General features: G+C 44.4%; 3 protein-coding genes and 1 long non-coding RNA gene across 5 annotated transcripts in view; 3 read left to right on the forward strand and 1 right to left on the reverse strand.

The window, feature by feature from the left end:
- The window catches only part of LOC111256433, an 8,716-nt gene extending 1,333 nt beyond the window's left edge, over positions 1-7,383 (forward strand). Inside the window, exons 2-3 of the long non-coding RNA XR_002676497.1 lie at positions 3,145-6,935; positions 7,029-7,383. This is a non-coding gene — a long non-coding RNA (uncharacterized LOC111256433). The remainder of the gene's footprint in view (positions 1-3,144; positions 6,936-7,028) is intronic.
- A 19,802-nt stretch (positions 7,384-27,185) lies between these two features.
- Positions 27,186-28,901, forward strand: LOC101784251 (actin-related protein 2/3 complex subunit 5A). Its single transcript, XM_004957183.4, has 4 exons — positions 27,186-27,424; positions 27,512-27,584; positions 27,671-27,771; positions 28,557-28,901. Exons 1-4 carry the CDS (start codon positions 27,324-27,326, stop codon positions 28,690-28,692), a joined length of 411 nt encoding a protein of 136 aa, XP_004957240.1. The 5' UTR covers positions 27,186-27,323; the 3' UTR covers positions 28,693-28,901.
- A 748-nt stretch (positions 28,902-29,649) lies between these two features.
- On the reverse strand, positions 29,650-45,931 carry LOC101784644. Of its 2 annotated transcripts, XM_004957184.3 has the most exons (22): positions 45,489-45,931; positions 43,460-43,844; positions 42,515-42,631; positions 42,230-42,312; positions 40,538-40,684; positions 40,310-40,458; positions 40,107-40,237; positions 39,899-40,021; positions 38,807-38,880; positions 37,465-38,049; positions 37,198-37,309; positions 36,978-37,115; positions 36,320-36,616; positions 35,938-36,217; positions 34,643-35,856; positions 34,160-34,559; positions 33,158-34,065; positions 32,998-33,063; positions 32,768-32,893; positions 32,207-32,451; positions 30,670-32,125; positions 29,650-30,145 (listed from the first exon to the last, which is right to left on the reverse strand). In XM_004957184.3, exons 1-21 carry the CDS (start codon positions 45,626-45,628, stop codon positions 30,682-30,684), a joined length of 7,164 nt encoding a protein of 2,387 aa, XP_004957241.1. In that variant the 5' UTR covers positions 45,629-45,931; the 3' UTR covers positions 29,650-30,145; positions 30,670-30,681. The 2 variants fall into 2 exon arrangements, with proteins under 2 accessions (XP_004957241.1, XP_004957242.1); XM_004957185.2 differs by lacking the exons at positions 42,230-42,312; positions 43,460-43,844; positions 45,489-45,931.
- Positions 45,932-71,911: 25,980 nt separating this feature from the next.
- The window catches only part of LOC101785312 (probable mitochondrial adenine nucleotide transporter BTL1), a 3,884-nt gene continuing 3,706 nt past the window's right edge, over positions 71,912-72,089 (forward strand). The window contains exon 1 of the mRNA XM_004957186.3: positions 71,912-72,089. This exon is cut by the window's right edge and continues 29 nt beyond it. Within this exon, the coding sequence (XP_004957243.1) occupies positions 71,912-72,089 (178 nt within the window).

Here is a 72,089-nt window from a genome sequence, read left to right on the forward strand (position 1 = left end):
TTTATCTTTTTCATAGCAATTAAATTATAAAACCTGAGCATGTGAAATTTATACAGTAGCCATGTTTTGATAGCATCTACCACTCATAAAAATCTCAGCCCTAAGCTATTTATTCTCATATGATACTAAAAAAATATATATGCATGTCATTCTATGGAAGTTAATGAAAGTTTGCTAGTAGATGCATATACTTAAGTCATGTGATGCTTTTAATAGTTATTTTTGAAGGGTACATATGATGCTAAGTTATGATAAGTAGTGGTTGAGCTATGAATATAACTCATATGTATACTTTCATGTTAACATAACAACTAATGATTATGTTGCTTATATAAATTCTTCATTCTTACTTTAATTCTTGCTTAAGGTGTTTAGGATATTCCATGTTACTTATAAATAATGCTAATTAACTATGTTCATAGTAGTTGTGAGCTATGTGTTTAACTTATGCATATGTTACCTTGTTAAAGAACTAAATGAAGAGCCTTGTTGCATATGTGCTGAAATAGCTGCTAGAGCAGTTCTGTTGTGGTAATATTTTCATGATGCAAATGATATTTTTTATGAATATGTGAAATACAAAAGTTGTAGGAAGCTTCATAATCTATCTTGTGTTACATTTTCATGACCATAGACCTGATGGTTTAGGAGCTATAGATTTTACAAGTTCATTGTCAAGTTTTGCATGCTCTCTGTATAGGTCTGAATGGTTGTGCTGTTTGAATTAGCTAAGCTTTGAATCATGTCTTGGAGATAATGGAAGAAATGTAGCGATTTTTAGTAGATTTTATAATTGTTAAATATCACCCCTTTTGGTGGTCTAAATCTCCAGTTATGAGCTTGTGAAGTGGAATGACAGAATCTGTCCTAATCTGGATAGAGATGTCTTCTTTATGATGTTTGACCTGGTTAACTTTAGTTTTAGCTTATGGTGTTTATAATAAAGTTGTGAGTGGTTTGCTAAGCTTTCTAAAGAGTATAGAACCACATTGTTGTGAAAGCTATAACTCGAGATATGGCTGTCGAAAGTTTAATGTCAGAATCTGTCCAAGTTTGGATAGATTTGCTTCTTTATGTTGTATAGTCTCGTTAACTATTGAATCATCTTCAGATGACAATAATTAAGTATTATAGATAACTTAATAAGGTTTCTACCAAGTTAAGAATCATGGTTGTTGGATGTCTAGAACTCCATATATGCATCTCTGAAGTTCATGACCGTTTTCTATCCTTGTTTGTACAGATCTGCTTATTGGTGTGTTTTCACCTTATTAATTGTTGAATCAGCTTTTGGTGTTAATAACAAAGTCTTAGATAATTTTATTAACTTTACAGGAAGTCTAGGGTCACTCTGGTTGGATGCTTATATCTCCAGTTATGGTTAAAACAAGTGACTACTATGCTACTATCCAGATTTTGTGTATGTGCTTAAGTTATTAGCTTTTACTTGACGTTGCCTTGTGTGTTTGTTAGTTAGCTCATATCACTATTAGAGTTAACTTGATCTACCTGAGAATCATATAAATGTGTTAGATAATGTTGGTCAAGCACTTAACTAATAAATGATCATGTATACATGTTCCTATAAAATAACCTTGCTGCATAGCTTACTATAACCTTAGTGATGTTGGTGCGTGACTTGCTTGTGTATGAGTGGTTTAAAAACAAATGTAATATACTTTTATCACCTTCAATTTGCTGGTTATGCGATGCACTTATGTATGCCATGTTGATAAGCACCATCACCCTAGTTCTTGTATGATGCTCTTCTTAATTAGCTCTTGACTGTTAAATGCTTGCAATAGCTTGACTTGAGTTAACTAGTGTGCCATGCTTGTTATGCTTGCTATCTCTATGGAGACTTGAGTGATAGTTAGTTAAATAACTTGCTCTCTAAGTACTTATGTCTTGTGGTGTAACCTTGTGCTTGTCCTGAATGCTTTTATGTAATGCATCTCATGTTACCATTCTTCGTATTCATGTACTTGCATCTTGCATCTCATCTAGATACGCTAGATAAACCACGTGAAGGACATGATGATGGAACCGAACCCGAAGACGGTGTATGGTGGACCTATCCCGAAGATGGAAGGACTAAGCAAGTGTCGAGATGGGAGGTGCTCGCCAAGCGAGTGTCGTCTAACAAACACTAACCTAGTGTTGGATTCCAGGCAAGCCCTGGAGCATGATTTCCTATCTTTAAATACTTGCAACATAATTGATTGCTTTGATTGCGCATTTACGTTCTAGGAGTTGATTGAAACCATAGATGCATGAATATAGTACCGTTGATCTGAACACTAGTATGTTAAGTCGAGTAGTTGCAATGCTTAATAGGACTCGGTAAAACTTGAGTGATTTCCTCTCACTCGCGAGTTATAGGAGTTGATTGCTTTACTTATGTTGCAACTATAAGAACGATGGACGGGGCCGAGCCTATGTATGGTACTCGGTGGTTTGCCTCGTCTGTCTACATGAAACTGGACTAAGGTCGAGATGTGATAGTATTCGTGATCAAGTGTTTGAAACTACTAATCTCATACCTAGTATGGGATGGGGAAGCCTAGTACCTGATTGAACCAGGACGTGAGCAGATCGTTCCACTATCTCTGGAATGGAGTTCCCTTGCGGCCGCATGTGGTGACAAGTGCGGTCATACAATGGCAGAGGCCAGGTCTGTGGAGCCTTATACCAAGGGAAGTGGGCCCGACACGGGTTTGGGAATTGATGGGGATGACTGGCAAGTGAAGCGGCCCTTCGTGGTGTGCGGATATTATGAGATTAGGTTCGTCATGCATGGTTAAGAAATTTGAATCGATTCGTCTGCCTCTCACAGTTTGGGATTGTTTGATAGCTATGCTACACTGAGTAAGAATGAAATATGATGATGATCTAATATTTTTACCTGTATTAATTGCTTGAAAACTATGCTTGGTTTGGTATAGTTACTAACTTAGACTGGTAAATGAATGTAGAACCTCTGGCTAAAATATTGAAAGTAAGGACCTACACTAGTCACTTTTGGCAAAAACAAAACCCAGAGCCAGAAAGCTTGCATGTCTAGGTGTGGGTGGAGTAGTACCACCGGTCGGTTAAGTCTCGTTGAGCGTAGTTGCTCAGCCTTGTTGTGGCACATCTTTTCAGGTGATGTTGATACCCCTGAGCTCACTGCAAGTGGCAGGTTGGACGGTTGAGTGGGATCCCTCCTCGGAGGGCGAGGAGAAGGATCATTGATGTCATGATTGGCTTCTTAATGATATCATGCAACAACGTCTAGTTTCCGTTTATTTATTTCCATTGCTTGAAAACTCTGCAAACTATGTTTGAATTTTGAAACTCATGTTGTAATAATTCAATGCACTTGTTAAATCTGGATGGACTGTTGTAATCTCTATAACCACTCACCATCGTGTGAGTTTTGCTTCCTCGATCCTGAGATAAGTGGTTTATCGGATTTGACGACCAAGTTGATTTGTTTAAAGTACATGATCGTGTGTTAAGCGGCTTAAGTGTGCTTTAGCCAAGTTAATTTGGACGGTTCCGCCACAGCTGTCTCAAACACCAATTTCTGGAGACAGCAACGGACAACACCAACCGTATTGTAGCAATCTTGACCACCGGACTAAACATATCTTCATAATCAATGCCATAGTGTTGTTTGAAACTTTCTGCTACCAAACGTGCTTTATATCTGTCAATTGTCCCATCTGCCTTCCTTTTAATTTTATAAACCAATTTACAATCAATCAGGTTGCTTCCTTGCTTAGCTTCAACAAGATGCCAAGTTTGATTTTTCATTAATGCCGTGTATTCCTCATCCATTGCCTTTTTCCACTTGGGATCTGCTAGAGCTGCCTCCAAATTTTCTGACTCTCCTGTAGCACAGAAATTTAATCATCGAACTGTTCCATAAGTAAAATTTTTAGGCCGTGTACGTCATTTTGGCATAGGTGACTCATCTTGAACTGTCAACGGTGGAGATCCAGCGTGAGCCACAGGAGCCATAGAAGATCCATCTGTCTCAGCTTCGGTCGGGCGCGAGGGAGACATATGGACGCGTGGTGAAGATGGACTGGCCGCTCCAGGTGCTGGCAGAGTCCACTCCGCATGTGCGTGTGCAGTCGCGGGAGACACAATGGCACATGTCGGGGCAGGACTTGCCGCGCCTGGCGCGCCGGGCGTAGATGCTGGCGCAGGTGAATCAACCCCCCACCCCCACGCGGCAAGCCAGGACTCGCCCCAGCGATGCTCGAGGTCGGAGGAAGATCTACATGGGGATCCGAGCTGGAAACTGCAAGCGTCACCAGATCTGTATGAATTTCAGTGCCACGAACCGTAGGGAGGTCAAGTTGAGCTGATTCTTCACAGTTTTGCACCAAATTTTCTGCAGCTGTGTCCTACGCATGAATACATATAGCATCCGAGATATTAGTAGCATTAGTAATACAACTTATACCCCCTAGATTTAGAAGATGACTTGGAAAGAGCACAATTTCTTTGCGACGCTGAGCCCTGGCATTTGGATGAAGATGGGAAAAAGGAAAGACATCTTTATCAAAAATCACGTCTCTAGATATGTAGATACAACCAGTGGATTTGTCAAGGCACTTGAACCCCTTGTGCATGAAACTATACCCAAGAAAGGCACAGTGTATGGAGAGAAAAGATAATTTGTGGGTATTGTATGGTCGGAGATTAGGCCAGCAAGTGCAGCCAAAAGTTCTTAGGGATGTGTAGACAGGCTTTTCCTGAAGAACACGCTTATCAGGTGTTTGGAAGTTGATGACTTTGCTTGGTAGGAGATTTATGAGATTGGTAGCAGTTAAGAAGGCATGATTCCAATATTTCAAAGGCATAGATGCATTAGCAAGAAGGGCAAGGACAAGTTCAACGATGTGATGATGTTTTCTCTCAGCAGCACTGTTTTGTTGATGAGCATGGGGACAGTAGACTTGGTGAGAAATTCCAATGCGTTGGAAAAAAGAATTCAACTTTTCATATTTTCCACCCCAATCGGATTGCATTGCTTTAATTTTTCTACCGAAATTTCTCTTAAGAAGTTGTTGAAAGTCCTAAAAGACTTGAAAAATATCAAATTTTTTCTTAATGGGATATATCCAAGTATATTTACTAAAGTCATCGATGAAGCTAACATAATATGTATACCGCCTTGCTGACATGGGCGCTGGTCTCCAGACATCCGAGAATATCAATTCAAGAGGAAATTCAGAGATACTATTTGACAAAGGATAAGGCAACTGATGTCTCTTGGCCATTTGACAAGAATTACAAATGAAATCTGAATTTTTATTGCTATCATGAGGAAGATTGTTTGAACTAAGAATTCTTTCTATAATAGAAAAAGCTGGATGACCAAGTCTACTATGACATCTAGATGTTGACAGCTTACTAACTCCAAAGACGTGCTTGTTGGGACCTTCAATGGACAACCACGGCTCTAAAGGATATAGGTCGCCCCTAACATCTACCTTGATGCATAATTCTCTTCATTTTCTTGATCCTTAATAAAAAAAGAAATTTGGATGACATTCTAAAAAGGCATCATTGTATTTGGCAAGTTTATGAACAGATACAAGGTTTTTACTAGCGCAAGGAACATGAAGGATATTTTTAAGATGTAAATCTTTGCTAGGGGTATGCAAAGTCGTATGACCAATGTTACTAATTCTGATACCTGAGCCGTTTGCAGCATGGACTTAATCCCATCCATTGTACTTGTCATGAATGGTCAACTTCTCAAGTGCTCCAGTTACATGATCAGAAGCTCCACTATCTACATACCAATTTATGTCGTAGCCATAACCAATGGTAGCCGCCCCTGCTGTCTTGTAATCTTGCTGCTGCTCCTCATCCTCATCATATCTGTACCAACATTTTGATGCTTCATGTCCTCCCTTCTTGTAGATCTGACATATAATCTTGGTGTTACGGCCCCCTTGCTTGGAAGTGTTATTTGGACCATAATTGCCATGGTTCTAGCTATCACCACCGTGGCCGCCATTACTTCTGCCTCGGCCACGGCCATTACCATGACCACAACCACGCCCTCTTCTAGCCATGTTGGCAGATGACTGAAATTGTCCTTCTTCATGATACATCTCAAGACACATATCATAGGCCAATAATTAAGAGTATAATTCACTCAAGGAAAAAAATCCAACACGACCAAGCATAGAAGATACAGATGGGTTGTATTCAAAATCAAGACCGTTTAAAATAAAGTGAGCTATCTCGTCGTCATCTATCACCTTACCAACCGCAACCAATTCATATTTTAAGGCACACATCTTGGTGTAGGGTGTGTTTAGTTGAGTTGTGGCTTTTGAAAAAGTAGTTGTGAGCTGCGGGCTGTGGAAAAGCTGCTGTAGGTTGTGGGATGTGAGAAAGATGGTGAAACAGCTGTGGCCTTTTGGAAACACTTACGAGCACACCCCACATGTCATTCACAGTCCCTTTCACTAACATATGGACCCTACAGTCATTGACACATTTTCTTTTTCTCTTCTTTTCCTCGGTCTTCCCTCTCGCGTGGAGGGGCAGTGGTGCGGTCGGCCAGCGAGGAGGGGTAGCGGTGTGGCCGGACGATGCGGAAGGGTGCGGCTGGACAGCATGGAGGAGCCTGTTCCAGGTGGCAGGGGAGGGAAGGGGAGGGGCACGGCTAGGCTGCCCATTCTTCTTGCAATGGCGGCAGCCCCCATTCCTCTTCTCCCTCCTCTTGCTTCCATTACCGTCGATTCGTCGCCCACAGCGCATCTCCAATCGATTCATCATATCCACAGCTTCCCCTCGACAACCCGCAGCTCCGCCGCCACTCACCCGCTACTCTTCCTCGCCGTGCCGAGCTCTCGATGACCGCCTCCGCCCACCTCTGCCGCCGACCCGAGCTCGTCGCCGACCCTGATTCACCGTCGTGGGTAGGCCTCCGGCTGATTCCTCGCGCCCTCGGCATCCCCACAAGCTCCCACACCCATTCCACCCCTCACCGGTCTCTCTCGTCCACTGTGCAGGGCCGGAGGAGATGAGGAAGGAGCTGAGCTGCTACGCCTCGCGTGGGAGGACCGGAGGAGGAGAAGGGGGCCCGGAGAGTGCCATCGGCGGTCGGCCGGCATGTCTGAACCCTCGTGCACTGCCGGAGTGGGGAGCGGAAGTCGCCGAAGAGGGAGCGGGCGCCGCTGCCGGAGGGAACGAGTGAGAGAGAGTTGGCGGGGAAGAAAAGAAACGAAGGGCTACGTGACTTACGAGTGGCAGGTGCATATTTTTCTCAAAAGGTTGGAAGCCGCAACCGGTGGAAGCACCCTGCGTGCTGCTGTGAAAACTACACTAGGAGAAAGCACCTACTTTCATGAAAGCTGCTGCTGGTTCTACCCCTGTGGTTGTACTTTTGGCTTTTCTTTGTAGCAAAAGCACTTTGGAAGCCCAACCAAAGGGACCCGTAGTATTGCGATGAGGTCATGCTGCCCTTCTTGGTTGTGGAAAGCAGCATGCGTAGATTTGAAATCCTTGCTTTGGAGTGCGTCGAGAACATAACTTCAAGCGCCTCCCATGTTTCTGCCGAGGTAGTCGCCGTTGTCACCGGTGCCAGTGCCTCCTTTGTGAGAGAATTCAGCAGATAGCTTAGAACTTGTTGATCTTTTGCAATCCACGAATCATAGTCGGGATTGTGGACAATCTCCTTCAACTTGTCCGCCTTGGTCACCTCCAAGGTCTTGGGCGGCTCAGGGGTATATCCATCTAGGATCCCCATGAGTTGAGCTCCTCGAATTGCAGGAAGGAATTGAGCCTTCCATAGAAGGTAGTTGTCCCAAGTTAATTTCTTGGAAACCACTCCTAGCTGAACCGGTGCAGATGAGGTGGACGCCCTGAGCTATGCGACGAAGATTTAGGATGTTTGTGGAAGAGGATGTTCTGATTACCACGTAAGAATTTAAGGAAATGTGGTTGCCTATCTTGGCTACCACGGATGCATGTTAATATAGGAGCAATCGCTCAAGAGATATACATGACGTCAACATTGTATGTGATTCGGATGCTTTACATTTACAAGATCGATCTCTAACTATCTCTAAGCTATCCGAATCAATCAACGATGATAACTAGAGTTTGAATCAATTACATATACATAAGATATTTTAACAATGGTATCAGGAGAAAAAAAATGGGTGGTGCGTTCGGATGATGTTGCTGCTCATATGGTCAGAGTCAGTGAGTCACAGCTATTGGGACCTGGGGCACTGGGATTGCGAAGAAGTGAACAAACAATAACTCAACTGGTGCATAGAATATTCATGCCCTCCTCCAAATAGGCAGTGGAACAAAACTAATAAATTACAAAACACACATAGAACCCAGTCTCATTGTCATCATATCTTTATCTTCGAAACCTGAGCCAAGCTCGGCGATGGTATTGGGCCATGTCATCGAGCGAAGCTCCACCGTTGGATTTTTTAGACCAAAGGAAGAATTGTATTAAATCAAAGCTGAGTACGTTATCATGTAACACACAACATTCTCGAAGAAAATAAAATTACATTTAAGAACAATCAAGTACTGTTCTTCATCTTCATTGTATTCACGCGTCATGCAACTCCAAATTTCAGTCTCAAATTTGTATAAAAATTCATATAGAAGGCCGCACAAGTATACGCTCAGCAAGCAGGCTGTGAACAAACGCCCAATGAACGATGACCAACATCCCTGTAGCCTGGATTGAGCAAAATCTTCTTCTTCCTTCCTGCATCTTTCTTCTTCCTCTTTTGTCACCAATGAAGAAGAAAGACCGATCCAAATTTACCCAACCCAAGACTGATCAACATCAGCTCGAGGGGTAGAATTATTCTCACAAGCCTTTCATCGTGGTTGGATCTAACCATGACAAAATGGAGAAGGGGCTGGAGAAAATTATGCCACGACGGTAGCATCATCCCCACCTCGATGTCGCCATCTGGAAATCTAATCTCCATGTCGTCATGCCCAGAAAGTTGCCGACACCGTATTTACCACCATCATCTTCATTGGAGTCGCCATGGATAGAAAAATCCACCCTACCTCCTCACCGTTGCCGGAAAACAGGAGGAAATAAATCTCCAATACCACAAACCGCAGCATGGAGAAACCTAAACCCTAAAACAGGACTCGATCTACTAAAACCTATTAAAGAGATGGATCTCCACTTTCTCCAACCTCCGGCAAGATGCCGGAGGTGGGAAAGGAGGGGAACCAACGGTGGTGGAGGCGAAGGGCCGGCGTCGGGATCGCGGTGCCGCCCGTGTCGCCCTTCTGCAATGTGGACACCTGTGTCGGGCATGCATCCCAGGCCCACGAGTAGACCCTGTGCGGCCCACTAAGGGGCGTACTCGGACATAATCAATACTAGGGGGCTACACGGCAAGAAGCGTATTCCACTCGGACTAGTGTGGTGTGCATATGGAAACTACTCGGTCTACACCGAGTAGAACTCTATAACCGTACCTGACTAGGATTCAAACCTGTAGCCCTGCCCTCCCGAGTATATAAGGGCGGGCAGGGAGCCCCTCAAAGACAACTCTCTCAACACACATCTAAGTTCAATACAATCAACTCATAGGACGTATGGTATTACGCGATCTAGCGGCCCGAACCTGTCTAAATTGTGTTCCTTATATCACCATTGACTCCTTGATTCTCGACGACACCCACCGCACAAAAGACCACCTAGGGTACCCCCTAGGCAGGTTGCCGGTCTAAAACACCGACAGCTGGCACACCAGGTAGGGGAGGTCGCCGAGTTTCTCTGCGCGAGTTCAATGGCACCTGTCATTATCAAGCCTGCTTTCACCTTTGAGGCAGACGCAACCTTCATTTTCGGATCCTGGCTCTGCAACGCCGATGACGCTAGATCGTTTCAGTGCCAAGAAATCTCTCGACGAAAGCTTTTCTCAGCCGAAAACAGAGGCTTTGGTCAAGAAAAGCCAAAACTTCAAAAGAAGCAACACCAAGTTTGATTACGCTTTGAACTCGACCCCAGTTCGGACTAGTCGACCCCAATCACCCCATAAGACAACTTCAACTCCAAAACAGTCCCCATACGGACTCCGCAATGCAGCCGAAGTCTACCAAGGTCTCCTCATTTGAACTCAACTCGAACACGGGAAAGACGTGGACTACGACTTCAACTCGGACTATGTGCAAGAGATCCCACTATCAGGATCAGCCCAAGGTCTGGTAATAACTTCAACACCGTAAGGCAGATTCGTTCACTGGCCAGGAATGAGACCATCTCTCCTCGACTGCGACTATGAATCACGCCTTGTCGCTCACTTAGACAACCTTCCGTATCAGGAAGGCGTCCCACTCACTTTGAGCCGTGAGGAGAGTTCCACAGAAATCGCAACATCAAGCTATGGAAGCTACTACCCAGACAGAGAAGTCTTTGTCATTACTCAAAATAACAACGTGGGTACTGACCAACAAAGAACCCCTCGACCGATAGCACAACTCGACAATGTTTCAGAAGACGAGTTATCGGCTAATGCTCCACAAAATGAAACTTCTGATCAAAGAAACCAGAGAAGGATACGAAACACTACTCGGGTTGAACGCCGACAGTTGCTAGCCACAAACATTCCCATCACAAACCTTGAAAGAGCATTTGATGCAGTACAAGCTCAAGAGCACAACACTCCACTTGCAGCAATTGCCTCAATCAACCTCATATCAACTCTCATACCTCAAAATAGAGATAATGAAGTGACAGCTCAACTCACACAGAGTGGCAATGGGCTAATTGCGCAACTTGTAAAACAAGCATACAAACTACTCGATAAAGAATCACCAATCCCATCTATTACTCGCAACTCGGCTTATCAAGAGGGCAGTAGGGGTACCGCAGCTAACAATGACCCTCACAAAACCCAAAGAAACAACGAAGTCATCAACCAACCAAGGCAACTTAGCCAAGGACAGAGCAAACACGAAGCTCCAGTGCCACACAAAGATGTTGGAGAGGTCAGCTGCACCAATTCCACAAAAAGCCCTCGCCATATCAGGAAAAATCACGAAGTATCAAACTTTAGTGATTTACGGGAAATAATCAATAGTCGACGCGAATGGAAAGTCAATAACTACAACCACTTTCCCGCCTTCACAACTCGGGTAATGAGGACAAGACTACCTGAAAAATTCAAGCCAACAGGAATCACTAAGTATGACGGCAAGCAAGACCCAATTCAATGGCTCCGATGTTACTCGTTGGTAGTCCAGGCAGTCGGAGGCAATAACGACACCAAAGTCATCCATTTTCCCATATGCATGGAACCCACGCCTCTAACATGGCTTGAGTCACTCAAGCCTAAAACAATTGACTCTTGGGAAGGCTTGACAAAAACTTTCACCAACAACTATGCCGGCTCCATGACTAGACCAGGCAAACAAATCGACCTAAGTCAAGTAAAATAGAAAGAAGGCGAAACACTACGCGACTACTTACGACGATTCTTCGAAAAGAAAACCACTATAGTCGACATTTCAGAAACAGACGTCATCGAGTGCTTCCAAAATGGCCTCTACGATCGACGAACATACCAAGACTTCGGCAGACGACGACCAATCACTGTCAAAGATCTCAAAGTCATGGTGCAACAATGGGCAGATGAAGAAGACAAAGAGCGAGAACGGTTCGGCTCTCATCGCAACTGCGTGTGCGACAATAACAACCATGACTTGAAGAACGAGGACTACCCTTCTTCAAGCTTCTCAAACGACAGGACAAGTTTAAATGGACAGAAGAGGCAGACAAAGCATTGACGCAACTCAAAGATTTTCTATCAAAACCACCAATCCTCACTGCTCCATCTCCAAACGAGGACTTGCTCCAATACATAGCGGCTACTACTCACGTCATCAGCACCGCAGTATTAGTCGAATGGTCTGAACCAGGCCACGTTTATAAAGTCCAGAGACCCATGTACTTCATCAGCGAAGTACTCTTTGACTCCAAAACTCGGTACCTGCCAATACAAAAGCTGCTCTACGCAATTCTGCTCACTTCACGGAAGTTACAACATTATTTTCAAGAACACACCATTACAGTCATCACCGACTTCTCGCTCAGCGAAATCCTCCACAATAGAGATGCCATGGGTAGAATTTCCAAATGGGCAGTAGAGCTCGGAGCCCTATCCTTGGATTTCAAACCAAGGAGAGCCATCAAATCTTAGGCTTTGGTCGACTTCATGGCTGAATGGACAGAAAACCAAGTACCAACACCAGTCGAGAGGCCAGAGCACTGGGTAATGTACTTCAACGGATCCCTCAAACTCGAAGGAGCCGGCGCAGGCGTACTCCTCATTTCCCCAAAAGGAGACCAACTCAAATACGTACTACAAATCTTTTGGGAAGTCTCAAACAACGAAGCCGAGTACGAAGCACTACTACACGACCTTCGTCTGGCAATCTCCCTCGGAATCAAAAGACTACTCGTATACGGCGACTCACTAGTCGTTATAAACCAAGTCAATGATGAATGGGATCGAAACAAGGACAACATGGACGCCTACTGCAAAGAAGTCCATAAACTAGAAAACAAGTTCTCAGGCTTTGAGTTTCATCACGTTGTTCGCGACAACAACGTCGCCGCTGACGTAGTATAAAAAATAGGCTCAAGTCGTATAGAAGTTCCAGCAGGAATTTTTGTACACGAACTCCATAAACCGTCCATACCAGAACAAATCATACCACCTATGATCAAGATTGCAGAAACTAATCGAGAAGTCATGATGATAGAGGTCGACTGGAGGACACCTTTCATCGACTACATCAGATACCACAAGTTACCATCCGACAAAAATCAAGCCGAGCAAATCTCCAGACGAGGAAAAAACTACGTCCTAGTCGGAGACAAGCTATACAGGAAAAGTACATCATCAGGGGTACTCATGAAGTGTGTCACCCGAGAAGATGGACAAGAAATATTGGAAGAAATTCACAAAGGAATCTGTGGCAACCACGCATCTTCACGAACAATCGTAGGCAAAGCCTTCCGAGCAGGCTTCTACTGGCCTATGGCGTTGGACGATGCAAAACAATTGGTCCAAAAATGTCAAGGCTATCAATTCTTCACTAAACAACAACACTGTTGGGATACGAGGTAGGCTACGCTAGCGCAAATCAAAATTTCTACCGCGTATAACCAGGAAGAACTGCCGTATAAGGATCACGGGATTACCACTCGACGCACTACTGGTGCGGAAGATGTAGATATGCGTCGGTGCAGTGAAGACGATCACGTAGTCGTACGTAGTCGATCAACGTAGTCGTACGTAGTCGATCACGTCCAGCAGCTTCTCAGCAGCTCGTCCACGTGCACAGCAAGATCGCCTCCGGTGCCGTGGCTCGTCGTCGGCTCGTCGTGGCTCGTCGGCGGCTCGTCGATGGCTCGTCCAAGTGCTGCAGGCGCAACACCTCCAAGGTATCCACACGTGCAGGGAGGAAGCGTCGCAAGCCGGACTGCTAGATCCGCGAGTTGCAACAGGCGAGGGCGTGGGAGGCGCGGCAGAAGTGTTTCGCCAAAAAGGTGTAAACCCTAGGGCGCCCCCACCCCTCTATTTATAGGGGTTCCTGACGGGCCTCTGGATCCGAGGCCCATTAGTACTCCTAAACCTAATCCAACTCAGATCAGATCCGAATTGGGCTTCCAGCCCCTTAAGTGTGTGACCCTATGGGTTCGGATACGTATAGACATGGCCCGAGTACTCCTACTCGGCCCAATAGTCGGTAGCGGCCTCTAGCAAGACGTGCCAACTCCTATACGCACACAAAGATCATATCAGACGAACCATCACAACATAATATACATGCTATTCCCTTTGCCTCACGATATTTGGTCTAGCTTCAAGCCGACCGCTCTTTCTCGATCCTGTGATTCGGAATCCCTTTGTAGGTTAACTCTTAACCATACGTAGCATGGCCATGCATTTTCGGATCCGATCACTCGAGGGGCCCAGAGATATCACTCTCAATCAGAGAGGGGCAAATCCCATCTTGATTGACCATGTCTCATAGCATGCTTCTTGACAAACCCGAAAGCTACCTTTATAACTACCCTGTTACGGCGTAGCGTTTGATAGCCCCTAAGTAGGTCGATCCACATCTAGAATACATGCGACAATCTCAGGTCTAAGGACAAAGCGTATATGTTGTTTAAAGAGAGAACTACTTCTCATGTTGGGTCAGTCCTAACACATGTCTCCACATGTGTCCACATTATTAGTTCAACATCTTCATGTCCATGACTTGTGAAACATAGTCATCAACTAATACATGTGCTAGTCTAATATTCATGTGTGTCCTCACATGAACTCCGACTAGGGACAACTTTAGAATAACCATACAAGTAAAGAGTTTCACATACAATTCACATAATTGCAAATCAATTCAAGTAGCCTTTAATGGATATTCAATGAACACAATATACAAATCATGGATACAAATGGAATATCATCATCTCTATGATTGCCTCTAGGGCATACCTCCAACAAACACATCCCTGCCTACAAACTAGTCACAATCCATCCAACATGGCCTTTCGCTTGCTGGGGGCTAGACATGATAGGACCACTGCCAACTACGCCAGGAGGTTTCAACCGAGTACTCGTGGCCATCGACAAGTTCACTGAATGGATCGAAGTCAAGCTAGTCACTTGCCCCAAGGCAGACCGAGTCCTCAACTTTTTGGACGAAATCGTACACCATTACGATTTTCCAAACAGAATCATCACAGACCTGGGATCCAACTTCAACAACCATGACTTCTGGGAATACTGCGAGAATAGTGGAATTGATGTCCGTTACGTCTTAGTTGCTCACCCACGAGCCAACGGACAAGTCGAGCGTGCCAACGGCATGATACTCGAAGCTCTCAAGAAAAGGCTACATGACATCAGCAATACAAAAGGAGGCAAATGGCTCAAAGAGCTACCTAATGCTCTGTGGGGACTACGAATCTAACCATGCAAGACTACCAGGTTCTTCCCCTATTTTCTGGTATATGGCTCAGAAGCTATCTTAACCGCGGACGTCATGTGGCAGTATCCTCTAGTTGAACAATACGATGAAGGAATGGCAGAAGAAACAAGACGCACGGATCTGGACAGTCTGGAAGAAACGAGATGCGCAGCATTAGTTCAAACAGCCAGATACCTCAACAGGTTAAGACGATACCACGACCACAATCTTAAGGAGCGATCCTTCAGCTTAGGCGACATGGTCCTCAAAAGAATCTAGGACACGTCAGGGTTGCATAAACTCAATTTACCATGGGAAGGTCCCTACATCGTATCCAAGGTCACAGGACCCGGATCTTACAGACTACAAGAACTCTCAGGAGAAAAAGTACCAAACTCCTGGAATATAGAACATCTCTGTCACTACTACCCATAGTAGACAAACGTACTCGGGCTTTCGCTCCAAGTCTCTCAAAACAAACTCATTCCAGCTACTCAGAGCCTACAAAGCCCGATTCCGACTACTGACGCTCTACTACTGGTAACAAAACTTTATCGAGACCAGCTCCTGCAGAAGCCTCAGTACGAGTTCCAAAACTCCAAAGGACGAATCAACCTTTTTTTACTCAAGATTGGTTCAAACAGAACAAATTTTGAAGTTACATATGATTACTCATACAGAGTAAGGGTACTCAAAATACAACATAACAGCACAGCAAAGACTACAAGAAATTGCCTACTGGCAGTCTGCATTTAAGCCTCAGACTTTTACAATATCACAAGGGCACACAGGCCTAATGACTACTGCAAAGGGAAGGGCCCACACGCAAGGAAGCTGCGCAAAACGCAACCACATCCAGGTCCTCCTCCAAAACAACACCAGGAACTCCTACACCGCCGCTACCTCGACAGCGGCAACGATGAATCCCGAGTGTTGCATAAGGGAGAAAAAAACAAGGCTGCTCTCTTGCTAGCCTTGGCGAGCCGTCCCACATTGCATGCCACACCTCCACCTCTAAAAGAGCCGGATAAAGACCGCAGCACTCATCACCCATCACTCGCGAGTTCCAGCACGGACTTAGCTGGATCACGAGCTGCAAGATGAGGCACGCGACGAACCCTCCTACGAGGATTCTACTAGCATCGCGGCTATTCCTACAAGCACTAGAGTCTCTGGAGGGAAGGTGGCTCTAATCTACGAGGAAACTTCTAGCACCGGAGTACTCTTTGAAGGCTCTCTACAATCAAATAACAGCAACCGAAAGCAATCCATCACTACTCAAGCCTAATCCCAATCGACTCCCATGGCAGTCTATTTATAGCCGAACGCCACAACTACCAACCACTCAAGAGTTACTATTCGCTCATGACAACAAAGTACTGATGAGTCAAGATGCTCTCTGACTCCAATCACATGAAAGCATTCACGCCACAAAAGATAAAAGAGTACAGTACACCCGTGCACCCCCCTCCGAGAATAAAGGGACAGAGTACTTGACAATCGCGCAACTACTTGACTAAGTACTCAGACTTGCTCCCAATGACAAGGATTGACAATCATTCATTAGAATTAAAAAAAAATTCTTGAGTAAACAAAATACTTGACAGATTACAAAGCTACACAACCTAAGGCTCCTCCAAAGATACAAATTCAGACATCTTTGAAGCAATTGGCTCAGCCTCCTCTAGATACTGCGCATAAGCATCCTCCGTATAGTTACGAGCCACACCATCACCAGCCACTGTTAAATCTGTCCTCAGGTAATAAGACTTGACCACCGCAAGAACTTGTTTACAAACAGCCTTACAGAGGCTAGCAACCTTACCCGAAGCAGTCTTCAACCACTCGACTAGTGAACGGGGCTTTGCATCATCCTCAAGAGGAGCAATGGCATTAACAACATCCTGAGTAGCATCAGTCAACTCTTGGAGCTCGCCTCGAAGCCTTCCTATGGTCCGACCATGATCCCTACAGGCTACCATGGCCATAGCAAGCATAACTTCGTTCTGGTTCTTCCTGTCCCTCTAATGCTCACATGCAGCCTGAGCTTCAGCCAGTGATGCCCGAAGATGATCAGCCTCGTCAGCTACTTGGTCATGCACATTCCTCCAATCAAGAAGCTGGCTACTTGCAACAGCCTCTTTTCTCTTGAGCTCTGCAAAAACCAACAAGTTTAAAACCCCGAGTATAGTCAGAAATACTCAAAGAACCGCAAGTACTCACCTTGATACATCTAGTTCAATGACTTGTAGCGATTCTCCAACTTCTCTTGCAATACCTCGTGATCCCTCCGCTCAACGACAAAAGACTTCGCAGTCTCCTCATGAACCTTCAAGGACTCAATGAGACGGCTGCACTCTTGCTCCAATTACGCTAGCCGCTACACAGAATCATTTCGCTCCTGGAGGGCCCGGGCATTCCTTTGAGCTCTGTCATAAAGATCCTGCAAATAAAAGCAAATCGTTAAGTTTTCAACAAAAAAATAGTCAGACAAAAGAGACAACACACCTGAAAGCTCTGGATAGCTCTCTGAAACTCCGACTTCGACGGAAGCTCGAGTACTAGACCTTCATCATTCTTTACAACATGAGGCTCTGAAGCTGCACCCAAGGTTAGTCATTATAGGACACAATACAACGACTACAACACCTGTATCCTGACTACATACCTGGTGCACCTGCCTCATTGGCCTTAGCCACATCAACTAAAGCCAGAATACCACCAGTAGACGTCGAGGAAGGAACACCACCAGAACCCGAAGGAACCGTAGGGTTCTCCACCGAGCGGAGTACTTCTTGAAGCATGGACATGGTGGCACCAAGACCACTAGTGTCAACCTTGGATACATCATCAACGAACAAATCAACCAAGGGAACAGAAAGAGTAGTCGAAGGACAAGACTCCACTCCTGCGTCCACAGGGATAGTATCCTCTGCATCCCTGCATCAAAACACAAAGTCATCACATGCCTTTTAGAAAAATCGACAATGAGTTACAAAGAAAAGATTTGAAAACTCACCGAGATGACCGTGCCGGTAACCGCACACGTTTCTTCTCAGTAAAGGGCGGCCGAGTACTCGGCACCCTAGGGTCAGCCGAAGGCACAATATTTTCGCCAAGTCCCGGAAAAATCAGAGATAAGACTACAATAACTTCAGACTAGTAAAAAGTAGTCAGAAAAAACTCATTACTGGCGATAGCACCGTAACAAAGCTCCGACAGCAATCACCGGTGACTTCACGACATCTGCCGCTTCAGACGAAGCATCCACGACTACCGGCTCGAGTACTGGCAACTCGGTAATCGACGGCGCCGGGGGCTGCTCCAGAGTCCGCAAGCGGCACCCCCACCGGCAACTTTTCAACAGACGCAACACTAACATCATCCTTGGCAGTAGCGACTACCTCACCAGAAGTAGCCTCATCACCACCAAGAGTCGCGTCGACAACCTTCTCAGTCAACTAAAATCATTAAAAGATTACAGAACAACTCTACCAAGAGTTACCAATGAAGGCACGACTACGTACCTTGGTACTCTGCGACCTCTCAGGGTCAAACTCGAGGTTGAAATAGACTTCGCAGCAGGCCTCTTCCAAACTACTCGCCGTTTTTCGCAGGAGGAGAAGGCTCGTCTTCCGAGTCATCAATGACTAACTCCTCCTCAGAATGCGCCAGATAGCCGAAGAGAACCCGAGACTACAAACGAGTTGTTACTCAAAGATATCCCAACATCTCAAAAAATACAAGTCAAGCAAAAGAACATACCTCTCGTGGCCCATACCAACTATCAAATTGGCGAAGGACTCCAGGAATAACCGGTACTCCCTGATAATTCTTGAAGAATTTTGCTAGCAGCGCCTCCACATCATCACCAGATATATCGTCAGGAGACATACGCGACGGATCATCAAAGCTCGAGTACTCCGAACCCGAGTGAGCCCGCTGCTTCAAAGGCTGAACTCTCCTCTTGAGAAAACTGGCAGCCACATTAATGCCAATCAAACCCAACAACTTCAATTCAGCAATCTGGCTCAGTAGGTTGGAAATCTCAGGAGTATCCTCAAGCTTGCTCACCCAGTTCTCCGCATGCTTTGGGGCATGACCAGTGACTACCAGCAAACGAGGGTCATGATTCCCAATATAAAACCACCTCCTCTTCCAGTCACCGTGCGAATCAGTCAAGTTGTAGTCGAGATAAGCGCCCGAGTTCCTAAGTTGGAACCTGGCGCCTCCAATAACTTCAGTCCTAATTGCACTAGGCTAAGGCTTGCAACGAAACAGTTTTCTAAAGAGCTCAAGACTAGGAGGAACACCCAGGTATACTTCACACAAGTGTACAAAGATGGACATATGAAGCACACCATTGGGGTTCAAGTGAACCAACTGAAGCTTATAGTACTCGAGGATACCTCTGAAGAAGTCGGAAGCAAGCACTGCCAATCCCCTCTCGACAAAGTGCGCAAGCATAATAGTCTCGTTTGGATGCTCCTCGAACTGCCACGCATTGCCAAAGGCAGGCCTCCACTCGAGTTGAAGTTTCAGCTGTAGAAGTTTAGCATCAACCAAAGCTTGAACAGCCACCTCCCTCATCACAGAATTCTGCCAGGTAATCCCAGGCGGCGGCGGCGCAGTCTGGTTCGTCGGACCACATTTTGGCACTGGCAGCACCAACTCCTTCCCCTTCTTGGATTTAGATCTCAACTTACCCGCCGCCACAGCCTGGCCTTGAGTCTTCTCAGGTTTTTTCCCATCTTCTTGATGCACATCAGATGATCTTAGAGATAGAGAGGAGTCAACCTCTGATATCTCTCAAAAGCAAAGCAACAATGGCGGTGGTGGCACTGGAAATTGCGACGGCGCAACGAGGAATAGGAAAAAGGGGGGAAGGAACAAAACAGATCTGCTAAAAAAGAAACGTAACCCTAACCATAAGGGGGCTCTCCCGTTATATCTCCATCACCTCCGGATTCCAAGCGTCAGTTACGCAACGATCAGATATAAACTAGATTTATTTCCATAATATCCAACGGCTACTCAAATCAAAGGGTTTGACCACTTCATCGACAACGAAGAAATCGCCTAAGTGCTCGGGGGCTGTGGATACCGTACCCGCTGAACAAAGTTTTCTTTTCAGACTACTAAAGAGAAATAGCCAGAACGCGGGATTGACCCTAAGCCTGACTCTTCGACTCCAACTAAGGCTCGGGGGCTACTCCATATGGAGTGCAATTGTCATCGCACTACCATATAACTTCTCAAGACAGAAGCAACCCGAAGGAAAAAAAAGAGTACCTTCCAGCCACACGACAGTACTAAGTACTTAAAGATACTACAACCATTGCTGAGAACTACTCGGATGGCAGTATCAAAGTACTCGGAACTGTGACGCTCGACTACAAAGTACTCGGGGGCTTGTCAGGCATGCATCCCAGGCCCACGAGTAGACCCTGTGCGGCCTACTAAGGGGCGTACTCGGACATAATCAAGACTAGGGGGCTACGCGGCAAGAAGCGTATCCCACTCGGACTAGTCAGGTGTGCATATGGAAACTACTCGGTCTACACCGAGTAGAAATCTGTAACTATACCCGACTAGGATTCAAACCTGTAACATTGCCCTCCCGAGTATATAAGGGCGGGCAGGGACCCCCTCAAAGACAACTCTCTCAACACACATCTAAGTTTAATACAATCAACTCACATGACGTAGGTATTACGCGATCTAGCAGCCTGAACCTGTCTAAATCATGTTCCTTGCGTCACCATTGACTCCCTGATTCTCGACGACACCCACCGCACAAAAGACCACCAGGGTACCCCCTAGGCGGGTTGCCGGTCTAAAACACTGACAACCTGTACACTCCACCGTTGGATATATGCCTAACTCTCTGGTCCGCCATCGCACCAGTTACATCTTGGTGATCCTTCCAAAGTTATCCCATCCCATCTCTCCTCGTTCCCTCACCCTCGGGCAGCAAAAGTGAGAACTCACTCTTCCATCCAATACTAGAGAAATCACCTCTAGTACTGATCTGGAACCCTCCTCTAGTACCGGTTGTGCAGCTGGTACTAGCAATCCAGTACTAGAGGGGGATCCTCTAGTACCAGTTGAGATAACGGTATTAGAGGGTGTTAAAAAATTAAAAAAAGAAAATCACACACCAGCCCCGCCCCCCACCCCTGCCGTCAGCCCCGCCCGCCCCGCCGCCCCTCCCCGCCAGCCCCGGCCTCCCTCTGCCCGCCATCAGCCCCTCTGTCGCCGCCGTCCCGCTCGCTCCGCCTCCTCCACCCTCGCCATCCTTCCTCCTCCGCCCCTCCTCCGCTTCGCCCGTGTGGCGTCCCGCCCCCCCGGGGCTGGGCCCACATACACCTGACAGCTCTCTAGGATATCAAGAATTCCCTCACAGACCAACACAAGTCTTTTCTACGCACTTTGTCCTCACTCGTGCGCACCCGGGAAGAACTTCCCGGTTGGTCACCCATCCCGAAATTGCTCCGGGCCAAGCACGCTTAACCCCGGAGTTCTTTGAGGATGAGCTTCTGGAAAAGAAGTTGCAACTTGTTGGTATGAGTATTCTATCAATCCTATTAAGCCTTGGGCCAGGATGTCACAGCCCGCCACCGACCGTCGCCGCTCACCTCGCCCCGCCGCTGCTCCTCACCGTCGGTGAGGGGCTCGTGGAGGAGGGAGGGGAGGGGAGGCAGTGGAAGGATAGCTAGCGGAAGAAGAAGAAGATAGAGGAGAGAAAGATAGCAGTGGAGAGAAAGATGGCAGGCGGAAGGAGGAGATAAGGGAGGGGGCGGCGGGGCAAGTGCGTAAAAAAAATTAAGTCCCTGCATGCGGGGGATTTAATACCAGGTGGGATTCCCACCTGTTACTAAAGGGTCCCCTTTAGTACCAGGTGGTACCCCCACCCAGTACTAAAGCCTTTAGTACCAGGTGGTACCCCCACCCGGTACTAAAGCCTTTAGTACTGGGTGGGGACTTCACTCGGTACTAAAGGGTGACTTTTAGTTCCGGGTGGAGCCCCCACCCGGTACTAAGGGGCCTTCGGGGGAATCCAAATTTGGACTGGGTACTAATGTTAGGGCCAAAAAGGAACCGGTACTAAGGCTCGGGATGAGAGGTCATTTTTCTAGTAGTGATCCTCTCTAGCAGTGATGAGGAAGGGCAACCGCTGGGCCCAACAAGCTAGTCGGCTTCCCTTCCCCGTGCAGTGGAAATGAATGGCCGGGCATGGGCACACCGAGTAGGGACGCCTACGTTCCACGAGAGGCTCATCTTCCTTTCCTTATAGTAGCATGCCGATAGTAGCAATCCAATGAGCTTCGAGAAATAGTAGTAGGTTACTCAGACCCCATATTTATTTCCCAAATTTATTTACAACACTTTGAATTTTGAACAACCGATAGAATTGGTACGTCAATTCCAGCATTCTTGGAATGATATTTTGAGGAAATAGTTTGACATCCTGACTATGCTTTAGGTGTAAGTAATAACTATGTATGTGACATCTTACAAGTCACAACTTAATTCAACTTCAAGAATCAAGATCCTCGCACATTAGCAACGGATGATCTGGTAATTGTACTACCTTGCAGTTAACATTTTGCTGTTAATATTAGCAACGCAAATTCAAATCAAGTGCCAATAGAAGGGTAAGAGACTAGCCCACTCTAAGGAGGAGGCGCGGCAAGGCCGCTCTAGGTTTTCTAGTTCATATGGAAAGGGAAATATAGCTAAGGCAGGCACCACACTGAATATTTAATTTATTCAGATACAACACTGATAGTTATCATCTTATATGAAAAGCTCCGGTTAAAGAAGAGAGATCAGGTACTACTACGCTAGAACTACACATCTATGGCCTGGAACACAAGGTCCTGGCCTCAAGAAGAGAAGGCCCTGGAACAAAAATAACCACCATATGTTCGTCATTCAAATCAGCCATCACAAGAAGAAACATAGCTGCACACGATATTTATCAACGAGTAGAATAGGTCGTATAGAGCTCCATTACAGAAGAAATGTTAGCTCTACAACTCAACTAGGCTAAAACTACATATATTGCCTCGCGGAAGAAATGTCCACACTAGTGAAAACCCGAGATTCATTTACAATCAAAACCATCATCATATGGAGAATCGTAACCAGGATACCACACGATACGGAATATTTCCTTTATCCTGCCTTTAGTTTTCAGTAGACTGATGAAAGATATAAGAGCCTGTTAGATATATGGGCGGGTGTAGCCCATATAAATGATAATTTTGAATAAATCTCAAAGGTCCATTAGCGTAAAGAGGGGTACACCATCTATTAGTCTCATATTGCTAATAGACGAGGGTGTTTGAGCTTTTCCTCCCTATATATATGGACCACCTCCCTCATAGACAAGATGCAATATAGACTACTATACGGAAGGCCCCAAGTGGGTATCCCTAAGATGGTCTGAACGAGTTAGGTTTTTGTCTCTTCTCGCTATTGCGCCACCACCGTAATCTACTCCATCCCGAGCGTCGGTGTGCACCGCGAATGGGAGAGCAGGTCTCCGGAACCTCTCGCTCTTGTGATCCTGCACCAGGAGAGGGCGAATAAGGTTTTTGGGAAGCGCTCCGCGCGACTGCTCAGGGTTTTCACCACGGCTCGTCGCCTTCAGCGTCGTTTGCTGCGCTCCATCCGCAACACCGTCGTTGTTCCATTAGCACTGCTTTCCATCACGGTTGCGCCCGCTCAACACGTACGCTGTGATTTGATCTATTATTTCAGCATGTTTTATGAGAACATGATGTTATTCTTGCTATTGCCTAGTATGTTAGAGTCTTGCATGCTAGTTTTAATTTTTTTTATAAGAAATATAGTCGGAATTTAATCATACAATTATCTAATTTTCCAACAGAGCATGCCTTCCATACTTTTTCAGTCCTGCCACATCAAACATGAATGTACCAAGGTAAAAAAAACACAATGGCAACCTGTATCATGGAACAAAATTTTAGTTAGTTACTGAACAGTGCATTTTCAAATGCAAATCATGACAATATATTTGAGGAAAAGCAGTGAGCAAAAACATTGCGAAACACAGTTTGACCAAATGCTGCGATACCACCTTGGCTTTGTGGCTCATTCAGAATTTTAACATCCACTAGAGGGAGAAAGTTCAATTTTCAGCAGACAGGGGTTGGACATGGGATACATATTACTGGGAAGAACAGCTTTAGTAGCGTCATCAACAACCAACATATACTAATTAGCCTTTTAAGTGAGGTAGCCCAGGGCCAACCACGGCAGTTTGGAGTTGCTGCAAATGATCCTACACAGATTTAGTAACTACTGACAGCTGTAGTATCACATCCAAAACAATGGCTTCCATGCTACCTATCTCAAAACTAATGTCAGGGTTCTATGCAAGGGCGGATCCAGAACGGAGCTGCGCCCCGGGCTGAGCTGTTGAATCACGCCCAAAACAGTCTAATCTTATCTCCTAAGCCTCATTTTGTTAGGCTAAACACCACATATGTTAAAGGGACTTCATGGTCTCGCTCCGGGCTGCAGCCCGGACAGCCCGAGCCCTAGATCCGCCCCTGGTTCTATGGATAGCCAAGGTGGCGGTGAAACATAAATCTGTTGTATGGTTAGTTAGTTTTGCAAGTAGGATTATGATGGCAGACTAAGACAGGAATATGTTCAGCATTTCCTTCTACATTGCAACAATGTCATTATGCTATTAACACACAGACTGCCTGTGTCATTATGGTCCCTATGATCCTGTACCCCTGTTTTAACGTACAGTACATGGGGAATAATGATTCAATGGACAAAGAAGATGAAGACATCACTGTTATTAACCAGGAACTGCAACCCACTAGTGTCTCAAGTCCCAGGTTACTGTGGATTCTAGATTTGCGTTTAAATAGCTTTATGCTAGAAGGACCATGCAATCAACATCACATGTAGTGGAAAAAGTTTGATAAAGCAAGAGTTTCTTTGGACTGCAGAAGCACTATTGGCAACATGGCCTTTTTTAAGAAGATATCTAATTCATTTGACTCTTGTTGGGTAGCCTAACCCACCAACTTGCATGGGACAAAGAGGCTTTTGTCACTGCTGCATCTATATTTACTGTTTATAAAATAGCACAGTAAACAAGGAATTGTGCCAACATAAAAAATCCAACCCGGAGTGAAACCAAAATGTAGACAAAAATTTCAAAATTAAGCTTTTATTAATGAAACCAGATAAAGTTCCTTAGATGCTTTTCTGGTTTAGTTTGCTAAAGTATAGTTTTTCCAGTAATGATTTTTAGGACTAGTATGGTAGCATCATTCCAAAAATCCCACTTTCTACCATAATCCGTTCGTTGATACCAGAAAGAACTGTACCATTGTAAATGTACATATAACCATATCTGCTAAAGAAGAAGTACATGCCATGGCACTATTGCCACTTTTAAGCTTGAAAAGTGGTACAGTCTAAATAAATATACAATAGTAGAAAAGAACATTTGTACTAAGTACAAAATTACATTGATGTATAGACGAATTGGACATTAACTAGTTATGTACTACCATTTGCAGTCCACAATCAGACAACAGATGTTTTAAAAGGATACAAAATAATATGAGGATATCTTCTTGACTACTAAATCAATCAAGTGATAGAGTGCATACTGACCTGACAACATCAAGAAGTACATACTTATTGTTGTATTCCTTAAGAGTCATGAAAAGTATGATCCCTGCATTGAAAATTAAATAATAAACATCAAACAACAAGAAAAGGTAGCTTGAGCCATGGAAAACTAGGAAAAATGACATGCGATCAGCAAAACTAAACATATGTAAGGATCTCTATAGGTACAGTACAGTTAAGTTCGTGACCTAATGTTGGCTATGATATTAATGTTTTTGAACAAGGCAGGAGAAAGAATCAGTCAATTTAATTCTTACACTGATTACTACCAGTCACTAGAAAAACACTTAATATAAATTCAATTCACATGAATTAGCAATTACATATGAAGATCTTGAAATTTTTTCAGAGGCACATAACAGTAAAGGACGTACACCAGTCAAGGATAGGATAATTTTCAATTCCGGCATTCTGAACCAACTTGTAGCCTATATCTTTATCAGTTACGGAGTAGCTACTAGTAGTTAAAATAAGCAGAAGTTACTAAATAACTAAATTCCCCAGGTTCATGAGCATGGAGATCTAGCTTCAAACAAGAACAAAAAGTTGTGCATGCATGCTATTTGTACATTGTCTTTGCCTGATCGTGTACATACTTAATGGATATGCTAATTCTTTTCAGATATATTTTTAACAAAAAAAAAGGTGTACCTTCAATCAAAAGTTCACTGTAGTTTCCAATGCCCATGATGTTAGTGCAATATTGCTAGCAGTTTGCATTTTGGCATACACAAATGAAATTGTACCAGCACTCAAAACAAATGACTTAAAATCAACTAATCAAAATTATTCGATACTAGGTAGGAATATTCACTGGTGTGTCATGATGAGCCAAATTGAGTGATAACTTTAGCAAAACTTCCAGCTTCTTTCTTGAATAAATATGATGATCATATTAAGTCGGAGATGTTATTATGCATAAGTACGAATTGCGCCGGAATTGGGAAGGATTCCTCGCTTAGTTTCGGGAGACGCGAGGGTTTGGAAATTTGGGAGAAGTAGCCAAGCAGGCAGCAAGAGAGAAGATGACAGAGCTCAGGCTGTTCGGCCCATCTCAGCCCAATGCCAGGAAACAGGGCAAGTTAAGGGGGGGTTTTCCGCCAAAAAAACAAAATTGGTCGCTACAAAGAGAAGAGAAGATTGGTTTTGACTTTTGAGTTTTGAGTTTCATGTTTGGTTACCTGACGTGGCTAGTGCATCCTCGCCTCAGCTTGTGTTGTGGTGAGCTTCTGCTCCATCACCTCTTTTAATTTGCGAAAAACTGAACAAGAATAGGCAAGCTCTCACCGAGTAGCAAATCATTCGCAAATCAACAAGGACGCGAAAATTGGGAATGAATTTCGATTCTCACTCTACCATCAAACAGAAACAAAAAAAAAATGTACTATGGAGGAGTAAGCAGGCAAAAATCGTGTCTCCCAGCGCACGCGTCCAGAGCTCAATTCCATGCAATCACAAGGCTACTGGTGAATAAAATAGGTTCAAATGACACGTAGTAAATCTAAACACACTCACTTTTTATAACAACCTGCTAATTCCAAAGCAGCACACCAACAACAGAGCACGCAGCAGTGCGGAGAAGCCAACCCGACCCGCAGGCCGCAGCCAGGCGCCGACTCGTCGCCGGCGGGATGGCTTCGTCAGCGGCGTACCCCGACGCGGACGAGAACCTGGAGGCCATCATCACCCGCATCGAGCAGAAGTCCCGCAAGATCGAGACCCTCCTCAAGCAGCAAGTCCCTTCCCCTCTCCCACCTCTTCCAACCCTTTCTCCTCCGCTTCTTGATTCACCGGATCCTTTCTGTGCGGCGTTGGGCAGGTCGAAGCCGGTGGAGGCCCTGAAGACGGCGCTCGAGGGATCGCCCCTCAAGACCCGCGACGAGCGATGCAAGGTTCGGCGTTGATTCTTTTTCGATTTCTTCCATTGATTCAATGATTCCATGTGGGCTTCTTCATCCGTGGGGTTGGTTGGGCGCAGTCGGCGAACTGGATCGTGGTGCACCGCGCGATGATGGCCATCAGGGACGTCGACGGCATGTTCAACTCCCTGGATCCCGAGTACTACGACATCCTCATGAAGTAAGACATACACCTCTCCCCTGCTCGCTTCCCATCACTTGCTTCCAAGACCCAATTTTATTGGTCAGGGAAGGTCAGTGGCGTGCAATAGGTGTCCTGACAATTAACATTTCCTAGTTGGGGGATTAGATATCGCTGTATTGATCCTCCTTGAGTGTGTGATGCTATTGATACATACATTAGTTGAAAGATTTCCATGGCGTCAGTTTTGCGCAGAGTGCCAACCATTGATGATTGAGACTACTTGAAAGTAGCTAGCTACCTGTTGGGATTTAGGATTTAGGATCTAGAACTTATGTGATTGTGTAAGATCTAGGAGCTACATGTGAGAAACACACAATGGAGTCTTGGATTACTTATTCCATTACTTTTGTGGTCAAGAAGCTAGAGTGTTTAGAATTTTTCAGAAGAAAATTACTTAGGTGTCATTTGAAAATGGGTGTCATTTAGATTGCATGCAATCAATCTATTTTAACATTCTTGTCGGTATCTTTTTGCATCTTTGGACAGACCTATGATTGTTTGTTTTATGTCAAAGAACTATTATAGTTTATTTGGTTTACAAATAAATTAGAATAGGAATTGCTGATCAAAGTAGTGATTTAGACTGGATGACATACAATTTTAGGAAATCTGTAGTACAAACTGCAGTCCATATTTTGACAAAACGACAATGAGTGTGTCACTTTATTTGTCTCTGAACTGTTGCCTTGAATATCATTTCTGGTGCATTTTATAGTTTATTACCCCAACATTATTTGTCTGTAATCACCAATATGATACAGGTACCTTTATAGAGGTTTATCTACGGGGGACAGGCCAACATGTGACCAGTGCCTCAAAATTCATGAAAAACTGACTGAGAAGGCAGGCTTAGGATGTATATTGCGGTCACTTGCTGATACTGGAAACACCGTGTGAGCTTCATCTCTGCTGAGGGTGGACAGAACAAAGTTTGGTTCCTGCTCTATGCTGTGTTACTTTTGGCAAATTAGCTGTATGAAAAATTGTTAACTGTATGTTGTACATGATCTCGTTCTTTGCCATCTGGCAATTTCAGTTATCATCGTACCTTACTAGAATGGCTGAACTTATGTAGCATCATGTTCTTTTCAACTGTTTGTACTATAGTTTTTTTTTTGCCACTTTAGTAGAAACTCTTTAGGAGATTTTTCTGTACCATCAGAGCTGAACAAATGGCTGGGACCCTGGGACACTAAATAGATGTCTTTTTTGTCCTAAGTCAAACTTTTTTAAATTTGACCAAGATTATAGGAAAACGTATATTTATGGTATGAAATAAGTGCCATTAAATTTATCTTGAGATATATTTTTATAATATACCTATTTGATGCCATAAATATTGATTTATTTTTGTTTATAAATTTGGTTAAAGTTGAGAAAGTTTGACTTAAAACAAACTTAGAATGACTTTTTTTTCCTGAGACGGAGAGAGTATTGTTTGGTTCTGTGTATCGTCTGGCTACTGAACCCTGTGTTGAGCATAAATGTGCCTAGTGCGCAGGCGCATCCTCTTGATCGGATATTGTAGCGGTGGGGGATAGTACATGTAACGTAAAAGGTAGCACAGACAATTCACCAACAATCTCCCATTTCTGCACCTCGAGTCTAGATTCCATCGGGTGGAGGTTTCTAGCCAAATGCAAAAGCTGATGATTGCTGCTCCTCCCATCAACCGTGGACTTCAGGAGTGGAGCTGAAAAAGCTAGAGCAGAGCTACACCAAACGACGCCTGCTGTGCTATCGGGACGAGAACAAGCTAAAACGACGAACGCTTGACACTATTTATACGGGACGAGAACACAACATTTAGGAATTTAGCACGGTAGACAAAACTACGTCCTGCAAACGAAAGAATTGGTTAAAAGTCAAGCCTTCGTTCTGACGCAAACCACGTGATATCCCTTTCATTTTGAAGGACACCACCAGGCACATGTCAAATTCTGTCAGCGCTCTTGCTCCAACGGTGTTATTTACAAAATGTTACAGGGCAAAATTGGCTTGCACTTCAACAAGCGGTATGATCAGTCTGTTTTGTCCATATGGTCCCATTTTGCTCACATCCAAATGGATAAAAATGGGAAATAAAATGCTCTAAGAAACAATTTACAGACATCAGAGGAAATCCAGAACTAGGAAAATCAGCTGCTACGATCTTGTCACTGAATCGGAGGGAGTTCTCCCTCTGTAGGCACCGGCCGTTGCCAATCATACAGCATCCAGCTTTGGAAGACAGAAACTCATAATTCAAGCACTTCCACGGAAACTGCAGTATTCATGAGATCAGCACGATCCTGTCAGTGGGCTAAATGTTCTTTATGATCTACAGAACAGATGAAATGTCTGCTGCCACCTGATTACAATTTTAGAAGTGTGTTAGCTTCAGAACAGCAGACCAAAACAATTGCAGTAAATACGAACACATATACAGGAAGAGATGAAAACTTGATACATAGCAAAGCTTGCTTTTACAAAATGACTCAGAACAAAGATCCAGTAAAGATATGTTAAATTTGTGTGGATATAGAATTACACATGAATCATTAATCAAGCATACACGGCCACAGTATAAAAACTACCATTAAGGATATTTTTTAATAAAAAGGGGCAAAATTTTATCAAAAAACAAAGCACAAAGATATAAGATCAAACATGACAACAGAAAGAAAAAATTGTGCAACTTTCAATTATGCGGCAGACATAGGTTCTGTATATAAAGCAGCAAACACCGGTACACAACTGTGTCTTGATGGCAAAGCACTGACTAGCAAAAAGAACACAACCAGTTCTGTTTTTGTCTGTAGCATAGTTAAGGTAGCATGATTATAACCAGCTCTATTATTTATCTCTAGCATAGTTAAAGTAGCATGAACTTGCCTTGGCTTCTTCTCATTTCTTTTTCTTGGTACGATGAGTGGATGATGATATAAGAGCTGAAGAAAGCAAAGAATCGACATCCTCACGTTGTCGTTTTCTTTCTGCAATTAAATCATTTTTACTAGTTAATTTAGTGGATTGGCTTTTCTTGAGTTCTGGCACATGGCTACTTGCTTCATTGAAATGAGATGGACGTGAGGGATCCACTTGTGTTGGATTCCCAGGTCTTGGTTCCTCGGAGAACCTCCTCCTCTTGGCCTTATCAGCCATCTTCGTATCAGGATTTGTTGGTGGACAAGCACCATTCTTATTTGCTGGATCCAAAATTCCATCATGTTTCACTGAGCGACCCACTTTATTTGGATTATCACATCTAGGCTTCTCAGAAAACTTCCTTGCACCTTTAGCCGTTTGTATCAACTTCTGCAGATCAGGAACTGCTGGTGGAGAAACATCATCTTTCTTACTTGCTGATTTCAAGTCGAGACCATGTTTCAATGAGCCCTTCGGATTCTGAAACAAGTCTTGGTTTGACGAGGCCTTGTTAGTTTCCTTGCAAACATTCTGCACCACAGGTATATTCAATTCCATCTGCCTTCTAACACTGGAGCCTTCAAGAGAGCCCCCTTTTGCCAAGCCTTTAGAAAGCTCCAGATGATTATCATTATGCACAGTCGACTTTTTAACCTCCATTTGGTTTCTCATCACAGAATCCTGATCAGTGTTTTCTTGCCATGAGCTCTTGGTGGATCTCATATTACTATTCTGCTTTTCTGACCTGTCTACAAAAGATCTCACACTCGACTCTTGAGCTCTAGGAACCTTTTGGTCCCAGCATGATGCCGATTTTGATTTTTCTTTAGGTCTTTTACCATCTTTTTCTACATTCCTGGCAGCATGTGTTGATTGCTCCTTCTGGAGTCGAGCATCAACTCTCTTTGAGCTCATCATAGCAGCCTTTCCGTTATCCTTCTTCTTGAGATGACTAGTGTGGTAGCTACCAGTAGTACCATGTATATCTCTGGAATGAGGTTGGACCTCTTCAAATATCAAACGATATGGCCGCTTAATTGAGATGAACAGATTCCGCTCTTCAGCATTCCGTACTAAGGAATCCCAGTGTGAATTGATCCGCAAAGTTCTTGCATTTCCAACAATCCATAGAGAGAGCCTGGCACGTGTCAGTGCAACATTCATGCGTCTAACATCTGCAACAAACCCAATACTGCGTGCTTCACCAGTGCGATGCCTCTCATCTGATGAATTAGAGGCTCTAACAGTTGACAACACCAAGATATCAACTTCACGACCTTGAAATCCATCCACAGTATTTATCTCCATCTCAGCAACAATCTCAGGCCCAAAATAAGAAGTGAACCTTGAACGCAGTAGAGAGAGCTGGCTTCTATATGGAGTAATGATCCCTATTTTCCTAGAGGAGAACTCCAACGGATATCTGTTCATGAAGAAAACATAGAGCTTCAGTTTCCTGCACAATAATAAACCTTAAGCGGGCAGAGAGAAACAATCCTCTCACCTTTTCTTTAAAAAAGTAAGTATTTCAAGAGCTGCATCAGCTTCAAACTCATTACAGAGTGACTGTGTAGCAGCATTCCTTCCACAATGTTCACGACCGTCAGCAATATCAAAGAACATGTATGGACCAAGATAATCATGATCATGGAATGAAGCTGATTTCTCAGCCATCTCAGCACCATCAAGCAGTTTATTTTCGTAGAAATGTAAAGATGGAAATCTGCTAATCTCTGGATGCATGCGATACTGTAGACAAATCAAAAGAAGTGCACAAGGAATTAGCCTAAAAGTTGGCTGCTTCACTTACATATCCAGCAATACATGAATACATAATGAATGAATAAACAAGGGCCAAGCTCCGCACATTCGTGGTATAGACAGTTTTGAGGACCCTGTTACTCCATTTAATAATGTCATCAAGGTTGTTATTGCACAAAGCTATTTAGAAGCAGATAGCATAAACTGCAGTGTTCCACAAGGCATCTAAGCTGTGTTTGGATGGCCCAGCCGACAAGGCATCTAAGCTGTGTTATAGAAAGAGAATACCGTAATAATAGACTACCTGTTTAGTCAGCATAATCACTGGGTAACCAGCTCTTTGTAGGCGTTCAAACATGCTGCACTCATAGAGAAACTTGCTAGCCAATCCAGACATCACAGTAGCAGGTAGCTGCTTGGGATCACCAACCTTCAAAAGGGACATTGCTAAGTAAGTAACTAGAAATCTAGTATTGCTTCAGTGTAGTTCAAAATAATTGTGCTGCCAAAAAGTATTATAAAGTAATGCATTACCATTATGCATTTAGTTCCTCTCGACTTCAGAAGCTGTAGTGGAATCAGTGTTGCAGGTTCAAGGGCCTATAAAGAAGGAAACCAAGAGAAACTTATTCTTTGGTTCAATTGAACATAGAGCTAGAGCAATTTAAAGAACCTAGTAAGCATTAAATAATACCTGTGCAGCTTCATCAATAACAACAACATCAAACAGAGCATGCTCCGAAAAAGTCCCATATTTATTAGATGAAGCAGTTTCTGAGCAAACTCCATAAATGTCACCGCCGCACCCACTCAGTGTAGTCACAATAATTTCTGCTTCTCCAAGAATTGACTTCCGTACCTTGTGCTTTAGAAACTTGTTTTCATCAGCTATTTTTTTTTCACGTGCGTGAGCAGTGGCAAGTTCTGCAGAAACTTTCCTTTTCTGTGCATACAAAAAGTTAAGCTTTCCACCAAGCGCTTCATCAGAAACTTCATCGACCTCATCTTCATCAGCTACAGGAGAACCATCTTCACTTTTATCAGACTCAATTAGTTTTCGCCTTGACTCATAATGTCTAATTCTGTCCACGATCTTCTCCAAATTAGCCCTAAGTGAACTAGAGGATTCACCATCAGATGAATTTTTGCCATCATTATTAGTCTTCAGTTCATCCGACAATCTTTGTTCCACAAGTGTATCAATGAAGAAAGGCAATGAATTAGAATGAACTGTCTTCGCATTACCAACTCTCACTATATAAGGCCTATACATATTTCCATCAGTACCATACAATCCCTCACTGAGTCTTGACACAAGCTCATCAACTGCTGCATTTGACTGCGCACAAATTAAAGCCCTTCCTTTGGCAAACCGCTCTGTCGTTCCAGGACATTCTGTCTGAGAATCCTTTTCCAATTGTTTAGCAAGGGCTGCATCCTGCCAAGCTCTAGTTACAGCAGCAGATTCACTAATCTTTGCTCTTGGCTTGGTAGAATCAGTACTATTCACAGATTCATTTCTTGATAACTTGTAAGAGTTATCTGCATGTACAGATAGCAGAGCACTTACAATTGCTACGATTGTCCTTGTTTTACCTGTACCTGCAGGAAAAAAACAAGTACAAATATTTATGCTTCTGACATGTGGTGACAAGAGTTGCACAAACTTGCTGATAAAAATTGTGAAAAGACAAACCTGGAGGGCCCTGAATAAGGGAGAGGTCAAATTTTGTTTTAGAGCTTGTTGATCCAATGGCAATGCTTACAGCTTGGAGCTGACTTTCATTGTATGATGATTTCAATACTTTCCTCAAAGGGTGTGCTAGTCGATCAAGATGCACTTTTCCAGATTTATGATAGCTTTCAGCACAAGAAACAGGATTCAAGATTGCTGGAAGCACTGGGATATCATTTAACGATGAGAGAGCACTGAATTCACGAATTTGAGGGGTCATGCTCATAACCCGATTTAAGAACCACTTACTTCTTTCAACAAGAAGTCGTTTCGCTTTATTTAGACGTGCATTGTTACTAGAAAGAAAGAACTTTATCACAAAAATCAATGCCTTATTTTTATCACTCTCACGCCTCTCCACCTGAAAGAATAGAAAAATATTAGACAGCACATAAAAGAGTTTAGTTCATTGGAGTAGCAAACAATGGTGGGCAAGAACTGCACCTTCCCGAGCACATGGACTTGCTGTTCTGGGTCCTTCAGTGAATCTTTCGTGAGTAGTATTAAATCATTCTCCATGCAGCCTTTAAATTTGATAGACTGACTATTCTCAGGGCGGGCACGGACGATAAGGAATTCATCAACTCTTTCAACGGACAGGATAGATATGCATCCACAAATCATGTCATCAAGAGGGGTCTCAACATAAGAATTCTGCAACTGAGCCTTAAACTCTTCCAGAACTAGTGGCTGGAAAATCTCAACATATTGAGCTTGTGAATCAAAGCATACAGGAATTTCTTTTAAAGCAGGCATTTTTACTACTTCAGAAGAAGATAACCCAACAACAGTAAAGTAGTCCATTTCCAATATATTTTTAAACCAGCTGCCCAATTTAGGTGGCTGAAGCCGTCGTGTACTTGCAACCTTACAGCCAGAACCTTGTCTTCTTCCAACAGGCACTGGAAGCTGAACAACTTGTCTCTTAGGAACTAATATACTAGGCTTTGCTGAAGGGATTTGTGGCTTTTGGCAATTATCAAGTGCATGATCCAAAGGATCATCTTCATCATCAGATATATCCCTGAAGATTGACTTAAATTTTTCTGTACCTGATGACAAATTTGGACGCTGTGGTTGAGAAGTGCCACTAACAGATGATTTAACCAATTTTGGTAAAAAGGAATTATTATTTGCATTTGTTGGAAGCCTCGTCTTTTTCATTCCATCTAAACGTTTTGAGGCAGCAATGTTGCCCCTACTATCTGTTGATATGGGTCTAGAAGAAGCACTAATATTACTAGCTGGAGTGGATATCTGCGGTTTTAAAGGCACGTGTCTAGCTTCAGTCAGCATTCTTTGTTCTGGACGCTTAACTTCTTTCGACGTATTGGAAGTAGTTGATGCATCATTCTCCATAACTGATGATAAGACCTCCTCACTGGACACATCCGCAGCCGCTAAATTATCTTCACTATCTGAAAGGAGTATTATTTCGTGAATATCTGGTGAACAGGAGGGCTTTGTGCTTTCAACATTCACAACATTGTCCATGCCAGTATGTCTCCCCTGAACTGGAGAAGGGACACTAACAATTGGTTCTTTGAACATCGGTGCATCAATTAACTCTCCCCTTTTAACTGTTGCAGGAGCCTCCTTGGACAGTGCAAGTTTAAGATTTGAAACACTCTCTTCAAGTTCATCAATATTGACTGCATCTGAAAGCAAGGCAAAAGGTGTTACGAATTCTTTTCAAAGCTTCTATTATATACATTCAAAGGTTTGAGCATTATTCTAACCATGCGAAATGATATTGTCAAGATCTTCAATGTAGCGCTGAATGGTACCAGTACCACTATATGAACCTTTAAGTTCTTTCAATAAAGAGAGCACGCACTGTTTCCAATGTCTGATAATCACAAGGAGAGATGATTTTCCCCAGTGGATCAAGTGAAGAAACCATGCAATATCCATAGGGTCCTGAAACATTGTCGTCATACTGCAAGATTGGGTCCGACAATTTATACTGACCCTCTCATACACCAGAGGAAGCAACTCAAGCAAACGGACACAAGATATCTGAAACAATATTTATACATGAAGATATAACAGGTGGAAATAACAGCAATTCGATATGAACAATGCTGTCAAACTTTATAACAAACAGTGCTAGAGATTCACCTGACACTGTTTGGTACCTATTAGCTCCTTTCCTTCTCTCAAGCATGTGGAAATGAAAGGCCAGAGAGTTGCAGAAAGCAAAGTGCAGAACTTCTCCCAGTTAGTAACATCCACAACATGTTCTGGTGGGCTACCTAGCACGCTTGAATAGGGTTGCCGCAGGAAACCCCCTTCTGAAGGTTTCCCTGGCTGTGCAACTGGAGGTTTTTGAGCAACAACCTCCTTAAGTAGTTTGCACATGACAAAAAACAGGTGATGGAAAGTATGAAAATCTGCCAAAACTGATCTCGTTCCCACCTAGATATTTCAAACAAGTAGACAATATCAGTATTAACTATTTCCAAATTTCAAAGGAATAAAAGGAGAGAACTGTATGAATAGGTAAGAGAAAACAATCATTCTCATTGATCGTCAAATTGAATAGCACAGCCCTTTAAAATTAAAAGATACCAGATGATTCCCATCCCAAAATTGTTTGTACAAAATTTAAAGATTTAAATATGACCAAATTGTTTCTGCTGGTATTCCTCCAGTAACTGCAAGAAACTGACAGTCTGAGACCAACCAAGTGAATTTCAAACTTAGGTTCATGTTTCAATTCCAACAAAGCTAAATGAAGATAAATGCCAGACACAGGGGAAGTATGAATTTTTTTTACCAGTTGAACTGCATATCTTAGACCCAGAAAAACAGCAGAGAGTGAAGATGCACTCGAGCACAAAAATTGAAGCCCAGAAGTCAGACCCCGTGCTTGGGATACATGTTCCAAGATAGCCCTCCCAACTTGCCGCACATCCTATAACAAGTACAGTAACGAATAATAATAACCAGTTAGATGAAATTAGGGGTAGAATGAAAGATAATGGAAGTAACCTTACATCATTATTATCAACTAGCACCAATATCAAGCTTTCTCCCATCATTGGTTCCCAAGTCCATTGCTTTTGGAGCCCACGTTGTTCAATTTGTGTCATGACATGAATGGATAATCTAAAAGGTATTAATTTCATGTAAATATGACATATTGGCAAAAAAAAATATTTAGGTCTTAAGGTTTGCAGTCAATGCAAGATGTCAATATGGAATTGCAGACAAACTAAATAGACCAAATGAGAAGAAAAAGAAATTAATAAAATAGGATCAACCTTTTAAATACTTTCAATAAGAGAACGCAAAACTGTGACACCTTGAGGGTATTGATACAATCCTTCCCACTTCCACCATCATCAGCACCATTTGGAACTTGCCATGTAAATGTTGAGGAAACTTCTCCGACATGTGATGATAACCAAACATTCACAGGCACCGACGACTCTGTAGCTAACCCAGGCTCTAAAACAGATATATGAGACAATCCCCAAAGGACTGCTTTTGAAAATGCTATGGGTAGCTTAGAGGGTTCCAACTGAACCATTGTAAGATACCATAGCAAAGGGATGCATTTCCAATCCTTGCATTCCCGGCTTGCCAACTTGTTCAGAACATTGAAGTCGTTCCAACAGCTCTGAGACTTTTCTTCAGCGTCATGCGAGAAAGGCAATTCATCATCATCATCCGCAAACATGACAGAATTGCTTATATTATCCTTTTTAACAGACTCATACTTCAATTTATAGGAAATCAAGGCAGAAGCATCAGAAATTATGATAATATATATAAGACCAAGTGCAGGTTGCCGCAATGAACTATGTAAGCATGTATCCTCTATCGAACTTATCAAAGATGGCCCCCTATCAAAAAAAAAACAAAGAACAAAAGATGACGTGAAACAATAGATAAATTAAGGCAACCTTAAAGGAGAAAATGGCAATACAGCAGAAGTAAAAAAACATCAGTTTTTTGCTTGAAACAGACGGACGGACGGACGGACAATAATCCACTCTATGATTCAGAGAACATCAGAACAATGAATTGCCTTGGTGGAAATATGTGTGAGCAGTCAAGTCAGTAAGACATGGGATAGTTTGGCTTGGATTGGGCCATTTCACTCCCAAGTCAGTACATTGAAACAGTCAAAACTCAAAACACCCAGCTCAGAGGACAACTGAACCCATGAACATCCCATGTAAACCCGGGCCAACCTGTAAACCCGGGCCCATTATAATCATAATCCCCATATGGTCAATCTGAATGCTAACTAGAATCATTTTAGTTCAGAAATAAATAGTTTGACAGCACATGACCTAGGGCACCATGCTATTTTCTCACTGAATAATTTTAAAAGCAAAGCTGTATAAGAAATTAAAAATATAAAGACCAGGAACCATGTTCACCAATAACATTCAACAAAAGCATGCATGAAACAGTAAAGGTATCTGCTATGAAATATTCAGTGAGCAGCATAATTGTTGGTTTCCCCTCTGTTTCTATTAGTCAGCATCACTAAAAATTTCATTAACTATCACATATGGCCTCAATACATCATAAACATAACGAGAAATCTAATAGATATAAACTATCATCAGAATAAGCATGTTTGTTCATTACCACATATGGGCGCATTCGGTAGGTGGGCAAGGAGGGCACATTGTGTATCCTCTTTGAACAATAAGAAGGGCAATCTGGAAGGGAAAGGAAACTAGAAAAGTCATCACAAACAATAACTAATAACAGAATATGATATTTTGCAATCAGTAAAAAAATGATGACCAGCATACAATTTTAAATATCCAAGAAAATCCTGCAGTAGCTTGGTTAGTTTTTACATTAAAGGTGATATATAATATAAAAGATAGTTTAAAAATCCCATGATGGAACCTAATCAAGGATGCGTTGCTTCGCAACACCAAGATAAAAGTATATTCAACCACTTCATCACCAAATGCACCAAAAGTCAATGATCCCCAATACAGTGTTTTGAAGATGGCAAGATGTCAAGGTCAATCATGCTTAGTTTAACCCAAAAATCATTCTATTGCATAGTATTCTGAAACAAAAGGAAATCACCCTCACAACAGATGTGTCCCTTGGCATTGTGGATTTCAAGCTAACACAACCATTTTAAATGAGTCCAAGTCCCAAAAAGGTGGCAATTTTTTCTCGAATTGGCAGGACAGCTGCCCCTGCCCGTCATTATAATAAGAAGGAATCGAAGATAGCGATACCAAACCAGGTCAAAAGGGGGAAACAGCAAAAACAATATAGGAGCAATTGAGAAAGGTGGAACTTAATAGCCAGAAAAAAGAACAAGGGTTACAGGAAATAAAATTGTGAGGGGATTTAAATGGAAAGTCAAATAACTTCTGATTTCTGGAACAGCACAGGAGAACTGCGTGTCATCTCATTAAGAAGGGAGCTACAAAGGAGAGCCCTAGAGATCTCTGCAGCACGCACGTGCGCCCACACACACACACGCACGCACGCACACGCAAGAAGAGAAACTAAGTTACATTCGCGCCAGAGTCTAGGATCCAGACAACCTCAACCAAAACACCTCTCAGTACTAAGAGTCAGGGGCCAGCGACCTAAAGAGAAGCTCATGAGTGTGGAGGCCCCAGTCATGCACCATAAGCTACGCTCATTGGCCACTGTATGTAAGACAAAAATAACTAAAAAGGAAAAAAAAATACATAAGCTAACCTTAGTGGCGTTTTTTCTCATCAGAGCACTGAAATTACTACTCCGGGTGACTTGATGAAGAAGAAAATATAGGATGTTCCTCCTTTGCTTTTCATGCTCACCGTCTTGTAGTGCTTCAAGTGACTGCATATAAATAACTGGCTTATCATATATTACATTAACGTTTGCTAGATGAGAAGACAATTCAGTAAAGGAATGAGAAACATGCCTGAAGAAATGGGAGGAAAAGATCAAAAATTTCCTTGTGACTTTTCTCATCTCGGGTATGGAAACAGTGACCTAATAATGTGTTTCGCATAACACTAGGTGATAGTGTTGTTCTCAACCAAAGTTTGCAACCTAAAACAAGAGAATTTAACTTTTGAAATTAAGCAAGTACCGCAGGTCAACAGAAACTCGTAGCACACTTACCAAGCATTTCAAATGAAGCTTTGAGGCAACTTACAGCACACGACAAATCAGATGTGTCATCACTGACATGGTTAAGTACAATATTCAGGAATACAGGGTACTTTTCCAGAATTCCATCTTCAAAAGCTGGCGCCTCAAGAAATCCAAGGCTGCAAAACCAAGTCAACAAATTAGCAGGCATGATGTTTGAGTTACATAAGCAATAAGTCATGTGTTAAACACACATACAGTGATTTAAATCCAAGCCATATGTCAGCTCTTTTCAGCTGCACCCTAGGCCTTGAATGTTCTGAAGTAGATGGAAGAACTTCCGCTTCCAAAAAGTTAATATACTTTTGCATTAAGGGTTGCAATTGTTCCAAATCAACTGCTCTCCTGCAAATTGTCAAAAACTCAAATATTTGCATGATGACTTTATACTTAAAGCAGACCTGGTTAACAAAACCCAATATGTTAAATCCCAACTAGGTTAAAGCAAAACCCAGCATGCTTAACGTCATTAGAGCAATTGCTCACATGCAACTTGCTTCCTTGTATAGAGTTAAGATGGTGAGTTATATACAACAACAGATTCATTGAACCTAAGATTCAATACTCTATGAACTGATAAGAAAAGTGGTGATGATAAGGAAAAGGAGTATTTAAAGGATAAATACAGAAGCATTCATGTCCCTCTCGTGTTTTAGCATTATAAGTCAGCATGCCCTTCTAATAGGACTTTACTGTAGAAATCATGGTTCTTAAGGCCGTAAAGGTGACGCATGGCAATCCACCCCCTTCCAAATGCCTAGGCAACCCAAGGCAATGGCTTACCAAGCTCTTGAGAAATAGCAAAACAGCCAGCACAAATGTGCCTTTCCCTCTCGTAGAAACCCTCCTATACTCCTCAGATCTCTCTCTCAGCTCCCCCTTCCTCGCTTGCATCCCCCACCTTTCTTTTTGTTGTGCTGCTAGGCCCCGGCTACTCCTCCCTCTCGCTCCCCTGCCCCAACCACCCCTGCTGAGCTCTTTGATAACCGATACCTCTGCGCTCTTTGATAACCGCCGCCACCGCAGCTGACCATAGAGAGTGCTGCACCATCCACCGGCGCCAGATTCAGCAAGCATAGGACATGCTGTGGCTGCTTGGCCCTGTGGGCCGGTTTCCTTCTCGGTTTTCCCAAGTTTTTGGCAGTGAATGGAGACTCCCAGGATCTGTGAGCGCCTTGTGGCCTAGGCGAAGCCTTAAAAACCATGGTAGAAATTGTTCTACCTTTACAGGGATAACTTGCCAAATTTTCCTAATCAATGCTCCTCATTAAATTGCAAAATTGTGTCTGCAATTAATGTTTGTTTCGGATTTGCCAACAGCTAAAGAACTAAATATATGAAACAAAAGAGCTACAACAATATTAAGTAATTTCACCACTAGTCTTGATTGCTGTGCCAAGAGCTCAAGAACAACTAAATACATGAAACAAACGAGCTGGCCAGCTGGGTTTAAGAATTGTATGAGTCTTCCAAACATTTTACATGAGTTAAAAGTCAGGGAAAGTGAGAATAGACGTATAGATATATAAAGCACAACTTTAACATAAGCTGATCAATTTTATATGAAAAATAAATTGATTTTTCATGTTATCGTGAGCATTTAAGGTCGGTACCACTTATAAGGGCTTCCGAATTAATGTTCCGTGTTTATTAAAATTTCAAGTATGAAGCTCTAATACACACTATGGCCTATGGATGACAGGAAACAGCATTATCGACACAGTTGATAGATCCTAGCGCAGTCTCACCACCCAACCACCATGCCAACTAAAGTCCACATTGCACAACCGTCTAGATCATTAGATGTATTTCTACATATCATATGCTACGGAAATGTCGTAACTTTCTTGGCTCGTGATGAACGGACAAGTGGCGACTGGCAAGTATTACCTCAGTTTCCCCATGGATCGAGCCAATCGAAGCCCAATAGCCCGAGCTTTGCAACTTTTGAAGAAAAGTAGGGCATAGACACCCTAAATTTGAAAGTTTTAAAAACATTGTGAGATACAGGTGGAGAATCTTAACAATACTATCTGAGCATTAGGCTAAAATAATGGCGAGACACACATATCCTTGACTACTTGATCATCCAGAAAAACTCCAGCTTTTAAGTCTCCAATACTCAACTGAGAAACTTGTGCTATGAGCAGGGATCAAGGGAAAAAGTTAGCTTACAGGGTATTGCTGATTAGTTGAAAGGCTCAATTCATATGATTCATCAATTGTTTCAATGAACATCTGAAACTGATTAGCCAAAGATTGGTCATCTAAAAGAACAGGATACATCAAAACCTGCAAACACAAAAAAGGATAAAGAGTCGGTCATGGTTGTCACGGAACTTAAGAACCTATGAGATGGTTTTATGTAGATACTTATAGAAGATACGGATGTTTGTTGTTTTGCAGATAAAAGTATTAGGTTCATTGTCAACAGTAGATAACAAAAGAAAAAGGAAATTAGCTGCTCATTTACAGGTCACAAACACAGTACACCATATGTGCAGGCTAATAATGTTCCTCTTACATTATTAACATAGCAAATGGTATTCAATTAATTTGTGAAATACGTACAGATTCAATGGGTGTCAATTATCACCTATAACAATAATAAAATCAGAAGGACAGATTGTGTGATAATGGCAGACAAAACATTGTATGCAAATGCACTAATAAATAAATGCCAATTTATCTGTGTACTCTATGCAGTAATGTGACCTTTTACTATTCCCAAAATTTCTTTTCATTGGCTGCATTAGGATTTGAATGAAGTCTTTAAAAGTTATGCTTGACCATCAATTTATTGTGTGATATATCATGAATTGCTACAAAATAAATTTTGCATTAAGAGATATGTGGTAAATGAATACATTGATACAGCTTTTATACACAAAGATGCATATAATTGACTGATTGTTATCCAAACTTAGAAATGAGTTTTTAAAATCACAATACATCCAATAAAAAGAAAAGATAGGAGTCTCCAGTTAATCATAATTCATGACCATACTTCTCAAGGAAAAAAAAAGTAAATAAAAGAAATCCAACTTTTACAAATTACAAGAGGAAATCAACAAGTTGCAGAAAGAGAAACTGAAAAGGCATCGCATGAATGGAGCATACTTCGAACATTATGCTGACAACTTCTTCACCATGGCATGAAGGGTCATATTCCTTGAGCTGAATCATTTTGTTGATTTGTATAAGATGCTCCGTTACCCTCTCTTCATCAAGAAGCCGCAATACTTTCAGAAGGGGATCGACAGTATCTGAACGATATTCAGTATCGAAAAATCCCTGCGCCTGGTGGTGTTCGCATACACATTGTGTGCAAATACCCATTTCTTGAGAAACTCGTCTCCATATTATTCTAAGAGATGACTCATCATCCTTATCGTCAAAGAAGCCATGGAATGTTTCCAAGAAGGGGCCCATAATATCAGCATATCCACACCAAATATGCTCTTCTTTTGGCAAATTTACCAGGAAAGTATAACAATGTGAAAACCTGCAGATGATTTAACAAACGTGAGGTGTAAGATCTCATTACGATAACAAGGGAGACGTACGAGGGAGCATCATGAACTAGCATTTGCGTGTTTTTGGTGTCTGAGGCAGGTTAATTTCAGATAGACCAAAATGTCTTTCATCATAACCCTAGACTACATCAGCTTTCATTTAATGTCAGAAAATCAAGAAAAAAAAAACAATGCCAATTTCTACACAGGTGCATAATTTGAAACCCTTCTCACCATTGACTAATTAATTGTTTCAAGATTTATATTTCTGTGGTATAAAAAAGCAACAACAATTAAGTTTCCCTAAACACAACACTAGATACATATCATTCTAAGATTGGAACTAAAGATGCAGAGTAGAATTGAAAAATGGAGTAATAGTCCTTTAATTTGGTGACCAAGCAGTGGTCAATATTAGGTTTGCCATGTCATTTGCTTGGTACACAGCTTTACCCATTTTGAAATAGTCATCGGGACGAAAAGCTTCGTTGTCAAACCAACCATTCAACATCATAATCAATCATCTTAATAACTAACTTTCTCAGCACATCCAATATCAGATCAAGAAGCAGAAAATAAGCTAAATAGCTCATACCGTGCTCACTGAGAATTTTTTTGGGGATTACTGTATCTTTTGCAGAAATGTCAGTTAAAACTCAGAAAATGCTTCTTTCCAAAATCAAGTAAATGTGACCCCCACTTTACTGTTGTGGTTATCAAATGGATAAGTTGTCCGCATACTCACCTACATGAAACTGTTCTGGTGCCGAAACTAAAATTAACAAAGATGGGCCACGAAACATATAGAATTTGGCTATAACCTATAAATGCCTAATCCAATGTCTGGCATGAAAGCCTGTTACATAAAACGCCACATAAAGTAATGTAAATAATGTCCTTGAGCTATTTGGAAAGTTCCATTCGTGCCAGCTAATCTTAAACCCATAGCATTCTTTTAGATCCACTTTTTAGCTAGCTAAGTTTACATTCAGGCCAGTGAATCTTAAACCCATATCATGTACGTAGATCCGCATAGTTAGCTTGCTACCCTTTAGGTGTAACAGCCATCATACGACGACCTATGATCGTCTGATTCCCCAACTTACTGGTTACTGCCAACAAACTTGGAACCTAAACACTCAATCCTTATGCCCAAGACTTTGCATCCAGTGTCTACTTCTGAGCACATTACAAATCAAATACTATGTCTGCAACCACCATTGAAAAAGTTCAGTTTCAAAAAATCCAGTTCCTATCAAATAAAAGTACTGCCACCAGACTTCCAACAGTCCAATATAAACAATGCTTGCATTCATGATGTTAGTAAACCCTGGAATCTGCGAGTTTCGATCAGCTAAGTTACAAAAGTCAAAGTGAGGAGCTCGAGAGACTTCATAGGCAGTAAGGCGCTGAAATTCGCACTGCCAAATCCAACTAGCCAGAAACCAAATCCCAGGCCTAGTAATGTGCAGCCAAGTTGCTCGAATCCTAATCCCAGGGCAATCCTAAACCCACGAAGACACCCCTAAACCCGCGCGCGATTACGCATAGTACCGACCGCCGCGCCGTCTTAAGAGATAAGCGAAGTGGGTGAGCGATGAGGGGAGACTTGGCAGGGCTGCAGCCGCACGTACCACTCCTCCTTGGCCCGAATGAGGCGGCGGTGCTTGGCGGCGGACGGCTCGCCGCCGTCTTCGGCCTCCTCGTCCTCCTGGATCCCGCGCCACCGCTCGGCCAGCTCGAGCCGCCGCGGCCGCGCCGCCGCCCTCGCCATCGCCGTGGATGGCGGATGCCCGGTGATCGGCGACGAGGTGCCCGCCGGCGGGGTTCTAGGGTTCCGACGAGGCGGCGATGTCGCGCTCGGGAAGAGGCGGCGATGTCGCGCTCGGGAAGAGGCGGCGGGGCGGGAGGCTTCCGAATGGAAGGGGATTTGCGAGTGGCAAGATTGCCTCTCGAAGTTGTAGGCGCCGGTGGGGCGATGTGCTCGTGCCGGTGGCCTCGTGTTCCGCCCCGGTGCCCGCCAGTCCCCCCGTTTTGAGGGGAGACCGGGGGAGTACGATGAGCGTTCTCGCGCCTGGCGCAGTAGCCGAATTCGGGTCCCGGTTTTTCCTTTTCTATTCTCTTTTTTTAAGGTCTGGCTTGGGTTTAGCAAACGCGCAAGGTGCAAGGCATTTCGTGGACACCTACACATTCCCTCCTCTTGATTGATGGCGCTACACGATTGCCTCGTTAGCACCGAGTAGTTGTTGATATGTGGTGTAATCAGCAACTCTTAAGAATTCCTCAAAAATTCTTGGCAAAATAAGATATTAGGGCTATGCTAAAAAAAATTTCCCCTAAAAATATATCAGATCACAGCAGAACGCTAAAAACTACTCTCTAATATTTCAAAACAGGCCATGTCATCATTCTGAATTTTATATGTTTTATATGTACAACACATTTTTCCCTACTCGCGCATTTGTGTGCTATTTACAGTGATACGGAATCAAAACTAAAACTTTTCCAACTAAATTGAAGTAGACTACCTTTTGCTACGGGAGCTAAAACGATTGAGCTAACTGTTGTTCTATCCCAAGCTGTCATATAGATCTCAATGCTTCTGCTTATGCGGCCGAGTTGAGTACGTCCTCGCGTTGGTCGATGACCGACAGATGGACGAAGCAAGAGCGCCTCCCGCAGCAGCAGGCCTCGAGGGAGAGCGCAAGCCTCAAGGGAGCCGACGACGAAGGGGTTTCCGGCGCAGGCCTCGAGGAAGAGCGCCTCCCGCAACAGCGCCGCGGGACCACCGGCGGTGGGCCCGCTAGTAAGGAACTTCATGGCCACCGCGCCATCGGTGCCGCGGTGGCGCCCCTTGACGGCGGCGCCGAAGGCCCCCTGGCCGAAGCAGCAGGTCTCCTCGTAGTCGTCCGTGGTACCCATGACGACGTGCGTCCTCTTGCGGGTCGGCTCATCTCCATCCTCTTCTTCTTCCTTCAACAAGCTCCACCTCCACGAATCGATGGAGGGTGGCCTCGAATCGGAGCGAGCAACACGAATCGATGGAGGGTAGCCTTCGTCGCCTCGTGCAATGAGCTTTTTCTCCTCTCATTCTCCTGTTATGGCTCCGATCACCTGCATCTGGCGAGGCTCGAGCTTGCTTGGGCTGGTGTGGAGAGAGGGTTGGGCGGCGCTACGAGCGGCCCTTCCTTGCCACGGCGGGCGGCCGCGGCTCGATGCGCGGCGCTGCCCTTCGTTCGGCGTTGCCGGTGTGGAGGGGCAGCCGGACTGGGGACACGCCGACAGCGGACAGAGGTGGCCCGGCAGGAAAAAAAACAAGCGTGCAGGTCGGGTGGACGGATTGGGGAGAAGTGATCGACGCGAATATATGCGAGGTGACGGGGTATTTTTTTCGCGTCGCGAAAAGATTGGGGAAAGTTGGCTGGACTGTTGGAGTGCTTTTTTTCAATTTTTCCTAAAAGAAATATTAGGGGTGAAATAGAGGTACTCTTAGAGTTGCTCTAAGCTTCCCCATCTAATCATGTATTAATCTGGCCCTAGGGCTCCTGGGGCTCCTGACTCTGTAAACGGTGTACACATCGTCCATTTGTGGCTTGCCGGCATCCGTTGAAAAGAATCAGGTGGGGACACTCATCCCCTCCATCGTTTTCCTAAAAAAAAAATGGCGTTGCGTTTAGGATTCAGGTGGGAGGATCAGGCGGGGTCAGGGTTTCCGTCGATTATCCTTAGGGGGCGGTTGCTAAACTTTAGTAGTAGCACATTGGATGTTCGGATGCTAAATAGGAGGACTAAACATGAGCTAATTATAAAACTAATTGCACAACCCAGTGCTAATTCGCGAGACGAATCTATTAAGGCTAATTAATCCATCATTCGTAAATGGTTACTGTAGCACCACATTGTCAAATTATGGACTAATTAGGCTTAATAGATTCGTCTCGCGAATTAAACTCTATATGTGCAATTAGTTTTGTAATTAGACTATGTTTAATACTCCTAATTAGTATTCAAACATCCGATGTAACAGGTGCTAAAGTTTAGCGGGGTGTATCCACACAGGCCCTTACGAGAGATATCGTGTGGAAGGTCGAACTAGCGGCGGCGCCAAAGCCGGTAACACGCTTCATGTAGGATAGCCTGTTGGGTGGACAAGATCACTCAAGCGAGAGAAGCAAATGGTTAAGAGGCAGGAGGATGTGGACATGATGACACTGATGCAGTTGGAGACGAGCAAAGAAAGATGAGACAGGAAGACTCGTCATTTATGCTTTAAAAGGATGCTGAGGAGAGAGTGGGCGATGCCTCATCAATATCTAAGAAAGTAGAAAACAGAATTCGTAACCACTGTCTGAGAAAATTAAATAAGCATATACCTAAATAATAGCTTTTGCCTTTTTCTAGTGATAATATACATTTAAATCTTACCAACTTAAATATCAAATATCTATGGAAATGCGCTAGTCCTATTTTTCAAATCGTGGTTTCGATTCGCACATGCATTCCACGAGAAAATATAAATGAGATGAGAATCGGGTGCTTAAGAGTCCATTCGTTTTATAAACAAAATGAACATGAATGTTGAGCAAATGGCGGATAGTATGATGCTTAGCTAGCCATGTGTGAAATAGGGCATGCAATTTGAAGGAAAGAAAAGAAATGTTGATTGTGCATCTTACTCGTATATCGTAAACTCTTATTCTTAAGATTTACACGTGCGAAAGATAGGAAATCGAGCTAAAGCTACAAAGGTAAGGCTTCTATAGTTCTATGACTCACTCGTCCGTGCCATGTTAAAACCATATAAATAGTGATTCAGGGTGTGTTTGGTAGAGCTCCATCTGATTCTGATTCTTTGTGGGAGTTGATTCTTCGAGAGAAGTGATTATGTGGCTGAAAGTGATTCCTGATTCTTTAGTATAAACTATAAGAATTAGGATGGAGAATCACTTCACAGAATCAGGAGAAGCTACTTTTTTTTAGCTCTCAGCCTCTTAGTTCATTTTAGAGAATCACTTCACAGAACTAGCAGAGAATCACCTCTCTCTGAAAAACTATTTAGCAGAGCTCCTGCTGGAATCAGCAGAGAATCAGCTCTGTGAGCTTTACCAAATACGCACTCAAACAAGATATTTCAAATCTCTATTCAAACCGGTCTGTTTGTACTACGCCAAAATTGTATATATATCAAAATTCTTTTATAAGATCCCTTAAAAAGAACAAACACATAGCTTTTATTGGGAAAAAATCTTGTCGAGTTTAATGGAAAGATTAGATTGAGCCCAACAATGATAGTGGTTGGGTTTGCAAAGCATTAAATGATACTGCTCCATTTTCTTTTGATGGGGATATTTCAAAAGTTATATTTTCACTAATGATAGTTCTATTTGCCATTGATGTAGATCGAGGCAATAAATTGCATAAATAATGAGGAGTCATTGAGGCAAACATTGGAGGGCTTATGAGAAAAAATGGTTTGCATTTATTAGATGGTAAGCATAGTTGTTTTTCTTAGACATTGTGCCAAGTTGAAATATCCCTATTAAAAGATAATAGAGCGAGGAGTAGCATGTGCATTACGTGTCCTAGGTTGGTGTTTATCATTTTTGTTTTCCAATACATGTTATGTATTTTACTACCTCATACCAAATTATAAATTATTTTATCTTTTCTAGGTACGTTGTTTTGATATATACCTAGATATACATTATGTATATTACGTATCTAGAAAAGATGAAATAATCTAGAATTTGAAATGAAATTACGTATCTAGAAAAGATAAAATAATCTAGAATTTGAAATGAAGGGATTGAAGTATTTGTTTTTGTTGTTTGACTTTTTTACAAAATCATATTCCTACTCTATTAAAGGACAGGGTATTGCTATTCTCTTCTAAGAAGGACCGGAGTTCGGAGCTATGGTAGAGTGTAGACTTTGGGGGTGTTTGGATATGAGGTGTTAAACTTTAACAGTGTCACATCGGATGTTCGGATACTAATTAGGAGAACTAAATATGAGCTAATTATAAAACCAATTGCAGAACCATGTAATTGCAGAACCATGTGCTAATTCGCGAGATAAATCTATTAAGCCTAATTAATCCATCATTAGCAAATGGTTACTGTAGAACCACATTGTCAAATCATAGACTAATTAGGCTTAATAGATTTATCTCGCGAATTACACTCCATCTGTGCAATTAGTTTTGTAATTAACCAATATTTAATACTCCTAATTAGCATCCAAACATCCGATGTGATGGGTGTTAAATTTTAACACCCTATTGCCAAACAGCCACTTTGTAAGTGGCATGAAATAACTTTATGCCGCGCCTGTCGACAACGTCCTACTCTGAGCGTGCAGCAGAGGTAATGATTAGGCTCGACTAGAGATGGCAATGGGTGCCTAAAACCCGATAGGTTTTTACTCCATTAGGGAACGAACGTGGGTCAATTTTTCTATCAGTGGGTTTATTAATGGGTAAAAAGTGAGACCCATCGGGTTCGCGAGCATGGATTTGGGAACATAGAACCCGAACCCGTGAACCCATAGGTTTTCTTAGACCCAGCCATATACTACTAGGGGGTATTTGGATACTAGGTGCTAAACTTTAGCAATGTCACATCGGATGTTCGGATGCTAATTAGGAGGACTAAACATGAGCTAATTATAAAACTAATTGCAGAACCCCTCTATTTCGCGAGACGAATCTATTAAGCCTAATTAATCCATCACGAGCAAATGGTTACTGTAACACTACATTGTCAAATCATGGACTAATTAGGCTTAATAGATTCATCTCGCGAATTAGACTCCATCTGTGCAATTAGTTTTGTAATTAGCCTATGTTTAATACTCTTAATTAGAATCCAAACATCCGATGTGACATGTGCTAAACTTTAGCATGGGGTATCCAAACACCCCATAAATAAGCATATATTTTTAGCGCACACCTCAATTTTGATATCATATATGTATGCGCTACTTCTTATCGTAACTTAAATTATTAAACACTGAACTTTGGTAGTTTAAGATCTATACTATACATTTATGTCAATGATATGAAGTGCTTTGTTAGCATGGTGTTATAACTTGATCTTACGGTTGGTTTACCTCAATGTTGCATGCATATGTAATATCTATATGTATATAACCTCAATGTTGCATGCATATGTAATATCTATATGTATATACATATAACAATTTTTTTTGCTTGATTTGGTACCCATGGGCGACCTGTGGGTACCCATTAACCCGATGGGCGTGGGTTTGGGCATAAAATTAAACCCATGACAGGTCAGGAATCTTTTAACGGGTGGGTTTTATATTCGTGGGCATGGATTAGGGATAACAAAACCCAACAGGTTTGTGCCTGTTGCCATACCTAAGCTCGATCTATTTTTTGGGTTGTACTGCGCTTTCTCCGGTGTAAATATATGGCTAATCCAAATTGGAACACATCAGAGAAGACATCTAACAATAGAACACTAAAGAAGCAATCAGTATGCGTGTGAGTACGTCTCATATGTGTGAGGACAGCAATGCAAACAAAGGAGCAACCAATGAAAATGAACGCTAAATGGTTAGGATGACAGGAGCCAATAAGGCAATAAACTGAAGCCAATATTGCCAGGACCATACCGTGGGATAGAGACCTATCGATAGGGACAGGGTGATAATGAAAGCAATGGGTATCTAAAAACAAAGGAAGGAAAGGAAAGCAAAACAAAAACAACAGACAACTGTCAGAAACTACAAAACCTACCATAGGATCACATCCACGGAACGAAATTGGGGAGGAGCAGCTTAGCAAGAAGCAGGCGAGGGAGTCGAGGAGGACCGAGGAAGACGATGGACGACTCGCCGCCACGAATAGCGGAGGACGCGGCGCATCAGGGTGTACAGGACCCTTGCGTGACCTGGACGCGGTCCCCGTCCGGACCACTGACGGCAAACTAACCCAAGAAAAAAAATATGGGAATAAGCCCAAAGGAACGAAATGAGGCCGAAAAAATAGAGGCACGGACGAACACATGAAGGGGCATGATGCAAGAACATGAAGGCAGGCCAGCATGCCCAATTCCAGCGCAAGGGCCGATTCCCTTCCCCCCCCCCCTCAAGTTTCTTACACATATGTTGGAGTTATGTCCTAGAGGCAATCATAGAGATGATGATATCTGATTGTATCCATGATTTATATATTGTGTTCATTGAATATCCATTAAAAGCTACTTGAATTGATCTACAATTATGTGAATTGGACGTGGAACTCTTTACTTGTATGGTTATTCTAAAAGTTGTCCTTAGTCGGAGTTCATGTGTGCACACACATGAATATTAGACTAGTACATGTAAAAGTTGATGACTATGTTTCACAAGTCATGAACATGGAGATATCAAACTAATAATGTAGGCACATATAGAGACATGTGCTAGGACTGACCCAGCACGAGAAGTAATTCTCTCTTTACACAACATGTATATCGGGGATACATCCCCAGTACCCGCAAGGAAGGAAGAAGTCAGACTCCTACTAGGATTCCCCTGTAATCCTACTAGGACTCATCCCGTGTAATCCTACTAGGAGTCCTCCTTGTAATCCGACTAGTACTCTGCCCCCTGGAGTATATAAAGGAGGGTAGGGGTACCTAGCTCGGCAGATCACATCTCAACACCCAAGCGCAGGGCGCAATATACAAGCACCCCCAAACAGGACGTAGGGTATTAAGCTACTCCGGCGGCCCAAACCTATCTAAATCCGTATCTTGTGTCCTCGCTTTTACCTTCAAGGTCCGGCGATCCCCCGCTACACATTCTGCTACCTCGGATACCCCTTGGTAGACGGCCAGTATAAAACACCGATAATGTACTGTTGGCGCTAGAAATCGGTCAACCAAATCCCAGCGGCCGACACACGACCCGGGAGAATCTGCTTAGCTCCTGTTCGGGTGAAAGCCCTGGTGTGGTTCGCGCGGCGTGCCAGCCAATCTGACCTGTTGATTGGCAAGGAAGAACACGTGTCAAATTCAGTAACTACGATCGGCTAAGTTTCCGATCGAAAGAGCCTATCGGCAGATCGGCCGATTTACTGTAATGAAGAAATCGGCTGTAAGACAGCACGATCCTTGTAGCCTTGTAGATAGAAAAATATTAAAGTAATCGGTACAAGGTACGTAGTGACAATACTAGGAAAAGATCTAATCGGCAATAGATAGATCTAGCAACAGAAAGTAACGAAAGCCGATGCTACCGATTCCTAGTAGGATAACTGGTGATAAAAACTAGGAAAACAGGTAAAAACCTATGAATCTAGTTGATATCGATAACTGATGAATAAATCTAAACGGAACGACAGCGATGCGCCGGAAGTTAAAGCTTAGATATTACTCGATAAACGGAACTTACAGAATCGGCCGGAGATCAAAATGATGCAGCCCTGCCAACCCGCACGAACTCGTGAGAAGAAAAAGTGATGGCGAAGTCGCCTGCTCGAAAGTAAGTATGAAGAATAAAGTAACTTGTTGTATTGATTGATTGTGTGATTTACAGATTTACAAAGGTAGCTATTTATAGCCCCCGTAAATAATCTTCTTAACCGACTAGAACTCTATCTCTAATTCAAACAGGAAACAAATATCTACGAGCACAATCCGTGCTAAACTAACTACCCCACGTTTCGTGGGCTGAACCCCACCTTATCTCTCCACCTTTCCAAGCCCATACAGGCCCACTTTAGTCTACCTTCCTGATCGGCTGATTTCTCATCAGCAAAGGATTGCCGATTGGGAACCTGGCGTATTCACTCTGAAGCGAAGTAAAAGCCACTTGACCGATTCCGCACTGTAGCACCTTTTGACCGATTCCCATCTGCACTCCTTCGATTTCTTTCTTCTTTGGCGCCGATTCTACTGATGACGAAATCCGGCGTCAACACATGCCCCCCAGTTTCGGAGTAAAACATAATCCTTTACTTCGAAATTCTTTACAACCTCTCCTCCGAAACGGCCGCAGTGAAATATCCTTCCGTTTCGCGGTCTTCCGGCTGATCATTGCAATTTGTTGAAACGGGCGCCCACGACAGCCACTACCCCGAAAAACTTGACGCGCCGGCGCAGTGAAAATTCCATCTTTACCCTTCTTTCAGGCACCCTATAAATATTATTTCACCGCAACTCATCTTCAAGCTCACACCCCTTTTCCAGCGCGCGCACTCCCTTCTTTCTTCAATCTTGCCATCGAAGTCTTCCAGCTTCAGCATCCAATCACTTCTTCCCCTTTTTCCTTCAATGGCGACCCCCCCCGGCAACTCTCCAGCACGCGATGCTCCAGGGACAATTCCTCCAGTGGAGGTAGCGACGGCCATCACTTCTTCAACAGATGCAAGGGCTTCATCAGAAATCCCAATGGCGGTTCCCCTCACAGCCCCATCATCTGCGCCAACGTCGGCAGCTACGCCGATTACTCAGAATTTTATCCCAGAGGTAAATACCGAACCCTCTCCTTATCGGCAATATTTTAGATCTGCTCCTTACATTCCCATGCCCTCTTTTCCTTTTTAGGCAGTTAGAGATAGAATTACCATTCACCTCACGGATAGTCCCGGCCTTGTTTGTCTTGGTCCCATGGGAAACCCAGATCCGGCGATTCTTATAGATTCGGAAACTGACCGGATACCCTTCAAACGATCCGATATGAACTTAAACCAATGGGCAAGTACTTTTAGATCCTGGCCGAACGAAACCCCTGGTTGGAGGGAATGGTACCAACGGGTGGCCGCATCAAGGAGCATTTCGTGGGATGAGCTTAAAATCGGCCAATGCATCAACCTTTCTCTGTCGCAAATGGAGAAAAATGAGCCGCTAGTGATGGCAGCTTCCTATTTCTGGTCTGATGCTCTTAATGCATTTTTATTTGGTCATGGTCCTATGACCCCCACTCTGGCCGATGTAGTCCTTTTGACTGGCTTAGATGTGTCCTCCCCTGACACGCCTTTCCAACTCCTGACCGTTCCGTCGCATCGGCTGGACACAAGAGGAATCGGCGGTTGGAAGGGCTTTATTAGTGATAACAAGAAGACCGGTACTGTTGAGAACAGGGAATACACCGCTTTCCTGATAATGTGGCTCGAAAAACATTTCTTCTGTGGAAGAGCCGCCGGCCCAACAACCAACACCCAATCTTTAGCCGAGGCATTGTCCAAAGGGAGCCGCATTCCTCTCGGGAAACATCTTCTGGGTGCCGTGTACCACATGCTCCACCAAATCGGCACAAAACTTTCCAAGGGAGAACCAATCGGCAACCCAGGTGGGCCTTGGTGGTTTGTTAATCTATGGTTGAACCTCTATATGAGCAAGATCACTCGGCAGCCAGTGGACCGTATGTCATTTCCCAATATTGAATCGGCGGAAGACCCTACCGAGCGTCGCCGATGTATGTCTTATGGCGAAGCAGCGTCAGCTTTTCCAGGTTGTGCATATTCTGCCACAAAAGTAGCCGAGTACTTTCGGTGCTTCTACAATGGATTCAATGAGGATGCTACCATCTGGTTTCCATACCAGCGAGACATCCCAGTGTTTGAGCTCCCCTCCTGCTTTGACTCAACTTCTGGCCGATTTGACGAGGGTCTCTATGAAGAGTTGATCAAACCAGGACTTTTACCGGCCAACTTCTTCTCGGGGAAAAACGCCCCCACATATGAGTTCTACAACCCATCTACTGCTGCTCGGCAATTCGGCATGGGTCAACTGCCGATACGGGTGTACTTCGCTGGCCAGATCAAGTTTAGAGAAGCGCTTAAAACTGGTGTGGACTATTGTCGGTTGCGAGACCGAGTTCCGGATTCCAGTACGATCAACTTGAATGAATGGCTATTATATCCATTTGCAACCCAGCCTTTCAAGCTTTGGTGGGCTGAATGGAAGCAGTTCTTATTCTGCCATTCAGCATCGGCATACTGCAACCTTCTGGATCCATCCAATATTGATCCTAACGCCGAGGTATTTTCCGATTACCGATTGCATTCTTTTCACCATAATTGAGCACCCAATGATTTCATTTTTCCTTCAGGCTGGGAATCAAGCCCCTCCTACGCACAGCCGTAGTGGCCGGCTAATAGAAAGTTATCCGTACACCACTTACCCTCTCATCGGCTATGACGCTCCATCGGTCGATGTGATTGCTGGCCGATCGAAGAGAGTTCAGAAGAAAGTCGTCAAGAAAACCAGTCGCCGAGTTCGGGCTCGTACGGAATCGGTGGACCCTCCTGTACTCGCATCGGCAGAAATCTTGACTGCACCGCCTCCGACCATGCAGAGTACTGATACTCCAGCCATTACACAAGCCGGGGCAGCTGCTGCCTCACTATTGCTGGAAGCTTTACAAGTGAGTTCAAGCTTTATCACTTCCGATTTGTCAACTCGGCATTAACCCTTAATAACTTTTCGTGCTTCTTAGGGCTCTTCTATGGAAATACCACAGTCAGCAACAATTCGACCGGAGGCCAACACGCCCTTGCCTTCATCCATTGAGGTACGGTACTTGTCTTATGGACTCCCTTCGGGTATTTGCATAACATATTTAACTGATCCTTTGACGCAGACTATCGGCACACCAAGCGTTCCTCGACAACCGATTCCTTCCCAGGGAGCCGGCCCAAGCACCGTGCCGATTGTCGTAGAATCTTCTTCATCGGATGAACCCATGACTCAGGTCACTGAACAAGGCACAACGGCTTTACAAGCGCAGCACGAGGAAATCCGTTTTAAGATGGTAAGTTTTTGAACCAGCCTTACCAGCCGATTTACTCTGCCCCCCTGCCGATTTACCCTTTTTTCTTTATTCTTTTCAGGAACAGGACTCTCCCAACAACAGTCTCTTCTCTTTCGCGGTCGCTCTCTCTGATGATGAGGAGACTTCTTCTCGCCAAGTCGCCTTAAGCTCCGTCCCTGACGACATCCGGGCTAAGCTTATCAATATCCGATCCCTCCTTCAAGGGGATATCGGCCGATTGGTAGAAGATGCTTCGCCGATTCGGCAGCTTTTTAGTGACGTCAGCGGACGCGTACCAGAGGAAGCGGAAGAGGCGTTGGCACCGGCGGCTTTTATTGAGTCCATGAGGATTCCCGTTTTTAGAGCCCTTCGTCATATGGCCGATCGCGCGAAACTGGCCAAGATCCGTGAAGATGAAAATGTTTTCAAGCACCAGGCCCAAGAAGCGAATCGGCTGATCCATGTCTTGGAAGATTCACGACTGGCGATCATTAGTGAAATAGATCGCCTCAAACGACGGAGAGCGGACCTTGCCAAAGAGATGGAACGAGTGACCAAAGCCATCAGCTCCGAAGAGCGCAGACTTCAAGAACTACCTTCGGCTATTGCCGATTTGACACGGGAGAGGCAGCGTCTTGCTCAGGAGGCACTGAGACTCCACCGCACCGCATCGGAAGTACCTGGATCGGCAGAAGAAGACCAACGGGTTCTTGATTCCGCCGATCAGATCCGGCGTCGGGCCATCACGGCTATCGATACCCTTTTGGGTAATCTGTAAAACATCGACCGTTTTGTACGAACATTTACTGCCGTCTTTGACTGACCTTTCGTGATGCCTTCTATTTACTGCCTTCCTTATTACCGATGGGACGTGGCCTCATCAGATTTTACTGTGTTCCCCCATAAATATCGACCCCGGCGCTTCCTCTCCGATAACACTGATTTTGGCTTCTATTTCATCTCTCCTTTTTCTCTCATCGGCGCAACTACTTCGTTATGGCTTCATCGTCGTCTTCTTCCGTCAACCAGGTGACGCTTCGCCTTCTCCTTTCAGATCTTAGGAAGCGAATGCGCTACCTTATTCCCTCTCATGTTTCAGCCCCAACGTCTTAGTCCAGAGCTTGTGCGCGCTATCGAGTGCCTGCATTCTGAGGATCCTCTGACTCCGGATGACAAAGTCCTAATTTTAGCTCATCAGGCGGAGCTTCAAGATCATATCACCGCGGAAGCTCGAGTAGTCCTGGAGGCCGTGGTGAACGAGCACCACCACATGCTTCGAGCCACGAAGGGTCATCGCTGTACCGTTCCTGGCGATGTTATCACCTCGACGACCTGCCCGGTCCTGGATTTCCTGGAAAGGAATGGCAACCCGCGGCTTCCTGCCGATAGGGTTTGTCCGTTCCCTCGGAACCTGCGGCCTTCCACCGATAGGGTCCGCATGCTTCCTCGGCCCGTCGTTCTGGCGGCGGCGGAGGCCTCGCGCCTTCCCGTAGATCTCCCCCGTCAAATCGAAGCAGAGAGTTCAATGAAGGCCGTAGAAGAAGAGTACATTCGACTCATGATACAGTTGGGTCGGGCTGAGAGGGATCGTAAGAACAAAAAATAATTAGTTGTTGTATTTTTATTCTAAGGGCGACTTAGTGTTTTGTCGGCCATGTAATCGGTCGCTCGTACCGAACGAATGTAATCGGCCCGAATGAATGTAATCGGCCATTGTGAATGTAATCGGCCCGAATGAATGTAATCGGCCATTGTGAATGTAATCGGCCGTTCTGGTCGATTTCGTATGAATCTTAAAACCGAGTTGTGTCGGTCATATTTGACTGTGTTTATTCCTTTAGGCCCCGACCCATATACTCGGGTAATATCTTTTTAAATATCTCCCATTCAGAGCCCTAGTGAATTCTTCCCCCTCTGTTGTTTCCAAAATATATGCATTCCCTGGAGCGCATCTGCCGATTCTATACGGCCCTTCCCAGGTAGGAGACCATTTGCCGAATTTAGGATCCTTTGACCCAATCGGTAGTACCAACTTCCATACCAAATCTCCAGGGGAAAATTGTTTGACTTTGACCTTTTTATCGTACCATCTGGCCACTCTCTTTTTATTCTCTTCGATGCTTATTAGAGCTCTCAGTCGTTGGGCGGCCAAGTCGTCCAGTTCTTCCTTCATCAGAGCCGAGTAGTCATCGGCCGACAACTGGTCCTGAAGTGAAATGCGCCTTGATCCTGCCCTTGACTCCCATGGAAGCACCGCATCGTGACCGTATACCAACTGATAGGGGGATAGCTTGGTCGCCCCGTGACACGCCATTCTGTATGCCCACAGGGCCTCGGTCAAACATAGGTGCCACTTCTTCGGGCATTCTTCAATCTTCCTTTTGATCAACTTGATTATTCCTTTGTTGGAAGATTCTGCTTGACCATTGGCTTGCGCGTAATATGGAGAAGAATTTAACAACTTGATGCCCATATCGGTCGTAAATTCTTCAAACTCTCCCGATGTGAACATTGTTCCTTGATCGGTCGTTATAGTTTGAGGAATACCGAATCGGTAGACGATGTGATCCCTTACGAAATCGGCCATGATAGCCGACGTCACGGTCCTTAGTGGGATTGCTTCTACCCATTTGGTGAAATAATCAGTGGCAACCAGAATAAACTTGTGCCCCTTGCTCGATGGTGGATAAATTTGGCCGATGAGGTCTATTCCCCACCCTCTGAACGGCCATGGTTTAATGATGGGATTCATGGCCGTTGCGGGTGCACGCTGGACATTTCCAAACTTCTGGCATTCCTGACAACCCTTATAATATTTGAAACAATCTTCGAGGATCGTAGGCCAATAGTACCCGTTGTTTCTGATCATCCACTTCATCTTGTGTGCCGATTGGTGAGCTCCGCATACCCCTTCATGGATTTCTCCCATCAGAGTCTTGGCTTCTTCTGTCCCAAGGCATTTAAGAAGAACACCATCGATCGTTCGGTAGAACAGATCATCTTCGAGAAATACGTACTTGGTAGCATGAAAACGCACTCGTCGCTCAACCTTTTTGGACGGATCTTTTAGGTAATCGGCAATTTCCTTACGCCAATCGTCAGCTGCAAGCTCTAAGGCCATGGCGCCCGGAATCGGCCGATACCCAGATGCGTGTTGAGCGAGTTTGTTTGCTTCTTCGTTGTGGTCTCTTGGGACGTGTTCGATTACTGCCGATCTGAATTCTCTCAAAAGCTGTAAGCAATCTTCGTGATGGATTCGCAATATGTCATCTTTGCACTCAGCTCTTCCGGTTAGTTGATCCACAATCAGCATCGAATCTCTGAAGACCTCAACAGAATCGGCCTTGACTTCCCTCAATAATCGTAAGCCTTTTAATACGGCTCTGTATTCCGCTTGATTGTTTGTGGCGGCGTTTTCTATAGGCAGAGAAAAATCATATCTTGCCCCCCGAGGCGATATGAGGACGATGCCGATTCCCGATCCGACTCCGCATGAGGACCCATCAAAAAAATAACTGCCAAGGCGCTAGTTCCAAGAAGGCGATCTCCGGCCCACAGTGCTGTGCGACGAGATCGGCCATGACTTGGCCTTTGACGGCTTTTGCCGATTCGTAACGCAGATCAAATTCTGATAAAGCTAAAATCCATTTACCGATTCGTCCTTTCAATATCGGCAATGACAGCATGTATTTTACGACATCATCTTTGCATACGACTATACATTCTGCCGACAGTAGATAGTGTCTGAGTTTGGTGCACGAAAAGTAAAGACACAAACACAAACGCTCTACTGGAGGATATCTTGTTTCAGCATCCAGGAGTCTTCTACTAACGTAATAAATCACCCGTTCTTTGCCTTCAAACTCTTGGACTAGAGCCGACCCAATAGCTTTTTCATCGGCTGATAAATATAGTTTAAACGGCTTACCCGTTTGAGGGGGAACCAGGACCGGGGGTGAGACCAAGTATCGCTTGATGTCCTCCAACGCCTTGCGCTGTTCTTCTCCCCAAATAAATTCCTGGTCTGGCTTCAACTTCAGAAGTGGTGTGAACGCCTGGATTCGCCCAGATAGATTAGATATAAATCTTCTGATGAAGTTTACCTTGCCGATTAAAGACTGTAGCTCAGTTTTGTTCTGCGGGGCGATGACTTTGTTGATAGCTGCTATAGTCTTCTGATTGACTTCAATGCCTCGCTCGTGCACCATGAATCCTAAGAACTGTCCGGCGGAGACGCCGAAAGCGCATTTGTTGGGATTCATCTTAAGACCATGTTTTTTGGTACATTCTAGGACCCTTTGCAAATCGGCTAGGTGTTCCTCGTGGCTTTTGGACTTGACCACAACGTCGTCAATGTAGATCTCCACCAGGAGGCCGATGAGTCTGTGGAAAATATAGTTCATGGCCCTCTGATATGTAGCACCAGCATTCTTCAAACCGAAAGTCATCACCACCCACTCGAATAGACCAAGATGGCCTGGACATCTGAAAGCCGTTTTGGGTATGTCCTCTTCGGCCATAAGTATTTGATTGTATCCGGCGTTCCCATCCATGAAACTAATAATTTTGTGCCCCGCGGCAGCGTCGACCAGTACATCGGCCGTAGGCATGGGGTAACCGTCCATTGGTGTGGCCTGATTAAGATTTCTGAAATCGACGCACACGCGCAGCTTCCCGTTTTTCTTATATACTGGTACGATATTAGAAATCCACTCGGCGTAACGACATTGCCGAATAAATTTTGCTTCAATTAGCCGAGTTATTTCGGCTTTTATGTCTGGTAATATTTTAGGATTGCATCGCCGTGCGGGTTGTTGGTACGGCCGATACCCTGGTTTTATGGGTAGCCGATGTTCAACAATAGATCGATCTAATCCGGGCATCTCGTGATACTCCCACGCAAAACAATCCTTGAATTCTCTTAATAAATTTGTCAATTTACACTTGTACTCTGGATCCAAATTCGCACTAATAAAGGTCGGCCTTGGTTTGGTCCCGTCGCCTAAGTCTACCATCTCTAATGAATCGGCCGACGTGAATCCGTGTCCAAGCTTCCCGTCTTCTCGGGCGAACTGATCCATTTATTGCGCTTCTTCGGAGCCGACTGCTTGGATCGGCTGTAGGCCAAAATCGGTGACCTTCAGGAAATCGGTTTCCCACACCCTACCTGATATGCACCTGACGGTCTCGCAGCTCCATTGCTGTGCGTCGGCTGCTGCGATGCTGTACGCGGAGTCGGCTTTGACCACCTCGATGTTGTCGCCGACCCATTGTACCAGGCATTGATGCATAGTTGACGGTATGCAGCAGTTTGCGTGTATCCAGTCTCGTCCAAGAAGCATATTATAGGACCCTTTGCCATTAATGACGAAAAACGTGGTAGGAAGGGTCTTACTTCCGATGGTGAGGTCGACGCAGAGGGCACCGCGAGCGTTTGACACCTTGCCTTCGAAGTCCTTGAGCATCATGTCCGTCCTGGTCAAGTCGTCGTCGCTCTTTCCTAGTTTCCGAAGTACGGTATATGGCATGATATTGACGGCGGCTCCTCCGTCGACCATCAACTTAGTGAGGGGACGTCCGTCAACATGCCCTTTAAGGAACAATGCCTTCATATGTTGTCGTTCGTTGTCTTCGGGCTTTTCGAACGTGGCCATCATCGGTTCTAAAGTCAACCGTGCTGTTTGTTCTTCTATCGCCGATACATCCTGTTGATCGGCAGGGGTCATAAATTCCATCGGCAATATGAAAACCATACCGATTTCAGCTGCCGATTCGTCGCCCGCCGACTCATCGTTGCCCTTATCGTTTCTTTTGGGGCGCCATACCCGAGGCCTCTCTTGCTTTTTGTCCATCGCGCTTTCTTCTTCTTGCTGTTCCCACTGGCGGAGGCGCTGGACTCTTCGTTTTTGTGATTTGGTCAAACCATCAGGACACCATCTGGGGTTTATTGGCCTCCCTTCTTTCCTGGCGTGTTCCCATTCTGGCTCGCGTCCTAACGGGTTCTCGTCTGTTACCCGAGCATCGGCCATATCTTGGAGCCGACTGTGAACGCTGGCTTTGCTACTTGATTGATCATGTCGATCGGTCCTGCCCCCCTGCCTATTATGGCTTCTATCTTCTGACCGATCATATCGGTCACTTCTGCCCCCCAGCCGATCACGCATGGAAGGGCGCTGATCATCTGGGTTGCGCCGATTCCTGCTGATCGGTTCTGGTCTTCCGTCTCTGGAGCGAGACCTTGTGAACGGCCGATTGCTTCGATAGGGACCGTTGCATTCTGGGCAAGTATCGGCTGATGGAAGTCTGAGGTTATTTTCCCAACAATGGATGAAGAATGGGCATCTCCAGTGTTCTTCGTGCCGACGCATTGCTTCCTCTCGGGACCTCGATCGTTCATGTTGGCGTTGGTACTTTTGGAGCAGGAACTGGGAAGTAATACGTGGTCTATCAGACTCACCATCGTCGTCCTCGATTCGCCGTTTCCCTTTGACGTCTTCGGGCGTAACTTGATTTCTGGGGTCGACAGAGCCGCTCCTTTTTGCCGATTCGGACGTCAGCACTTTTGTTTGGAGGGGATTTTTACCCGTATCCACCATGTTGGTAGGAAAAGGATGTTGATCAATCTTCATAGGTTTAGCTGGTTTTGCCGGTACTTCAAACTTGAGTCTGCCTTGCTCAATGGCCGACTGTATTTGCTGCCTGAAGATTTTAAACTCGTTGGTATCATGTGATGTGGCGTTATGCCACTTGCAATACTTCATCTTCTTCAATTGTTCGGCAGAGGGTATCGTATGGTAAGGCGAGAGTTTAATCTGTCCTTCCTGGAGTAGAAGGTCGAATATTTTGTCAGCTTTAGTAGTATCGAAACCGAACGCCTCCGGCTCCTTTTTGCCGAACGGGCATGATATCGGCTTCTTTCCCTTAATCCACTCTGCGAGTCCGATTTCGGCGTCTTCTTCATCCTCTACCTCTTCTAGGAATGCTACCTTCTTCTGGAAATTCCTTCTTGGATCAAATGGACGTACCTCTTGCCCGGACAATCGGTGGACAATCTGGCTCAGGCTCTCGAATTCTTGTGAAGCATATTTCTCTTTAATGTGTGGCAGCAGGCCTTGAAAGGCTATATCGGCCAACTGTGCATCGGTTAGAGCCAGGGAGTAGCATTTGTTTCTGATTTCCCGAAACCTCTGTATGTACGAGGGTATCGGCTCATCACTTCGTTGCCGGAGGCTAGTCAAATCAGACAGCTTCATTTCGTGGACTCCAGCATAGAAGTATTTGTGGAACTGCCTCTCTAGATCGGCCCATGTGATAATCGAGTTCGGTGGCAAAGTGGTGAACCATTGGAAGGCCGATCCAGACAAAGATGACGAGAACAACCGTACCCGTAAGGCATCTTGAGTAGCTGCCTCTCCGCATTGGATGATGAATCTATTCACATGTTCCACGGTAGAAGTATCATCCATCCCCGAAAATTTGGTAAAATCAGGAACTTTGTACCGATGGGGAAACGGCAACAAGTCATACGTAGATGGGTATGGTGTTATGTATGTATAAGTTTGCACCTTCGGCTTCAGGCCGAATTGCTCTTGCATTACCTCCGCGATTTGCGCCGCCCAATCTGGTTGTTGTTGGGGAATAATTGGCGGTGGAATCGGCACATGTTGATGAATCGGAGGTTGAATAAAGGGAGGTTGATGAAAAGATGGTATCTGAGTGTAAGCCGGCGGTGTAGTAAAGGACGGCTGTTTGTAGGCGCCACTCGTTTCATCATATAGCATGAGCTCTGACGTCTTGTTGACCTCCGGAGCGATAGGCTGGTATGGTGGTATGATCGGCCGAGTGGCCGTTTGGGAGAGTGTCTGGAACGGAGGATTTCCTTGGCTGACCGATTGATTCAAACCGGTCGTATTTAAGGGTGCCCCCCAGGGTAAAGGGATGACTGGAGGGAGTGGTGCAGTGGACGGCTGGATGGGGCCGTATCCCAACAGAGTTGATGACATGGAGGCACCAGACCCTCCGACAGAGGATTGGATCGGCTGTGAAGCTTGATAAGCCTGATTCGGTGGAATCGGCTGAAAATACGTAGGCCCCCTGTACCCTTGTGGTATACCTCCGGCGAAGGAGTTGACAACAGCATTGTGCACCATGTTTGAAAGTACCGGGGATTGGTTGATGAAGGCGTGATGAAGAGATTGCTGAATCATATCGGACATTTTGTCCGAATCTTCTGAAATCGTGATCTGGCGGGGAGTAGGGAAAGGAGACTTTTTAACAGTTTCCCCGCTCCTGGAACGACTGAAGGATTTCAAACAAGTTTTCCGGACTTGCTCCAAATATTGATTTAGATCTTCTTTTTGGTCGTCCTTTAGATCTGCTTCCGTCACTTCGATGACGTTATCCTCGGTGACTTCAGCAGTTTTCGACATGACAGCGGTTGTAATGGTCCCACCAGGCGTGCCAAAAGTGTGTTGGCGCTAGAAATCGGTCAACCAAATCCCAGCGGCCGACACACGACCCGGGAGAATCTGCTTAGCTCCTGTTCGGGTGAAAGCCCTGGTGTGGTTCGCGCGGCGTGCCAGCCAATCTGACCTGTTGATTGGCAAGGAAGAACACGTGTCAAATTCAGTAACTACGATCGGCTAAGTTTCCGATCGAAAGAGCCTATCGGCAGATCGGCCGATTTACTGTAATGAAGAAATCGGCTGTAAGACAGCACGATCCTTGTAGCCTTGTAGATAGAAAAATATTAAAGTAATCGGTACAAGGTACGTAGTGACAATACTAGGAAAAGATCTAATCGGCAATAGATAGATCTAGCAACAGAAAGTAACGAAAGCCGATGCTACCGATTCCTAGTAGGATAACTGGTGATAAAAACTAGGAAAACAGGTAAAAACCTATGAATCTAGTTGATATCGATAACTGATGAATAAATCTAAACGGAACGACAGCGATGCGCCGGAAGTTAAAGCTTAGATATTACTCGATAAACGGAACTTACAGAATCGGCCGGAGATCAAAATGATGCAGCCCTGCCAACCCGCACGAACTCGTGAGAAGAAAAAGTGATGGCGAAGTCGCCTGCTCGAAAGTAAGTATGAAGAATAAAGTAACTTGTTGTATTGATTGATTGTGTGATTTACAGATTTACAAAGGTAGCTATTTATAGCCCCCGTAAATAATCTTCTTAACCGACTAGAACTCTATCTCTAATTCAAACAGGAAACAAATATCTACGAGCACAATCCGTGCTAAACTAACTACCCCACGTTTCGTGGGCTGAACCCCACCTTATCTCTCCACCTTTCCAAGCCCATACAGGCCCACTTTAGTCTACCTTCCTGATCGGCTGATTTCTCATCAGCAAAGGATTGCCGATTGGGAACCTGGCGTATTCACTCTGAAGCGAAGTAAAAGCCACTTGACCGATTCCGCACTGTAGCACCTTTTGACCGATTCCCATCTGCACTCCTTCGATTTCTTTCTTCTTTGGCGCCGATTCTACTGATGACGAAATCCGGCGTCAACATGTACGCTTTGTCCATAGACCTGAGATTGTCGCATGTACTCCATATCTGGATCGACTTACTTAGAGGCTATCAAACGCTACACCGTAACAGTGTAGTTAAAAAGGTAGCTTTCGGGTTTGTCAAGAAGCATGCTGTGAGGCATGGTCAATCAAGATGGGATTTGCCCCTCTCTGATTGAGAGTGATATCTCTGGACCCCTCGAGTAATCGGATCTGAAAATGCATGGCTATGCTACATACGGTTAAGAGTTAACCTACAAAAGAATTCCAAATCACAGGATCGAGAAAGAGCGGTCGGCTTGGAACTAGACCAAATATCGTGAGGCAAAGGAAATAGCATGTACGTGATGTCGTGATGGTTCGTCTGATATGATCTTCGTGTGTGTATAGAAGTTGGCACGTCTTGCTAGAGGCCGCTATCGACTATTGGCCGAGTAGGAGTACTCGGGCCATGTCTATAAGTATCCGAACCTATAGGGTCACACACTTAAGGGGTTGGAAGCCCAATTCGGATGTGATCCGAATTGAATCAGGTTTAGGAGTACTAATGGGAGACCCGTCAGGAACCTCTATAAATAGAGGGGTGGGGGCGCCCTAGGGTTTAATCCTTTTGGCCGAAACACATCTACCGCACCTCCCACGCCCTCACCCTGTTGCAACTCGCGGACCTAGCAGTCCGGCTTGCGACACTTCCTTCCTGCACAAATGGATACCTTGGAGGTGTTGCACCTGCACCACTTGGACGAGCCGCCGACGAGCCGCGGCATGAGGACGACCTTTCTGCACGTGGACGAGCTGCTGAGGAGCTACTCGACGTTGACGTGATCGACTACGTGTTTGACTACGCTGATCGACTTCGCTGCCCCGACGCGATTCTACATCTTTCGCACTAGTGCACGAGTGGTAATCCCGTGATCCATATACGACAGTTTTCCTGATTTATGCGGTAGAAAAAATTTATTTTACGCTAGCGTAGCCTACCTCCCAACAAAATATATCTCTGAAGGTATCATTTCAAATCTGAACCCTTAGCTCGGCATCATCGTTGGTGGCGTCAAGCTTACAAGTCTCGGCGCCAACTGGTTTGGCACCTAGGTCAGGACCACGTTAGCGGCATGGGCGCTGACATGGCAGCCAGCTTGGCGCCAGTGGTGCCATACATCTTGGCGCCAAGCTGGCTTATAGAGGGACCCAATTCCTTTCGTATCTCTCTCTCTCACTTTTTCTCCTCCCGCCCACTCACCGCTCATCCCCGCTCGGCCGCCGGTGCCTCGCCGTCCTTGGTCGCCCACGCTCCTCCCCGCCCGCCAGCCACTACTCCCAGCCCCTGGGCATCGAGCGCCACCGCCACCCTTACGCTTGGGCGTCGGGCGCCGCCTCAGCCCGCCTCCATGCCGCCTCCTCTCCACTCGAGCAAGGTAGTTAATTTTCTTCTTAGTTAACAATAATTAGTTAGTGTAATATTGATTTATATAGGTACATAGATATTTAGATAGATGGTTAGATAGATTGATACTTAGGTAGATGATTTAGAGATTGATAGGTTGATTGATGGATACTTTTACATAGTTAGAGATATAGTTAGTTACATAGTTACATGGTTAGTAAGATAGTTAGTTAAATAGTTATATACTTAGTTACATAGTTAGTTAGATAGTTACTTGACATAGTTAGTTAGTAGTACTTAATTAGTAGTGAATTGATAGCATCTATTTAGTTAGTGATTACATATTAGAGACCTTGTACTTAGTATGCTTCATTTATATGACTAAAGGAATTGTGCGTCCTTTTGTGTATGAACTAGATGGACAACCTAGTGAGCATATATCATGGAGGCATCATGGAAAGAGATTGCTAGGATATGTTGAGTTTGTTGAGATGCAAAGCGTGCCTGTGTTATTCAATGAGAAGCTTTCATTTAGTGAGTTGGTTGCAAGAGCTCGGGAGGAGCTACATTATGGAGACGATAGCATCGCAGTGGAGGGTGTACTTCACCTAGGTTCCCTTCCTAACATCCTAAGGAAGATGATCCCAATTGGGTGTGCAGACCAGTGGGAGAATTATGTGAGATCGGCTATAAAGTGTCAATTCCAAAGTTTGGATGTGGTTGTGCGTCAGGTGTTAGTTGATCTCATCCCTCATGGGTTTTCCCCACTAATGGATCAATAGGCACACCCTCCCGTCCCAGAACCTGATGTGGATGTGGAGGTTGCACCTACGGTTTCCAATGCGCAATCTGCCCCCAATAAGATAGTTGGAGATGTTTGTCAGACTCATGATGTTGTGGTAGATTCTTCTCATGAGATCCCTTTGACACAGAATCATCCGAGTAAGTGTATTATCCGCATGGTTATTGGGAGCTTACCCCCTTCCTTATGTCCATTTTTTTTCACTCTTTCCTCATATTTCTACTTATGTCGCAGGAGACATTCCTGACAATGTGGATGTACCCCCTGTTGCTGCGCAAGTGTATTATGGAGATGGATTTCATAGCTCCAATAGTGTTGAAATTATGAATGATTGGAGGCATATGAGATAGGAATGGCTCTTCATTATGATGATGATCGCCCTGTTAAAGAGCTGACAGAGAGTGATGTTGAGATGCTAAGGCGTATCTTTCCCGACCGCTGTGATCCAAAAGTACACGAGTTCAGCAATCTTGCTCATTCCGATCAGGCGTGTTGGAGAGCTTGGTTTCCTAGCTTTTCTACGTCTTGGCATCCTACCGTTGTATAATATAAATATTAAAATTGCATGAAACCCTAAGTTCAAAAATCCGACTAATATATATTGAATCGATGTGAAAAAAATAGGAGGGAGTGAGGATACCTTGCTCTCGAAGATCTACGAAACAAATCAAAGTTTCCAAGATTCAATATGCCGATTCGTGATTGTTGACAACAAAAGCTTGCTGGTTACCCACCGGGCGTGCCAAAATGTGTTGACGCAAAATCCTGAAGGTGGTGGACCCTGCATCACCACATGAGGACCTGGGAGATCTGCTTAACTCCAGTGCAGAATCCAAATCGGCGCGCATGGTGTGCGCGGGCGTGCCAGTCAGTTTGACCATTCAACTGACAAGGAGATTGATAGTTATTGTGAAGTCCGAGGCAACCTGCCGATCAGACCGATATAATCTTGGCACAGTAGCGATAATGGTGCAACAAAATAAATCATGACAAATATATCGGCTGTGAAGCCGATTCCAGTACCTTGATGAATGTGAGTGATTCATCGGCCATCCAGCCGATTTAATATAATTTACAATAAATATCGGCCAGACGGCCGATAGAAAACAGGATGCTGTTGAGTTGTTTCCCCGCCATAGCTAGAGCCACAAGCCGATGAGATCTAAACTAACGTTACCACCAATATCTCTAGGTGAAACCACAGCGATGCGCCCGGTAGTTGCAGTCTAGAAATATTTAGCAGGACATTAATCTGAATCCCGCTAGCCGATGATCCAATCACAACGGAACTTACTCCCAACAACACTCGAAGGATGGCCAAGATCAAGATGCAACAGGCGTAGATCGAGACAGAAGCGATGCGCCGTAAGTCAAAGATCCAAGATACTCGATGACTGGTAGATGAAACTAGACGAAACCACAGCGATGCGCCCGGTGGTTAAAGCCTAGAACACCTGGTGACGGAACTTGCAGCTCGCCGGAGATCGAGGTCGATGCAGCCCAGCTTGCTAGAAGGAACTCGTCGAGAAGCTACATTACTCCTACTCCTAGGGAAATGGCGTGAAGCCGAAAAGGTAAATAAAAGATAAATGTGTTGTATATTGATCGTGTGATGATCCTTTACAATGGCCACGTCCCTTTATATTTATAGGGCGGACGTTACATAATTGGCATCTAACCACGCACAAGGCACGTCACGTACACAATCTTTTCTAATAAAAAACTCTATCTCTAACTAACCCAACTCTATCTCTAAAATATTTTATTCTATGAAATAAACTCCTGTACAACATCCCGTACATGCACAGATCGGCATGCATAATTATTCTGGAAGCCTCCCACGCATGGCATGCAAAGTGCACCAGAATCCATGTTGTACATTCTAATCATTTTTACCCATATGTGCTGGCCTTTCCTTTATATCATCCTTGCCTCTCCTTGCCGATCAAGCCAATGAAGCCGATTTGGACTCCGTGCCCATGTGCATGCATGCTTGCTTCTTATTGTTGTACGTGACGCCGATTATCTCGTACTCTGAATTTATAGGATTGGTCAAAATCCGGTGTCAACAGTGATGTAGAGCGAAGTGGGGAGAGAAAAAACCCGAGAGGAAGGAGAAAGAAGAGAAAGAAAGCTTGGCCAGCAAGGTTGGGCGTTAGGTTAAAGCGCTAAGCTTGTCGCCGTGGTGATTGGCGCCAAGCTTGGCGCCATAGATCTTGGTGCCATGTTGGCTGCCACGTCAGCACTCCCGCCACCAACGTGGCCCCAACCTAGACGGTCGTCGAACTAGTTGGCGCCGAGACTTGTAAGCTCGGCGCCACCAATAATGGTGTCGAGTTAAGAGTTCAGATTTTGAAAGGATACCTCCACTGATATATTTGTGAGAAACTTTCAAAAAAGGAAAAAAATGCGGGCGCAAGGGCAGGCAAACATTAGCGGACCACGGACCATGCGGCAGACGGCAGCAGGCATAGACGGTACGGAGACCATGCGGCGAGCATTCGCTGGACGGAGGAAAATGAACGCCCGTCTCATGGGACACGTGGCTGGACACAATAGCAGGAACTTGGAGAAGCTCCCCTAAGCGTTGAGCGATATATTTTTTTCCGGTGCAGCTAGCGCCCGGATGTCTGATGGGAATTTTTCCATCGGACGCTCCGTTGCAACATCGAAATAAAATATTTGCAACATCGAAAATTTATAGTTGCAACATTGAAAAAATATGTGAAAAAATGACTATGTCGTTCGATTCCGGGATAGAAAATTCCCGCCGCAATATGAAGACTGTTTCGTGCAACATTCATTGTGAAACATGCAGAAACAATAATTGCAATATCGATGTTTAACTATTTTAAACATACGTTGAGGCATCCGATTTTTTAAGATCCCGAACATCCATACTGTAGCATTGCCGTATTTTTCTTTAGAGATCCAACATAGAAAAGTCTATAAGTTAGCCAGAGGCGAAATGGCAGTAAAACATCAAAATAAAATCAATATAATTACTTATACCAAGCAATACGCGATAGTCTGTTTGGCACAATTTCTACAAAATGTTTTTCTTTTTCTTTTTTAATCAAAAAACACACTACACCTACGGACGCTGCACCAACACCCTTGTGCACATACTAGATCTATAAATTATACACACAACGTTCGTCCGGATATCGACGAAGTCGCAACACTTCGTGGGTGATAGACATGTCACGGTTACCATTATAACTTCACCTGCAAATTTAAATTTGGAAATAAATCCGGTGCAACACCCACCCGACCGTGGGTATCGAACTCGGGCGGGTCCGCTCGTCACGCTGAGCGTCACCATCACAAACGGTTGTAACCAAACAGTCGCACTCGTGCCCACTTTGCGTCCAGGCGGACCAGGCACCACCTCCGTCCGTCACTCCCTCGCCCTCCTGGAATCCCCGGTCGGGGGACCGTGACCGCAAACTCGCAAAGGCGCGCGCAGCCGCAAAAAGAGCAGCAGAGACAACGCTTGCACTCGCCCCCCTGTATCCTCTTTTTATTACCACCTCCGCCCTCCCACATCCAAAAGCAGGACCGCGCCGCCATGGGCTACCAGGACGCGCCGGGCGGCGGCGGCGGCGGGAAGCTATCGCTCGCTAGCGTGGGCTTCGCCGGACCCGGCGCCGGGTCGGGCGGGGGCGGATACAAGGAGCTCCTCGTCATGGCGCTGCCTAAGGACGACGGCCTCGACGGCGCCAAGGTCGCGGAGGTCATCGGCGTCG

The sequence above is a fragment of the Setaria italica genome, chromosome II (assembly GCF_000263155.2).
Source record: "Setaria italica strain Yugu1 chromosome II, Setaria_italica_v2.0, whole genome shotgun sequence".
Taxonomy (NCBI): domain Eukaryota; kingdom Viridiplantae; phylum Streptophyta; class Magnoliopsida; order Poales; family Poaceae; genus Setaria; species Setaria italica.

Coding starts and splice junctions, on each gene's coding strand:
- LOC101784251 (XM_004957183.4), top strand. CDS start 27,324: ATGGCTTCGTCAGCGGCGTACCCCGACGCGGACGAGAACCTGGAGGCC. Junction 27,425..27,511: donor ATCGAGACCCTCCTCAAGCA/GCAAGTCCCTTC, acceptor GGCGTTGGGCAG/GTCGAAGCCGGTGGAGGCCC. Junction 27,585..27,670: donor CCCGCGACGAGCGATGCAAG/GTTCGGCGTTGA, acceptor GGTTGGGCGCAG/TCGGCGAACTGGATCGTGGT.
- LOC101784644 (XM_004957184.3), bottom strand. CDS start 45,628: ATGGCGAGGGCGGCGGCGCGGCCGCGGCGGCTCGAGCTGGCCGAGCGG. Junction 32,894..32,997: donor GAGGAACTAAATGCATAATG/GTAATGCATTAC, acceptor TCCCTTTTGAAG/GTTGGTGATCCCAAGCAGCT. Junction 32,452..32,767: donor TGATTATGCTGACTAAACAG/GTAGTCTATTAT, acceptor ATTTGTCTACAG/TATCGCATGCATCCAGAGAT.